The 62514-nt window shown below is 41.1% G+C and overlaps 1 protein-coding gene across 1 annotated transcript; it reads right to left on the bottom strand.

Moving 5' to 3' along the window:
- Positions 1 to 12364: 12364 nt before the first annotated feature.
- On the bottom strand, positions 12365 to 60422 carry gabra2a (gamma-aminobutyric acid type A receptor subunit alpha2a). The gene is made up of 10 exons (XM_041953252.1): positions 60388 to 60422; positions 60041 to 60117; positions 57456 to 57568; positions 43747 to 43814; positions 29069 to 29289; positions 23028 to 23110; positions 19848 to 19991; positions 17241 to 17393; positions 12805 to 13007; positions 12365 to 12667 (listed from the first exon to the last, which is right to left on the bottom strand). The coding sequence occupies exons 2-10, from the start codon at positions 60106 to 60108 to the stop codon at positions 12365 to 12367; spliced, it is 1356 nt and encodes a 451-aa protein (XP_041809186.1). The 5' UTR covers positions 60109 to 60117; positions 60388 to 60422.
- Positions 60423 to 62514: the final 2092 nt, after the last annotated feature.

The raw sequence follows: 62514 nt of genomic DNA on the forward strand, positions 1-62514 counted from the left end.
AAGTGATTGCGGGTACACCATGTGATGAAGCTCTCTCCAGTCCAGAAGGAGTTCTGATGGTCAGTGACAACCCCATGAGGGGTTGTTTTAAAGCCTCGTCAATTCCTAAAAGCATAAAAATCTGAATCTGGAATGAGGTGAGTTGATGACTGAAGAAGCTGATGTGGAACGAGCAAGCAACAACCACCATAGCACTGATGTCAGTCAAGTAAACACTAAAATATATTTACTTTGTTTAAAGCTTAATATCCCCTCTTTTTAATCACCACCAAGGAACACATTAAAACAAATTAAATTAACTATTGAGACTTAAATTTCCTGTGGGGAAAATGTTATTGCTGTTGCTAAGCAACTGCATCAACTAATTGTTCATGCCTAACTGGCATGAAGAAGATGATATGAGAGAAACCAATTTCAAGAAATCCCACTTGCTTTTATCTTTTCATCAAAGCTTCCACTCTGTAGCATCAGCACTTCTGCTGTTAGACCACACACAATTACATTTGCATTCAATAAGCATTAACTCTGGCGTTTGGCTCATATACAGACTGGGATGTATAATTTTGGGATGGTATTATGGTATGTGCAAAGAATATTAACATTTCCAATTGAAGTGGTCTAGTTACTGCCACAGTGATACTAATACTTGAGTCATCAAGAAAACTCTTGAAAAGACCAAAAGAAACCATATGTTAGGCCCTCTTTGAATACTTACAACTTAAACGTATAGATGATTCTTGGCTAAGGAGCTAAAACTCTGGTATGGTCGGATAAAATCTGCCTTCATCACATGCTGAATAATCTTTATTATTCCTTTTTGTTCCCGTCAAATTACTTTGTGAGATAACAGTGTGTTTGTATTTGTTTGTGGGTGTAGTGCTGATTCCCTTGTTGCTGACTGAGGCTGCAGACTGCCCAGCGGTGAGAGAGGAGGGAGAGAGGTAAATTATTCACACATGATAAAACCATTGTGAACAGCCTTGCCATCCCCCGGGCTAGTGCTGTAGCTGTAATTATATTTTAGATCTGAGTGGTGCAGAGCTGCCAGGCATTCAGAGGGCTGCAAGGTGGCATTTTACTTTACACCGAGAAGCTGATTGTGTGTCAAAGGTACAGTGTGCGATAAGAGCAGGCTGTTAGTGCTAATTACTTTGTTGAGTTCGAAAACAAAAGCCATGTAATTAATGGGTGTGTAATCCAGTGATGTGATATGAAAGAACACATTAATTGTGACATTTTTAATTCTAATTAGCCACTGCCTGCAATGATCAATATCTGATTTGTGTGACCTCAGTCCGTCAGAATTCATGTAAGTTTTCTCCATCAACAATTACTCCTCAGGCTGAAAGAAAGTTGGAGGACAGTATTGTGAAGAAATAGACATTGAGACTCAACTATTTAGAATTTTGCCTCAGTGCTTCAAAACTCCTTGCGTGCCTATTTGGAAGCATATTAAAGGAGAAGGCACATTATACAAGGTGAAAAGGTGAGATGAGATACTTTAGAGCTTTAGAGGTGTCGGCAGGAACCCCAGATTCTATGAGCGTTGGCACAACCCTTTAAGGCCTTGCTAAAGCTTGTGCTCAATCAGGACCGAGGCCTTGTACATTTACTTGCTACAAGGGCCCCACCTCAGTCTCACTGTGCGAAACCCCTTTTTATTCCTTCCTTAACTTCATCACTTCTGTCTCAAAAGATGCACAAGGTAACGTTCAGCGTTTGTAAGAGAAGCACCGAGCTTTCAATTAACTCCAATGTAAACCCATCCATGGCAATATGAGACATCCAGAGCAACTGCTCCGGCCGTCTGACATGTTCTTATCCCAGCGGCGCAAAAAACAGCCACAGTTTGGTTAAGTTTAGACACCAAAACTACTTGGCAAGTTTTAAAAAAAGTCCTGTTTCTTGCAGGACATGAAGCCCAGTCTCCTGGGCTTCAACTTTACACTATGTCACCTTGCTCTAAGCATCTAATATTGCCACAGACAGGTTAACCGTGGAGTTAGCTGAAAACCTGGTGCATCTCATACAGAAGCTAATGGTTACTTTGTGCATCTGCATGAGACACCAAAGCTGAAGTATTTGATACTCTGGGAATAAGACTGGGATCGTTGAGCTCAGACCAGACAGTCGGCTCCCAGAAACAGCTTTCTCTTCAGGTAGTTAAAGGAGCCAAGAGGCCTACAGCTTAGAGGGCTGTGCTTATATTCATAGAATCTGGAGTAACAGTAAGTAACTGATATACTGTTTGGTATAGGCCTCACCCTCTGAGGCTATTGCTAGTGGGATAAGGGCGAAACAGAATGTGGTCCATGCCCCAATGGGTCCGCACACACAACTCACACCCACTTTATGAGAAATGCAACACCAGTTCATACTCTTAGTGTCAATGCATCATAGAGCAACAGCACATTGCAGTGCGTCATGGCACAGAAACAGTACAATACCTGATATTCACCATGAGGAAATGAAACTGGAAAACAACACAAAACCTACTGCTATGAGAAGCAGAGACACTGGTTACACACTGCAACACAGTTAAAGCACATCAAATCACAATCAAAAAACACTCAATGCAGAGTGAGTCATAGAAAAATGAGAGTGATTCCAAAAATAGAAACAAGAGAAAAGGCAGGAGGAGATGATAGAAAATTAGAATAGTTAGAATTACAATTCTCTTTGAAATCAAACATCTTGAGATATGAGAGGAAAGTATTCATCTTGCAACTGCATTTTTTGCTGAACTTTGGATAACTTTTCAGTCTAGTCTTTGAGCTGAGCTAAGATAAATATAATTTGACTCCAGCTCCATACGCTGTGTATGAACTGAAGACAGTACGCTGGCAAACACCAAGTGTTAACCACTTATCTCCCCTTTTTGCCACTGTTCGAAATGTTTTGGGTAATTTAACAAAGTCAAGTACGACCCTTCACACTCAGTATTTGGTAGTGGACACATCCAACAGCCAACATAATTCTCTGCAGGTTGAATCAAATTTCTGGTGTCAGCCCACTTCTGGTTCAACAACTAGCAGGTATGGAGGGTTCCGTCAGAAAAATGCTTTTAGGCCTTTCATGTTTTATTTCTGCATTGAGTTTTTTCTAATTCTAGTATTAAAATCATTCAGTCTGGCATTCTTAATCGCATAAATGGCCTGTCAGAACTGTAAACTCCACTGAATCTATGAGCCTGCCCACACCTCACTTCCTGTCTGTTTAACTTGTGTGCCAGACTTGAGGTGTAAGCTCCCCTGACGTGTGCTGCTGCCGAGGCAGCAGCCCTGGGTGCAGAGGGACGGGGAATCTGTGGTGAGTGCCGGGATGAGGGTGGGCAGCTCTGGCCCTTAGAAAGCTACACAACCTCAGAGATCAAGACTCCCCTGGAGGACAGAAGACTCACTATATATGTGTGTGTATGTGTGTGTAAATGAGTCACACTGACAGGGGTAATGTTGTGCACGCTTTTGTGCATTTGTTAGTGTATATTTGTGGAAAAAAAAGACATACTGTACAAATAGAAATCACACTGAAGTGAACCAATATGACTTTAATGGTATTTTTTCAGCCTACTGACATAGAAAGCCTTCTTCACTACCTCTTTTATAACATAGTTTTAGGTAACTGTGTTGACGGATTGAATTATGAAATTATATGATCACATATATTCTGAGTCTTTATTTTTGTCCATAGCTATGCAAAGCTTGGTGGTTTTGAGTTTCTGTATGAATGAACAGATGCCTCAGAGGCTGCAGACTCTGTACCACAGCATCGGTTTGAAAATCCAGACTGGAGTGTGTTTGCCACTCAGGCCACCATGTACTCCCCCCTGAATATCGACTTCTGTGCCTCCTTCGTACTGGACTATATAAACACAAACATCAACAGTGTCACCACCGTCAACATTCCCAGATCAGAAGCTCTGGATGAACAGTTTATCCAGGGCTAACCTTGTAAGCATTATCAAGAGGGCAAAAAACAGCCACAAGCTAAAGATTGAGGTGCACTCCAGCAAAAAATTTTGACCTCTGACTCATGTGGTACCTGGCCAACCAGCAACACCTCCTTCCTAGATGAGTTTAGTAGCATTTATGCCACACGTTGACAGGAAAAAACAGGAGGCGGACAGCAAGGCTGTGTTCCCTGCAGACCACCAGCCCCTCACGCTCTCTCCCACAGACATACGTGCTTCACTGATGACTAATGCACATTAGGCTGCTGGCCCTGATGGCATCCCCAGACAAGTGCTCAGGGCCTGTGCTAGACAGCTGACTGAGATCCCGACCGACATCTTCAACCTGCAACTGGTCCAAACAACTGACCCCACGTTCTTTAAAACCACCTCGATGGTGCCAGTGCCTAAACACTCGACTGCAGCGAGTCGAAATAACTTCCACCCTGTTGCACTCACCGCCACCATCATGATGTGCTTCAAGAGGCTTGTCCTGGCACATCTCAAAACCTGCCTACCACCCACAACTGACACCCTGCAATTTCCCTACTGCCAAAACAGGAGTACAGAGGACACCATCTCAAGCTGGATGACTGTCGAATTCAGTCCAGCATTTAACACAATCACCTGCTCCAAACTCGGTGATCATTGAGTGTTAGGTTAGGCCTCCTCAACACCACCTAAACCCTCACCCTGAACACAGGCGTCCCACAGGGCTGTGTGCTCAGCCCTATCCTGTACATCCTGTACATGGCTCCAATAGCATTATCAAGTTTGTAGACGTCATCAGTGACAACAATGAGTCGGCCTTCAGGGAGGAGGTCCAGCACCTGATGGCATGGTGTGCCAATAGCAACTTGGCCCTCAACACCAACAAGACCAAACAGATTACTTTGGACTTCAGAAAGACCAATGGCACACACAGCCCAGTCTGTATAGATGGGACGAGGGTTGAGTGTGTCTCCAGCTTCAATTTTCTGGGTGTCCACATCTCTGAGGACCTCTTTTGGACCCTCACCACTTCAACTCTGGTCAAGAAGGATCAGCTGTGTCTCTTTTTGAGGGCACAGCTGATCACTCACCCCCTGAATACAATGTCCACTGCTTACTCGTTCTTACACCCGCACTGTATATTTACACTTATGACTGCAATTGCCTACTTTAACTGCTGCACATGCTGTATGTATCTTGAGAGTATTCATTTCACTCTGTTCATGCTGTTCATACTATGTTTTCTTTATCATATTTATATATACCCCTCAGTGTTATTTACAGTGTACATCTCTATACATATGGCCATTTCTCTGCACTTCACTGCTTTTTGCACTTCTGGTTAGATGTTAAACTGCATTTTGTTGTTTTGGTATTTGTGTTTACACTCTGCGTAATGGCAATAAAGTTTAATCTTAATTTAATATAATCTAATCTAATCTGATGACACCCATTGAAAGGCTAGCCAGCAGCAGGGATAACGTGATGCTGGTGTGGTTCAAAGGCAGGTGGACAAGTGCAGAGAGGAAGGTAAATGTGCTGATGTGCTGTGGATGCTGTGCTGGACCTGATTATAGCCTCTTCAGCAACACTCACCATTCAGCAGGACTCCACTCTCAGCAGTGCTGGGGATCTAAGCACTGTTGGGATTTGGATGCCTCAAAGCCTGCTGACTGTGTGTGTGTGTGTGTGTGTGTGTGTGTGTGTGTGTGTGTTAGGATATCTGGACACCTTTGTATGGGGTGCCCTGTGCAAGAATCAAGATTTAAGCCCCAGTAGCTGCAAAATGGAAAGATAAAGATGTTTGTTCATCATTTTAGTCCAGTGCATGTGGCATGACAACTACTCCCATGGAATTAGCTTGCGTATTTATGGTCCCTAGAGGATGCATCCTAACACCTTTGCTAAACTTTCTTTTAATGCTACCATCAGGCCAAATTTCCAGATGTCAGAACTCAGATGTTGAAACTACCAATAAACTAGTCATGGTCCCAGTTCTTCAAATGTGGCTTCGCTAATCCAGGCTAACATGCTGTTATCTGAGTTAAATGACCCTGTTAGTTCTCATCCAGCTTAGTGGGTTCTTTGAATGTAGGTTGGGGATTGATTTGTGGATACTGGAAGTTATCTTGAAAACCAGTGTTCTCTTATCTTGAAATAAACATGAGTTGAGGCAAAGATCCAAATATTGGCTGGATGCTGATCATATAGTATGATTGTAGCTACGTGAGGAAGGTGCATCATTTTTGTTACTGGTGTGGTTTTTTTCTACATTGTGCCCAACAATAGCCCAAAGTAAGTCACTACTGTTCAAATGACAAAACGCCATCATAATGTAATTAAATGTCATGTTTTCTGTTTCTATTACTCTGTTAACAACCAGAAAGTTTGGATTGAGTGTTTACGGTTTTTCAAGGGTATTTTCATTTAGTTTTTTTTATATTGAATATTTTAATCATACAGTATAAGACCTAGTGTGAAAATGAAGTAAATAGTAAAGCAGATGAAAGGGATTTACATCTTTTCTAAAGTTATCATCCCTCTAAATAAAGGTTATGTATAACTTCCTGTGTGGGGTTTCACCCTAAAAACTCTTGGTCTTGAGCCAGCAAAGTGTGGATAAGCTGTACTGAATGAGCAGGTTTGAGCTTATTGTTCCGAAACAGGTGAAGATAAGTAAAAAAAGAAAATCCAGAACTGTGTCCTGCTACTTTCAATCCTGACCTTGTGCAAGCAGCAATAAACTCAATGAGCTCTAAGTGCTTTGTGGTCTTTCTCACCCTGGGTTTCGCCTCTCAGGCTACATACAAAGACAGTAAACATAGTGAGATATATTGTAAAAAGGGAGTGATTTTGGACACGGCCTCTTGTCCAGGGTGCTTGCTATCCCACACAGCTGTCAGGATAGTGTCATACACCACTCCAGCCTTCCTGTTAGGGTCTGCCCTATCTTTAGGGTGTACCAGCAGAGATCTTAAGGTTTTGAATGGTTTGTTCTGACTCCTTGTGACTTGAACACTCAGGTTAGATGTTCTGACAGTGCAACGATGCCAGGGAGTCCCACTGGGATGCTTGGGGCGAAAGTCTTGTATAATACAGCGTAACTAGAGTCATGGAAAAAATTATTAGACCACCCTTGTTTTCTTCAATTTCTTGTTCATTCTAATATCTGGTACCACTAAACGTATAATACAATGAACACAACAAAAATGCAGCTGGTCACATAATACTTTATGTCCTATTTGACATTCTTAAGCTTAATTGATTCCCAGGGTATTTCATTGTTCAGTTCATTTCATGTCACAAGCAGCACTGCACATGCAAAGGCCTAGAATGGTTTCCTGCTTACATTCAAGCCGTAGCACAAGTCAGAAGTTGTCAGCTCTCGAATAATGCCTAAAACAAAAGAATTATGTGAAGCCACAAAGGCAGCCATCTTGGCACTGCTGGAAATTGGCATGAGTGAGAGACAGGTAGCGAAAAAACTGAAGATCTCCAAGACAGCCGTTCATTACAACAAAAAAAAAAAACAAGCTGAACATGGCATGACCAAATTGCGACCTGGCCGTGGCAGGAAACGTCTTTCTACCCCACGAGATGACCGTGCACTCATCCGTTCCTGTGTCAGGAATCGTCGTCAGACCTCCAGGGACCTTAAAAATGAGTGGGCACTGTCGAGAAATGTGACTTGTTCGGCAAGGACAGTTCGAAACCGACTTGTTGAAGCTGGTTTGAAGTCACACAGAGCACGCAAGAAGCCCTTCATCAATGAAAGGCAGAGGAAGGCCTGGTTACTCTTTGCTCAAGACCACAAGGACTGGACTGTTGATGATTGGGCTAAGGTTCTCTTCAGTGATGAATCCAATTTTGAATTGATGCCCACTCCAGCCAGCTTACTGGTTAGGAGGAAGCCTGGAGAAGCTTACAACCCAGACTGTCTTGCCCCTACAGTAAAACATGGGGGTGGATCAATCATGATCTGGGGTTGTTTCAGTCTGAGTGGAACAGGGCAAATGCAATTCTGTGAAGGCCGAACGAACCAGGTCAAGTACAGAACTACCCTTGAAAACAGTCTTCTTTCATCAGCTGGAAAACTCTTTCCTGCCTCGAATGACTGGATTTTCCAACAAGACAATGCCCCGTGCCACACGGCAAGGTCAGTTAAAGCCTGGATGGAGAACCACAACATTTGCACCATGCCTTGGCCTGCTCAATCACCAGATCTTAATCCAATTGAAAACCTGTGGAAAATCATCAAACTCAAAATGGAGAACCACAAGCCCAAAAACAAAGACAATTTGTTTGAATTTGTCCAACAGGAATGGGCTGCTGTGACAGCAGAACAATGTCAGAAGCTGGTGGAGAGCATGCCAAGACACATGGCTGCAGTCATCAAGAACAATGGTTATGCAATCAAGTATTAACTCTTGTGTGTATCATGTGTTTAAAGCAAACAGAAAAGAAAACATGGAATGCTTAAAAGTAGTGTTTTTGGCGGTACAATGCCATAGCTATTGATGTAAGAATTTAAGTAATTTTGGTTATTATCAAGAAAACCATGGAAAATGAATTGTCCTTAGTTCTTAAATTAAACTCTCATGATCTATTTTTGTTGTTATCATTATAATTGTCCAAACAAATGTACCTTTAGTTGAGCCAGGCATTAAAATTAACAAGAAATTGAAGAAAACAAGGGTGGTCTAATAATTTTTTCCATGACTGTAGATAATGTGATACACTGTAGCACAGCAAACAATGGCAGTCCAAATATTTCTGTTTGATCATTTAGTTTAGAATTTCTTAAAATCAGTTTCATGCTGAGGGAAATCCTAACCAAGACATTCAAGGTTCAACACTAAAAGGTATGGATGTCCAATTCCATTGATATTGAATTTTATGAGAGGAATTCAAGGAGAACTCAAGGTCGCTCTTACTAGCCTTTTTAAAATCCCCTGTCTTGAATATGAACTTTCTCTGGTTGTCCACTGACTCCTGGTTAATGACCTTCGACCTCTTCATAATGGATGCTGTGAGCGGTTTTGCTCTGGTGTTCACAGTCAGGGTCAGAGGTGAACCTTATGCTTATTCACTTCTTTTTAACTGACCTGTGGTCTGGAATTGTCAGATCCGAGCTGAAAGAGAAAATGAAATGTAGAAACTGAGCATAACAGAACAACAATTACTGTACATGATGCTGATGATGATCAATGAAGCATCTGAGAACTGAAGTGCCAACCAGGAACTCAGTTCATGGTAAGGCTCTTATTTACGTGTTAATTGAAGGTACAGGTGTAGTTTTGCCCAGCTAAAAACAGGAAGACACAGAGATTTGTCATTGTGAATATCACAAGTTTGTATTAGTGGTCATACGAATCAGGAAGAGCTTCTCCAACTTCAACATTTAAAGAAACACAAACAGGATCAAGTGTGCAAGAAAGAAATATATTGATCTCTAGAACAATTCTCATCTAAAAGATATCTATGTGGAAAAGTGTGTTAAACAAAGCACAGGGTTTACAGTTTTATATATTTATATAAGAAATGTATGTAACAAATATTCTTGGCAAAAAAGAAAACTATTTCAAAAACCTGTAATTTCACACAAAGAATACACAAAATTCAATAAATGCAGTATTGTTGACACAGTATCATCTTTTAAGGGGGACGCAAGTCGAGACAATTAAATATGTATAGGTCCTTTGTTCCTGCTACATTGCATACACAACCCTGTTTCCAAAAAAGCTGGGACTCTGTGTGAAACAGAAGTATAAACAGAATGCAATCATTTCCAAATGAACTGTGTTTACAGACAACAGTTTTGTTCCTGAGCCCATGTATTAATCTCCTTTATACAATCATGTGTTCACAAAGTGGTGAACCTCGCTCCATCCTGGCTTGTGAGCGACTGAGCCTTTCCAGGATGCTCCTTTCATACCCAATCATGGTACTATCACCTGTTACCAATCAACCTGTTTACCTATGGATCCAAACAGGTGTTTTTGGAGCGTTCCACCACTTCCCCAGTCTTTGTTGCTCCTGTCCCAACTTAGTTTGAAACATGTTGCTGCATCAAATCCAGAATAAGCCGGTATTTACAAAAATCAATGAAGCTGATGAGGTGAAACATAATATATGTTATCTTTGTACTGTTTTCAATTGAGAATATGTCAAAAAGGATCAGCAAATGACCACATTCTGTTTTATTTATGTTTTATACAACGTCCCTCATTTTGGAATCAGAATTGCAAAACGATTACGATAACCAAAATGAATTAAGTAAACAAAGACGTCTTAACAAAACACAAGACATATATTGTATATTTCACACACACAAACACATATTCCCACACATTTGTATTCAGTCAGAGCCATCTTCCACAGTGTGACACACTCCAGGTGGGGAAGCAGAGTGGACAAAGTCTAAAAAGCTGTATAAAAGCTACAGAGTGAGCAGGAAAGCACCACGTAGCCCTGCGTGTGATGGTGGAGAAGCTGTAGTGTGGAATAAGCTCCCATCAAATATTCTGATGAGGTATAGATGTGAATGTGACATCCTGCTCGCCCCACAGGACCAGACTACTTCCTGCATGCTCAGTTTTTGCCCAGAGATAACCGTTCACTGTGAATGAACTGGGGAGCGATCAGATAACAGTGGAGAGGGTTTAGCTGATGTTTAGTGTTCAGATGACGACACCCGACAGAGCTTTACTGTCAACTGAGTGCTGACTTGCTGCTTCCCAACTCCTTACTACCTCATGAACATAGACGTTTATTAATGCCAAAACTGTCAAAAGAGAAAAACTCATTTTGGTGCAAGAAAATATTAGCAAGGAAGCAAGGATTCATGAGTGTTTGGCATGGTAAAATAAAAGTTAGAGACGTTTTCTTGTAATTAGGACTTCCAAAGCTGTCAGTATTACATCTCACAAACTTCTGAGAAAAGGATCACTGTTATTGCTGTTGATTATGGACTGTTACATGGACTGGCCTTACAATAACAGCTACTGATGGAAATGACATTTTTTCCAATTTACCTCCTGTCAGCTGTTGGTGTTCTCTCCAGAAAACACAGTATGACAGCATTGGCTGCTGGTTTCTGCCACATTTTAAAAATGTATATATGCCACAGCAGGAGGGAGGATACATTTCTTATTGCACAGCAAATAGTGTGACGATGAAGTTCAACTTTAACTACATGTTTTTAGTCACTTGCCTGAACAAAACTTCATTTGACCATGACTGTCCACTTTTTCCTAAACTTCATTTGACCATGACTGTCCACTTTTTCCTATGTTGAACATCACAGTTCAATGACAACTGAGGAAACTTCAGATACTGATGGAGACTGTGTAATATCTTTGAAAGCTCTCCAACAAGCTAGTGAGTGGGTTACATTTTGTCGACTACTGGATAGGATGTTTTAGGAAAGCACAGACAAATTAAACAGTGCAACAGCAAATCAATTTGGATCCTTCTGTTTGGCATACGCTGCAATGTTTTGCTTCTCACAAAATTACAAGATACAGACCTTGATTATTAGACCAATTGTGAGGTAGACAGCAGAAGCAGGCTACTTCCTGCAAACTCAGTTTGCACTCTTGAGGGCAGCGGAACAAGCTGAAAACACAACAGTTTATGAAGTAATGGCAATGTTGATGTAAGTCCAATAGTCACTATTCTTTTAGCTCTGTTTGGGTCTCCAATGCCTGAAAAAATATCTGTCTCTTTGTCTCTAAAATTTTCCTCCACCCTTACCCACTACTGTCTCGCTGCGTCCGCTCTGGTTTATCAGAGCTTTTCACTGAACGCAGCTGTGGCTGGAAATGAGGTTGATGAGAGTGCTGAGACTGAAGCAGGACAGGAAAGTTGTGGCCTGCGAAAGAGACTTTACAGCCCAGCAGAGCAGAACTGCAGGGCTGGTGATAAATCTCTGCAGGTGTCACCTTTCACATTACACAGTCATTTGATTTGATCCATCACTAATAGGAAAATATCGATTAGTGCATCTTTAAATGTTGATTATTTTCTTGTTTTTGCCATATTGTTTTCTCATATTGCCAGATGCTAACATAATTATAACACTTGGAAGCCGTAATTAGAAGGAAATGTCTTCATTGTTCTTCATTTTTTAAGTGCAATGTGAATGTGATGTCTTTCCATTGATTTGTGCAGTGTGCATTGATGAAACTGAAAGTATCCTGTTTGACTATAACCTGGTAAGGATGCCTGGCTTACTCCTGAAGTATAAGCTCTCAAGTTTATTCTAACCCTGATATGATGTTTACCTCCATCATAACAAAACTGTACTCAGTAAGGAATGAGAAGGGAATTCTCCATGCATGTAAACAGCTTCTCAATGACAAAAAATAATACCAACAGATGAAGTCCTGAATGGGCTGTTTGTTTGGAGGGAGTCCTTACAGTTCATTTGGCAGGATCCAGGTCTTTAATGACTGGTTCTCTGTTCAGGTAGGTGGCCCAGTAGACCAGGTTAAAGCTCCCAAACAGCACAGGGAACATGATGCGGGAGATGCGGTCGATCTTACTGACGCTGTTGAAGGTCTTCTTGCTCTGCTCGGGCTTGGTCTCTGCTGTGCTCTTGTTGGGGTCGCTCAGAGCGCACTTAGAGATGGTGGGCAGTGTGGAGTCTTTTGTGATGTTGGGAGCGTAGTTAGCCACAGCTACAGCGTAGGCATTGTTCTTCTTCATGATGGACGCTTCCTTTTTCTGCAGGGAAAATGGCTCAGGGTTAGTGAACTTTCTTACTTAATATTACTACTTTGCCATACTCAGTTGACAACCCAACACATAGTCAACCCCTTTATGACAGAGGAATGGTCCCTCTCGGTGTGTTACAGCTCTACCTTGTCATTGACAACACTCTTTCCGTCCCAGGCCCAGCCTCGCTTGGTGAAGTAGTTGACAGTAGCAAATTCAATGAGTGCAGAGAATACGAAGGCATAGCAGACAGCGATGAACCAGTCCATAGCAGTAGCGTAGGCCACCTTGGGCAGTGAATTACGGGCACTAATACTCAGGGTCGTCATTGTGAGAACTGTAGTTACACCTGGAAAGGGAGGGCAAAAGCATACAGAAAAAAATATATTCAGGATGTGAGTATATACTTAGTAAAAGGCAAACTGTAGAGAAAGGCCTTACAATAACGGCTATTTTTAAGAAAACACTTCAAATACTGATACTAAATCTGTCATCATCTGTCATCAGAACTGTCATCTGTGAATATTTCGTGAAAAACTAATGCTTTGGAACAGTTTGACCTTGTCTGGTGCTAACAGCTCCACAGCAGCAACGAGGCTGTTCTTCTGAATAAGGGTTCCGGTTCTTAGCTATTAGCTCACTCATCACAAAACCTGCCTGCAGAACACTTTCTGTCAGAACGTGGTCTTGTGAAAACTGTTTTTTGGGCATCCAAACTGAAAAGAGTTAACTTTATCCAAGCACTTTTGCCCTTGCAGCTCATTCAGTTTAGCTATGTTTTTTTCCCCTTTTTCATCAATGCAAGGGTGTCCCCTTAGACATACCAGCTTGCCTTTGTGTTCAGAGACCACTTGTAAGAACATTTTAGTCTACTATTGTATGTTATTTTCTTTATCGCAGAAAAAAGTGTTTGCTGTTGCTGGGCTGGATCAAACAGTCTCATGGATTTAGCTGGATCACCATCAAGGCCAGCGGTTTGCAAGCCACTGGCCTCCCTCTGTCTCCTGGGATTCTGGGCTGCATGCGATTTATGAGCTCATTGTACACTGGAGAATGCATGTCCAGGTCAGTACTGGAAACATAAACACATCACAGTCTTTTTTCCTAGTCAAGCAGGTGTTGACATCATCAACAAATGGCAAGTTTAGAACATTGAGACTGGGAAGACTAGTTACCACTAAGTTGAGTCTGCTGTCATTAATTCTTAATATTATTTTTGATGAGACTAGAGGTGTCACTCATTTCCTATCTTTGACAAGACACATTATTATAAACACACACACACACACACACACACACACACACACACACACACACACACACACACACACGCAGTTGTGTTTCTATCATCATCGGGGTCATTACATAGACGCACACACAGGCATGTACATCCTATTGGCACTGTAGGTCATATTCTGAAGCTCTCTGTCACACAGTGAACACAGCACCACCCACTGTAAGTGGATAATGTGCTATCCTTTTGATGTTGGATTCCTCATGTGTACATACACACATACACACACAGAGGTGCAAAACCATGCACACACACCTCTTCGCCTTCCACCTTTCATCTTGAAGAATCAGCACTGTGCATTCTTTGTCTTTATTGGGAGCAGATGTAAATTGCTGTCAACCCCTTGCTTTTGATCTCACTGTGATTAGGGTATTTCACATGGCATTCACTGAGGTCAGGCACTTCAAATATGAATTTTGACCAGATATGACTCCAACATGGAGGTTATATTTAAAAAAACACAACTGTATCCAGGGTACTGCATATTGCACATTAACATATCTTCGAAATCAAACAACAAAATATGCTGGTGGACTAAATATGACTAATTTATTATAGTTTTAATCTGCATAATATGCATGAAATTCAGTTGAAAGGGTTTGTTTTAGCCAAGTATCTAAGGCAGCTTCTACACTTGCTGAAGGCATACCAACATCTATGTACAAAAATGTGATCCCTAATGCTTACAGCACTCTCAGTAAATATTGTTCCAAACTGTACAACATTAGATTTTACTCAGTCAGCTGCTGGAGAGAAACATTATAAACTTGGGCTCTCCAACTTGTTCCAACTGTCCATTGAAGCTAGGCTAGATAATGCTAACACTGCTCCAATACCAAGCTTTTTTAAGGCTACACAATGTATGTATGTATGCTGTGCTTTCAATTCCTGTCACACACAGTTATTTCGTATCATAGATATTCCATCACACATTTCATGTTTTTTTTTTTACAGAGACTCAACAATTGAGTCACCATGAGCAAACATTCGGCGATGGTGGCAGAGACCTTAAACGGAACTAGACTCTGGGTGGGCAGCCACCTGCCTCAGTGGACCTGCAGATCACTGAATAAACACTAGCAATTAACTGGAATCAATTAATTGGAAGTGTACCAACTAAACACTGTCCACATTTTCCCAATGATTGTTTAGTCTAGTCTTCTAGGAAAACATTAAGAAAACAATCAGGAATTGTAGAGTCATGAAATAAAACATCACTAAATAGGGTTGTAAGGACTCAAATATAGACAGAAATGACCTGACTTGTGCAGTGTGCCCTGAGGATGACTCCTATCACTGTAGTTTGACCTTGCATTCACCACCATCATCAAATCAAAATGTCCCTTTGCCCAACAACCTCTCCATGTTTACATGTCTTGCAAAGTTGAATTATGTGCAATCTCAGATACTTATGATCATGAGTAAAACAATGCACTTTATTTCTGTAGAGTCACCATCAGGCCAAAGGGAAAAAAATCAATTTATAGAAAAGAAAAGTGAAAATCCCATGGGATCAGCAAAAACCAAACATTAGCAGTTTCACTATACCACTATTTACTGCAGGAAAGATGTAATGAATTGTGCTCTGCTATACTGGTGTTGCTGTGCTCCGTTTAACAAACAGCACTAAAAGCCAATTCTGCCATGGATCATACCCCGACCACTGGAATTAGCTGCAACACAAAATTTAAACTTGTTACAGTAAGATTGCTTCAGCCATGAATTTCTTTGATGTCGTAAGAAGCAGTTGCAGATTAATTTCCTTGCTGAGTGGCACTTCAGGAATCACACTGTGAGGTAGAGACATCTTTTTATTCCAGGGCCAGGGGAGTGATATTAGAACTATTTTGCCAAAGTATAGGTCTATCTGGAAAACAACAGGATGAAATGTACACTAATTTTGCAAATCTGCTTATATTATTGCACCACTAAAACCCTGGACAGCTCTGAATGACTGGACAGCAGATGGCTCTGTGACTAACTCCTTTCAAAAACATAAAATGCCTTTCAACACAACCTTTCCTTTCTGCCCTGTTTGTCACAACAAATAATGACTGGGTATATTTATGCATATTATACTTCAGTGGATAAATGGAAAGAGAACATTACGTTCGCCCCAGACAGGTCCCTGACATTTTACCAAATGGGAAATCAGAGTGTGGGTGTGGGTCCACTGTCCTTTGGTAGATAAGCAGGGCGAGGCCGCATTGCAGCATGACCCTCATCTGGTGGCCTGCCTGCAGTGGTCTGATAAAATGTTCACCTGTCGGCATGAACATTCAGTCTACAGGCAGGACTGCAAACCTGGGCAGAGACAGCCCTGCAGGTTCACGTGAGGATCGGCTGGGCTTTATGTGCACTTCTGATTCATCATAACAATGAATAGAAACACAAGATTTTACAGGTTTTCCAAACTGAAGGCACAAAGACGATTAATCAATGTTGTCTACCAAATATAACACAACCTGTCAAACTTCCTTTCTTTTTTATCACTTGCCCATATTTTTAACTTTGATTGATGCTGTCGATTTAAAATTCCACTTGAATTCAGTTCTAAGCAGGATAAAATATACTCCAATATGAAAACCTGTGTTTTCTCCAGGTGAGTTGGGATGCAGTTGACAAAACCAGAAACACTTTTTTAGAAGAGGCCTACTGTAGAATTAAGCCTGAAGAAGAATAACTTAGTCTCACAAGTCCATGTCCATGTCCTCAGAGCCGCTCAACACACTTGTGTTCCATAATATTCTGATCACTATGTTTTGTAAAGGTACACCCGCATGAACTTGTTTAAAATCACACAAACCCCTTTATTCATCTTTTTGTTCACTTTTTCAGCTTTATTTTACATTTGATTGTTCATTTTCCTTTAACAACCTGACATGTAATGATGTCAGCAAGACCAAATATATATTAAAGAGTGAATCTTACCAGTTCTAGGTGTACCTAGTAAACTGGCACCTGAGTGTATATCGCATTTCATTTCATCCAACAGCATTTTCTGTTGACTTAGGCTCTTTAAAAAGCCTATATTGTAATTCTAGACTAGACTTTTGCACCTACTCTTGGTTCTGTTTTCAGGCTTTAGGCTTGGTTCTGTTTTCAGGCATGTGACAGCAGAGTTTGGTTAATTACAGGTTGCTTCAGAGATAAGGCATTCCTGCTGGCTGTTCTACGAATGCAGATCAAAGTGTATGTGGATGGAGAATACAGTGTGTAGGATCAACCTGTTTTCTTCCTCTGCAGAAAGTGTGAGCAGAGTTTGAAATAATAAAATAACAAACTCACCAAAGACAGTCCTGGCTGGCACTGACTCTCGATTGAGCCAGAAGGAGACCTGGGAGAGGATGACCGTCATGATGCAGGGCAGATATGTCTGGATCACAAAGTAGCCGATCTTCCTCTTCAGATGGAAGTGAGCGGTCATGACTGTGTACTCGCCTGAGGAAACGAGGGAAAATGTAAATGTACAACAGCAGAGAGGTCCAGCTGAGTGGAGACGGTCACATAGCGTGGACATTGATAGTAGCTTCAGATGTGGACAGTATTAATAGAATAATAAATTAAATGGTACATACAGTGGCATGGACAGGTTTGGGCACCCCTGGTCAAAATTTCTTAATAACTGTGAATAATGAAGTAAGTAAAAGGTGACCTGATTTCCAAACAGCATAAAGTAAAAGATGATTTATTATATTATTATTTTTTATTTCTTTCTTTCACAGTTTTAAAATAACAAAAAAGGAAAAGGACCAGAAGTAAAAGCTTGGGCAGCCTGCATGGCCAGTTCTTATTCTCCAACACCTCCTTTGGTAGGTATCACAGCTTGTGAAGGCTTTTTGTAGCCAGTTTCAGTTCTTGTTTGGGGGAGTTTTGCTCATTTTATTTTTCAGAAGGCTTTTAGTTCTGTGAGTTCTGTGGAGCACATTGCATGCACTGCTCTTTTGAGGTCAATCCACAGACTTTTGATGATGTCTAGGTCTGGGAAATGCAAGGGCCATGGCAAAACCTTCAGCTTGAGCCTTTTGAGGTGGTCCACTGTGAATATTGAGGTGTCATTCTTTGGTTGTCTAAGACATCCTCTTTGTCATGCCCAAGAAGTTATGTTATGTTTTTTGTCCTGTGTCCATGTTGTCTTGTGACTTCCTGTTTTATTGCGAAACCTAACTCTCCTCTCGTTTCAGGGCCTTGACTTCCTGGTGTCCTTCCCACCTGTCTGATTGTCTACCCCGCCCTGTTTCCACCTGTTCCCCATTACCTCATGTGTATATATAGTCTGCGTTTCCCTTTGTCCCGTGGCAGTTCGTCTTGTCCTGTGCAGTCTGAACCCACACCATTCCATGCCATGTCTTGTTACCAGGTTTTGTATTTCTTTGTTACTTTGTCGAGTTGAATACCATAGTCTTGCCTTGCTTGATTTTGATACTTTGCCTTGTCTTTTCCTGTCACAGTCATTTTCCTCGTAAGAGTGATTTTTGTTGTTTTTCCTCCTTGAGAGCGATCTTTAGTTATTAGAGTAGTTTGTATCTTCCTGTGTAAAGAGTGATTTATTTTGTTACTTTGTCATTAAAGATTGTTTGTTTTGCACTTTGTCTCCTGAGTCGTGCATTTGGGTTCAAGTCCTAGTTCGGTAGTGACACTCTTTTCATCTTCAGCTTTTTTACAGATGGTCTGATGCTTGAGTACAGAATTTACTGGTATTTAATTAATCAATTCTTCCCTCTACCAGTGAAATGTTCCCTGTGTTGCTGGCTGCAACACAAATCCAAAACATGATCGATCCACCCTGTGCTTGACAGTGGGAGAGGTGTTCTTTTCTTGAAATTCTGCATGTTTTTTTCTGCAAACAAAACTTTGCTCATTGCGGCCAAAATGTTCTAAAAATCATCAAGTAAAAGTTATCTGAGAGCTCAAACCTCTTGGTGTGCCTAAACTTTTGCATGGTGCTCCTTTCCTTTTTTTAACATCTAAAATGGCACAAAACAAAAATAACGCACTAATATTGCTGAAAATGTTGAATAGGATGTTTTCTTTAACTACATGCCTTTTGGAGATCAGTCCAGTTTCTACTCGTTTAACTATTCACAGTAGCAGAAATCTTTCCAGGGGTGCCCAAACTTTTTCATGAAACTCTAAATGCCAGGTATGCATAGTGTGCTATTCACATGCATTCATCCTGAAATATGATATTTAAAGAAATACTTTTAATGGTCCAGTATGGAAAATACTCAATCTTGTTTTATTGGGCATTCTAACTGTTCCAGCAGGCACAAAGTGTCTCATTATGCACAGACTGTTGTGTGCTCACGTTGATTGCTCAGTGTGTTACCTCAGGCTCAGCCGTGTTTGTGGAAACTCTGATGCAGTTTGGTTTGTGTAAAATTGTCTTTCTGGGCCTGTGATGTTGGAAGGCAACTTAAATGGAGCTAGGCTATTAGAAATCAACTGTGAAACAGGTTTTCTTACTTTCAATCTCAGAACCTGTCAACTATCATTTGATGACGATTTAGCCTCTGACTTAGCAAATGTTTTGGACCTCTTGGAACTATTCGTATAAGACTTCCTCCGTTGCATGGTAGTCATTGTATACAGCAAATGTAGTGTTAGCGTAATGATCGAATGGATTTTCAAATCACTGCATTTTGTTTTTACGTATATGTTACACAGCATGTCACCTTTTTTGGAATTGTACTATACCCATCTTATTTATGGCTGTATAATCACTTTTTATATATTGTTAGCAAATGGCATGATTTCTATCCCACAACTTCAGGTCAGCAAACATGCTAACACGGAAGCCAGGCTGTTGTTTATTTAGCCTTTTATTATAATAACCCAGTAAAAAATGAATTTATCTCCTGTTTGTCTGACTTGAAATGGCTGCATGATGCTCACCTGTGCTGGATTTAATGGTCTCCTTCCCCACGGTCTGGCCCACCAGATCGTACTGGTTAAGTCTGGATCCATCAGCCGCCACATCCACTGACTGGGAGGCATTGCGAGTCCAGATGTAAGTAACCTCTGTCTTAGTGTAGGCATCTGATGCAGAGGGAGCATGGAGACGCTGATCAACAAACCAGTCCTACAAATCCTTCATCATACAAACACACAATCCCACATCAAGGCACCTCATTAAAGCTCGTGGCTCAAATTACAGAGATTGCATGTACACCTCCCCTGCATACCCTGACATGAATAGAGGTATAATTACTCCGACACAAAGTCTTATCACTTCATGAAGACTATACTATGATGTGGTTGGTTCAGACAGAAAGAACTAGTGTCAAATTGGTTAACTGTTCTTCAACCCAGACCTTAAAAAGTTGCTTTCCATTATTTATATTCAGGCATAAACACAATTTCAGTGACACAATGTTGGACAGCTTCAGTCTGGAGAATTTCTTTTGCTCTATTTGTTATTTTACAAATTACTCTGTTTTAATTTAATCCTATTTCTAATTTATTCCTCTTGGTTGCATTGTCAAAGAAGCAGGAAGTTGTGCAAAATAAAGTCAGTCCAATACGACAGAGCACACTTTTGTAGACTGTTTAAAGACATGCCTGTCTATAGTGTGAACTTGATTGATGCACAACACCTTTAGCACATCCCATTTTCACAAAGGAAGGCCTTTCTCTCAAGTGGTATCGCTCTGAATCCACAACACTTTCTTAATGAGTGTGGTTTGAGATGGATGAGACAGCTCTTTCCTGGACTTTCAACTTGCTTCTGAGAGATGTTTGTGTCTTGTCCAATGTCTGGGGAGATGTCTTTCTTGCGGACTGATACTCCGATTCTCCCTGTCCAACAGACTGGTTTATCTCTCACAGGAGGACTGCTACTGGGCAGAACAAAGCTTTGGTCATTCCCAGTGTGTACTTCATAGCTGAAATCATACAAAGAAGGAGAGTGGGGGGAAAGATGCCGTCATGTTCAACTTTGAAGCCTGGAGCCTTGAGATATCTATTTTTCCTGTAGGTCAACAGTAAGTTTCTCTTCCATAGGTTTGGCGCTGCAAGCTGTGTCCATGGAGGGCGACCCCAGTAGTATCCGCCATCCTTTGCAGACAAACTTCATAATGATATCGTCCTTGCTGCAGATCCTAGAAAACATATCCAGTTTCTTGCTAAAAGTACTTTCGATTACCTCAGATGCAGTACCCCGATTCAGTCTACCCCACGCTTTCCTCTGTGCTCTTCAAGATTATTGACATGCACCTGACAGTTCTCATGACATGGTTGGATAGCTTGCTTAACCACTCGGGCAAAAGTGCAATTCTTCAATAGCTGAAAGGCCGAGAGTGATGGCTTTGAGGAAGGAAGACCGCCATGCCCTAAACCTCTCAGGTTGGTCATCAAACTGGCTGAGCCCTGTACTCACAAGCTCCTAAAGTGCTAAGCAAATGGACTGGATTTACATAGTGCTTCTCAAGTCTACTTTGACTACTCAAAGCACTTATAACATAAGGCCCGTTCACCCATTCAAACACACACTCAAACCATTGACACATCATCAGGAGCAAATTGGGGTTTGGTGTCCTGCCCAGCATCTTCAACATGCAGACTGGAGGAGCCAGGGATCGAACCACCAACGTTCTCATTGGTGGTTTGATTCTCATTCTTATTGCTCTCCCTCCTGAGCCACAACTGCGGCAACTGGAGACTCTGGCCCTAAGTACTTAACAGTCTGTCATCACAGGAGCATTATAACTGGGTCAGCTGATGCTGTGAGGTGATGGGGAGCATAGTGTTGAGCTGAAAGGTTCGTGTTTTGGATATGTGGCTTAGTGTGTGGTCTTCATTACGACAGGTCTGGTAGGCATGAGAAAGTGCTCTGGAGGATGGCAAGTCAAAAGTCTGGGCATGCTCTTCAGCCATTTTCACAGGCTTCTGGGTGGAGGGGTTTGATTGACAAACCTCATATGGGCTTTCCCATGTGACTAGACTGTTGTCAGGTTGGATGGGTGAAGTTGCATCATGACACAAGGTTGTATGTTATTGATTCAACTCTATCTCTCTCTCTAAAAACTTCTTAATACCCTTTCTGCAAAGTGCTTTAAACTGCTCTTCAGCTGCTTGTACATCAGCAGCAGCTGCGCCTCTCTGCAGAGCTTAAGTTCCCAGTTCAGCATCCTGTCTTGCCTTCTCCAAAAGTACCTGCACATCCTACGTTCTCTGTCTCGACTCTCAGTCAGCTAGAGTTTTAATTTTGTCTCTCCCTCAGCCTGCTCCAGCTTTAGTTGTGCTCTGCAAATGATGCTTGTACGTGTGCTGGCTCTGCCCTTACACAGACTCTTGCTGTTGCACTGGCTGAAGATGCAGATGTGCAGTCGCTGCTTGCGCTGATGATGAGTTCTCTGAGGCTGGGTCCGTGATGCAGTTTACATGCTGTGTTTGATCTGTTGCAGTGGTTGACATTGCACCAGCTGGTCACTTGCCTTTTTAGTATACTGTCCTCTTGCTGGTGTACTCGAAACAAAATTAGACTCTCAGCCAAACTGTCTCAATAAGCAACATGAGAGTCAGGACATTCTAGCTCAAGGTTTATTGCAGGCTTTTCTAGGATATGTTGATATAGCAGAGGAGTAAAAGTGAAAAAACAGAATCATACATGGATACGATATGCTATCTATCTGTCTGTCTGTCTGTCATCTTTTTTGTTTTTGTGTATGTTTTTTTTTTTCAAAAATGTACAGCTAAATGTGAATATTATGCAGCTGACAGCCCCAGTATGTCCCACTTTGTAATTGTGGGTAGAACAGAGGGGGAAGTGTGCAAAGGAGAGTTAAGTATATTTTGCAAAACATTTTGACAGGCAGGTAGCATGGCACATTTTTTGTAATTTATGATTCCCTCTTCTAGCGCCTCCTTGTAATTTTTTACCATTGACCATTTGGGAGGCACCATTTATTTTGGTGGAGGAAACAAAAAACAAAAATACCTACAAGCAACATTTTACTGCCGTTTGTGTTGAAAACAGTGAAAATACCCTTTAAGGTTCAAATTAGGACAGGGTTGGGGTTGAAAGCAGAGTGCAGGCAGGTACAGTATGGATGATGTGAATGTGCTCGAACTTACAGCTGCCAAACTTGAGAGGACATGAGTGAGAGTCCATGGGGAAGTCTTCCAGGTGCATGGGGCACTCAGCTTGAACTGTTAGCCTAGCAATACAAGTCACGATACAAGATACACACAGACACATAAACACACACACACACACACACAATTAAATTTAATCATATCCTTAAAGGGATTTCTGCATTGTCTGGTGTTGCATAGAATCTTTTCACACCTATTTTTTTCTACATCACAACTTCATTAACTTACAAACATAATGAATGTTGTTCATATTTCATTTTTAAATACATAATAAGTGTGTTTTAAAACTATCTTTGATATCAGACATTGTTTACAAGAATACAATGTGTTTCTTGAGAGCACAAGGTTTTCAAGAAGGGAACAGAGCAACACTGACAGAGTGTACGCATCACGTTACTGTTATGACCACCAACTGTCTCCAGGGGTCCGTTTCACAAAGCAGGTTCAACAAACTCTGAGTGTAACCCTGAACTCTGAGTTGATCTACTCTGAGATGGGAAACTCTGAGTTTTCGATTCCACAACAGCAGATTTGAGTTAGTTTGATTAACGCAGAGTAGGTTCACCTCGAGTTACGCGCGTGCAACGCAACTATAAAAAGACAGCATCAATTGAATCCTGATTTGAGGAGTCACCATGGCAACGGGGAAGCGGAAGGCTGCCTACTTCACGCCACTGGAAATCAGACATTTTAATGCGCTCATACAGCGAGTTTGAACACGTTTTTAGACGGAAGTCCAACACCGCTGCAGCTGCGAAGGAGAGGGAGACGGCGTGGGAGAACATTGCTGCTCGGGTCAATGCGTGAGTATAAATGTAGTCCTTTGAAATCATAATAATATTACAGGGCAAAACTGCTTGAATGGTTGCCTATTAATTTATTTCATTTAGGTCCAATCCCGGGGGGGAGAAGCGCACTTGGCAGCAGCTTAAAATGAAATATAAAAACATTGTTCAAACAGGTAAGACCTCTGCATGATCTCATGGAGGTAGCTACCTCATTTTGATCATGTTTTACATTGTAAAGTAAATATTAAGTGGCTCCCTTTCATTGTAAAATTGGTTATATTGTGTTCATATCATGTTTTGTTTTTTGTTAACGAATGAAATAAAATTTAAAAAAAAAGTCTTCTCATCTATATCATGTTATGTTAAATAATTAAGTCTATATTTAAACTAACACAGACTTTTACTCAGCTAACAGAAAGAGGGCAGATGCACGAAGAACGGGTGGTGGCCTAATACTGATAACTGTCTGGAAAAGCAAGAACGTGGTCTGATATCTCCCGACGAATATTTAATTCTCTGCACAGTATCGCTGCACCTTCATCCACGGGATCATGATCAAAAGGACATGCCATGTTAACGAAAAAAGTCACCACCTACTGTGCCTAATGGACTTCCACTGACTGATATTTTTAATGATTGAACAGACGGCAGAACTATGCCAAAACTCGTCTGCTGACTGACTGAATTAATGAGGAAATGAAATACGGTGTGGTTGAAAGAGGGCGGAGACACAGAGAAACTCGAGGTTCCTTGAGTAAAACCTGGTCCCGACCAGGTTAGGTTCATAGAGTCTGTTGCTACGGTAACTGACTCAGAGTTTAACTTACCTCTGTCTGTGAAACAGGCTTGAGTTACCCCTCTTTCTCTGGTTTGACTTACCTTCCTATGTGAAACAGAAAACTCAGAGTTTTCCTCATTTCAAGGTTAACATACTCGGAGTTTTCAGTAAACCTGCTTTGTGAAACGGACCTCAGACAATGAGATTATTACAGTTTTTCTCAGTCGCTTTGGTGCTTTTCTCAGATCAGAATGAAAGTTCTCATAACTCTTAGTTCAACCTCCACAACATTTAGTCATTTGTGCACATCATAGTAGCAATTTCTCCTTCCTCTGAAGCAAATGTTTTTGGACATGTATCAGTTGCCTTCATACAATTCTCTGCTGTTTCAAACATTATCATTTGCTGATGTCACGTCAGTCAAAATGAACTATACTCATGGATGCTGAATAGTCATTTCCAATAAAACTAATACTCTTCATTTTATTGCTTATGTTGTTACATACAAAATTGTTGAACTAGTTATCAAATTCTGTGGCCAGACAGACAGGAAATTCTGGAATGATTTACCTATGTTGAGCTACAATATGTACTGTTATATTGTTCACTTTGTGCACAGCTCTGACAAAAGCGTGTTTCTTATGTTTATTCTAAATAAGTGACTGCAGTGTGTTTTTCTTGTGCACAATGCTGTAGAATTTCAAAGGACATATACAGTAAAAATGTGAAAACGTACATATTCAGCTTCTTGTACTCACTTACTCCTCTAACTACAGCAATGTTTACTGTTGTTTTCAATGGTTGTACCAGGAGTGTGTAGTGCTGTCTTGAACATTTTCAGGTAGTGTCACCGAGTTCTGATCTTTTTTGGAAAACACTGAGAGAATAAACTGTCATAATGAAAACTCGTTCATACATGATGGTGTCAAGACTTCTCATTTTGATGACACTGGCAGTTTCATTGACATAAATACTTGCTTTTGAGGGCTGGACCATCCATTTTTAACAAGTGATGTGCTTTTGCAGGTTATCCACTAGGTTTTGCAGTGTGCACTAATAGTTTTGAGAAATGCACTAACTGTTGCAACTACTGCAAATTTTAAGAGGGATGTGAGAAAAGCACCAAAGCGATTGAGAAAAACTGTAAGTCATGATCAAAAGATGAGAGCTTGACACAACTGGGAGGTCTCCAGAAATTGTTGTAATAAAATGTGAGGTTAGAAGCTTGGTGTACACGATTGATTTGGGGTATAAATGTGTATTGTATGTGAAGACCCTGGGGCCTGTTCTTTAAGGCAAGTTCAACATACCCAGAATATCTTATCTGGCTTCACTAAACCTAACAACCACAATCTAAGTGGTCACACAGCACAAGTTAATATTGGCCTATAATATCACTGCCCCATCATTATGGCAAGAGTTGATCTGACTATAATTACATTTGTGTATTCCATTAAATTGGTGTGTCACTCGGATATATTCTTGTGGTGTGTATGACAATTTTAGCTGTGAACAAATCAGAACCCGAACCAAGCCCAAAGATTCGTGCAACAAATATGACCCAAACTCTGGTACTTTGGTACGTTTCTTAATTTTATGTTATAATCTTTCTTATTATCTCCTTTCTAACATGGGGGTAGCAATGCAAATTTCATTGACATGTCATGCTCAATGACAATAAAGAATTCCTGAATCTTGAATCTTGAACTGTACTGTGGAAATGCATTTTTTGTTGGATTTCAGAACAGTTTCTCCTAATTCAAACTAAAACCCTTGTCAGTCATTTTTAATATAAGTATCTTTTATCTCACTGATATTTGTCTTACGAACATGCTAAATGTTTTAATGCTTGTGGAGAATCTTCCAGTAGTAATTTCTACTTTCACTCAGGAACATCTACCTTTAGCGAGGTGTGTGAGACCTTTCTACCATTTTTGATAATCCCCGGTGTGACTGCCAAGGCTCATTCAGCTAAAACCTTTTTGAAAACTCAGTGGCACCTAGAGGTCGAGTGGATTCGTTATGTTATGCATCAACAATGAATAAGAATAGATGGAGGACGACTATGCTGTGCACAAAGCTCAAACAAAGTCCTTCAGAAAGGCGAGTACAACAACAAAGTCACTGATTGTGCTACCTCACTGTATAGATAAGTACTTCAGCAACCACTGCATTGCCATGTAATGTAGCATTCTGTGTGCTGCACTACACAGAGTGTAAGAACAGTGTTGTAGCTGCTGTCACTTTATATTTTCTGTACATCTCTGTGTTGGCAGCTTTGGTTATGCTTTATTCTGCTGCTATAATGGCAGGCTATTAAATGTATGTAGCCTAACTATAAAAGCTCAGGAGAAAACAAGGTTTAAACCCAGATACACTGTTCAGAGACAAGCGAGTAAGGTTAAAGTTCACGTTTACTCGTGGCCAAAAACAGGTAAAAATAAACTCGGCAGGCATACCAAAACAGCCACAATCCCAAAAAGGGGTCAGGCACAGAGGTAGAAGTATAAATGTCAGACAGGGGGTCACACAGGCAGAACACGGCTAGAATGCTAAAGTGTAAGCACAATAGACAATCTGGCAGAGAATGAGAGGAAATGGGCCAGTACTGTATGTACTACTGGGATGATGAGGGAAAGTGGGAGCAGGTGGGTGGGGGAGGTCAATTGATAGGCAAGGCAGGAAAGGGGCTACTGCAGGGCAGGAGGGAGTGACTGGATCTGAAATGACAAGAGAGCTAGTATGTGGCATTAAAAAAATGGAGCTGACACGGACTAAATGACTTGGAGTTGGCTGCAGTTGTGGCACTAAAATGGCTTGTTGCATCCATAGGTCTGACTGTCATCATACTGTCCTCAAACAGCCCCATTTATTCTATTCCTATTTTACACACTGCGAAAGTCGTGGAATGCTCCAAAAACCCCAGTTTTTCCAGTTTACTGCATTAAAAACCAACATGACTTTATACAAGCCAAGCTACATTCAGCAGTGTTACAATGGCATGCTTTCAGAGTAAAAGAGTCTCCCACTGAAAATGTGTAGCGCAATATGAAGGTCATTAGGTTGAACTGTATGTCATGTGGTTAACTTTGTGAAATGGTTTCAGTTTGCTTCGGTTCAGGCACCAAAACTACTTGGTTAGGTTTAGGAAAAGATCATGGTCTGGGCTAAAAATGTCACAGTAAAGTGCAATTTAAGAACATAACGTAAGTTAAAATAAGACAAAGCTGTCTTTTGGTTTCACACAGCATCCTCACAGCGGCTCCTGAATGAAAGTCCTGTATTTTTTGACCCATTTATCCACCCATCATCTTCCTTACATTGGATGTTCTTTTTTTTATTTTACTTCACCTGACTTCCTCTTTTGCTCCCGTCATAAAAACTATGGCCACTAGAGGTGGCAGCATAATAATAAATGTAAACATGGGTCGTAATAACCTGCTTGCACAGATGACCTATACGGCCATTTTTCTGGTGATGGATATTTGGGTCATATTCCTATACTTTGATAAGTTTGATTACACACATATATTCTGCTAATAGTTAGATTGCATGCACATACTTATATTAATGATAAATGATGATTAATGATGATCCTGATATGTTGATCTTATTCATATTTTCTGCTGATGGATTGTGTGACTGAATAATCAACAGAAATTCTACTTCTCTTGGTTAAGTTTTTCCTTTATTATTCATAGAAGTGATTTAGACGAGGAGTGATTCTTTGCGTGCAAAACATATCTAAGGCCAGTGTGACCTAGAACAGGAGGTTTTGAGATAGAGGCCTGGCATGGGAGACATCTTGGGGCCCTCGACTTAAGATAGAACAGGTTGGCGTCAGGGATAAGGTTGTCTCTCTAGATTTGTCCTTGCAAACAGGTTGCTGCGGTGACGTTGGATTCTTGAAGATGAGCAGAGAGGAGAGAGAGAGTGCCCGACGACTGTTTCAGCATTTCCTCATGTTCTGTCTATAAAAATACTGCGTCAGGGAAAGATAGTGTGTCAGACTTCATGAACTGACCCAACTCTGTTGTGGATCAGGGAAAGGAAAGTTGAGACCCAGAGCTCTGTTACCTTGCACATTCTACTGATGTTAAAATAAATGCAGATTCTATTGATGTTAGAATAAAACTGATTTTTTGGACTCAACATCTTCTCCTATTGCTTCATTCAAAGAACCCAGAGGACCAGAGAGATTTTTTGAGACACGTCCTCGACAATTGTTAGGACCAGCTGATTAAAGCAGAAGTATAACTGGGTGTCATCTGCATAAAAATGGCAATCAGTGTTTTGCCTGTGATGATGCATTGTCACGTATGGAACAATAATGTCCCAAATACGAAGCCACCACACTTTAGAAGTAGAAGTGACACTGGCACTACAAACATGCACCTGTAAAAAGTGGATGATTAAAAAATATCATAACCTGAAAAAATGTCAAAACTAGCTACCTCATAGTGTAGAGCAAGGTTCCATCCTCCATGATCCTCAGCAGCTTATTGGGCATTGTCATGTTATGGGCCACAGATTTCTTGCCGTTATGGAAGAAGGTGTCAGGGGTCCAGATCTTACTGGCCATCAGATTGTTGAGAGGCAGAATGTTCATCGGTCCATGGAACTTCAGTCGCTCATCCTTCCAACTTTGACGGAAGAAAACGTCTACAGTGTACTCCTAAGAGAGAGGCAAAGCAGGGAGAGCGATGTTAAAAAGAGCTGTGCCCCTCAAAGACCAATGTGTGAATATGTTGACTTGTCAGCAGGAGAAGCACAGGTGTAACTGATAAATCTATGTTCATGATCAATGCTAATCTTTTTACTTCATTGTCAGGGTTTCACTAAGCCATGTTGGCTTCACTTGTCTTTCAAGCTCTTTATCTTTTTGTCAATTTTAACCAAAATTAATTTTAAAACACTCTTTGTGAGAACAACTGAGGGCAAAAGCACAAATGTATTCAAGAACAAACTGTCTGAAACTGTACAGCGTTATCGCCATTTTCAAATCCAGAATCACACACATGCAGTAGATAAAAAAATAAAATGAATCTAACAAATAGAATAGAAAATATCCCAAAATGAAATGAAAATAAATAGAATAAAAATGAAACAGTAAAAGTAAAGAGTTTAAGAAAAATGAAACAATGAAACATCTAATAATATATGCAATAGAAAGGGTGATGATGACATCAATATGACAGGGATGTATGGCAAGTGGATGAATTACAAAAGATCAGGTATAAATTATGAGTAAAGTCTTCAGTACAGTCACTGGTTTGGGAGCCGAATGGCCTGAGAGGAACTCCTCATCATCCTCTTGGTTAGGCCTTCAGCCAGCAGTAGAGCCTCCCTGACTGCAGCAGAGAGAAGCACTGGTTGTTTAGGTGAATGGAGTCTGTAATGATGCTCTCGGTCCTCGTACTGCACATCCTGTTGTAAGGGAGTCCCTCTTGGTGCTGTCCCCAAACCATGTGGCAATGTTGCCTGTCAGGATGCTCTCTGTTTTGCAGGTGTACAAAGTCTGTAGCACCCTGAGGGGCAGCTTGAAGTCACCCCGTTATCTGATAAGTTCTTTGTGATTCAGACGCCAAAGTACCTGAAGCTGTCCACCCACTCCACTGTTGATCCTGCTGCCTGCTAAAGTCCATTGTCAGTTCTGCTGACATTTACAGGGATGGTGTTCTCCTGGCACCAGTTTTCTAGGTGAGTCACTTCCTTCCTTCTCTTCATTATCAGAAATCAGGTGCACCATGACTGTGTCATCTGCAAATCTGATGATTGCGGAGGAGTCGGACATGGCCACACAGTCATGTCTACAGAGAATACAGCAGGGGGGCTCAGACACCTCCTTGGAGATCTCCTGTGTTGATGGTGTGGCTTCCTCCCAAAGCACCTGAGGTCTCCCCGTCAAGAAGCTAAAGAGCTGCGAGTGGTGGAGTTGAATCCCAGGTCTCCAAGCCCTGTAACAAGTCAGGACTGGATGATAATGCTGAGCTGTAGTCCACAAACAGAATTTCAGCAGAATTTCCCCTTCCCATGTCAAGTCGGCCAAGCAGTATGGATGAGATGATTTATGGTGTCAGAGGTAGTGAGGAGGCGATGGAGTTGACAAGCCTTTCAAAGCACTTCATCTCCAAAGCAACTGGCTGGTGGTCATTTAGGGAGCTGGGATGGGGTTTCTCTGGGACAGGGACCACTGACGACAGCTAGAAGCATGTAGGAATTATGGACTTGGCCAAGGAGTGGTTGAAAATCTCCAAAAACAACAGTGTCAGCTGGTCAGCACATACTTGGAGAACACGTCCAGATATCCAATCTGGTCGTGCTGTCTTTGTGGTCACCTGAAGCTCGTCCTGACATTGTGTACTGAGACAGTGACTGCATGCTGCTATCTGGTGGGGGCTTCCACCCCTGATGCAACAGCTTGCTGGCAGCAGCTGGTAGTGCTAACCTCGAAGTATGCATGGTTAGAATTTGGCTAGTAAGTTCTGATCATTTGAAGGCCACTTTTACTGAAAACATCTGTGTGCATGTGATTAACTCCTGATAATAATCTAAGCAACATTTAAAGATAGAACGAAGCCCTTCAGAGCATAATTCTGGAGACAAGGTTAGAAAATGTTGGCTAAACTGCTGCAGTCCTAGGGAACAGCTGATTTTACAGCAAGGCTGACAAGTATCATTCATGTCATATTTGACCCGTTTTCACTTTATTTCTCCTGTTAGAGTTATCTCTGACGCAACACTATCAGCTCTTTGTCCATGATACAAGACAGGCAGACAGGGAGGAAAAATCATAAAGAAATCAAAAGCCACAGAACACATTTGCTTTTACACTCCAAACTATCGTTATTATATCCACCATCCACCAAACTCCATCAGCCGACCTCTGCTTAAGGGCTTCACGGATGGTGTGATGCACCAACGGCCTCTGATCTGGAAAGGCCCTGATGGTTATCTTAGGAACAGCAATGCATACTACTTTCCCAATAAATCCGTAAACACATTGATGTCATTATCGGAGCTGCACCAGTTTGTCCCAGTGGAAATACCTGTGAAGTTTGGCAAGAGAAAGATGGCAGTGTGGTCTGATTTGCCAAAAACAGGCTTAATCTGGCTTAGTCTGATAACATAATGTGAAGATGATGGACAGCCTTTATAGCCAGCTTGCACATGGTCAAAACAGAAAACTAAACCTACATTTCGTACCCTGAAGTGTTGCGAAACCTGTTGTGATGCCTTCAGGGTACTGTTACTGTAGGAAATTGCATGCAGTTCATCTCCCCCTCTAAGACACATTCTTACATTCCCACTTTCCTTAGGTCTGCATACTACCGGACCTCTTTCATGTTGACAGGGCACACCACTCTGTGGGCTATATAACTTTCTCAGTGATGCCCTCCTTTTCCAACTGCAGCCAGTCCTTCTTGTTCTTAATAGATGGTGATGTTACCATTTTGCCCATCTTACTGCTCAACTTATCAGTCAAAAGCAAGATATTTCTGAATGTTTGTTCTATCCATTAACCTATAATTGGGTGTTATAAACACTGTGACTATTCAAAATTGGAGTTTCATATATATATAACTAAAGCTGAGCAGGATCATCTCACCAACATTGAGAAATACCTTGCCCATTACTTGTCTATGTGGTACATTGTGTTTTCAAATCAGGCACGTCATGTTGTCCGATTGCGTCCTGCACATTCAGTTTGTTGCGTGATTGTGGTCAGGCTAAGCGGCACCTGGCTGAGTTCAGACCTGTCTGTCAGTCTCAGATCCAGCTGTTCCCTGAGGCAAAGTGTCAGCCACGGTTTACATCAACATCACTGAGGTCTTCGGTCCCTCCAGCCGAGTGGAAACATCTCTCCCTCGTTCTGGCTCTCTCATTACTCCACAGTACATGTAGAAACCATATTTTCATGTGGACTGCATGGAGCTGTACAGGAGGTTCCAGCAGTCAGTAAATCTGTGCCTCTGAGAACAAACCCTTATGAGTCAGCCATCTTCGCTACTATTACAATCTTTGATTTTAAATGCAACAACGTTTAAAAAATAACTTCAGAGGGAAAAAGTAAATCCTTTAAGTATAATATCAATTACTTACAATTTATAAAAACAAATGTAAAGGGACCAGGGAAAAAATGAACCAGGACTGAGCAGAACACGACAAAATGTGACTCCACTGTGTAGCTGGACAGGCTGTTAGGCAAAGACCGAAAGACTGAATTATTTAACATTCTATAACATCCTTATAGGTCAAATCTCCTCCTGTCCTACATCAGTGTGTTGCACTCCTCTGACTTATAGAAGGCCACACTTCCCCTTGTGTAAAGTGCAAATTTCATTTGAAATGAAATCACATTAATGTTTTGCACACACACCTGTTCCAGTGAGGAGCTGGGTCACAAGTAAACATTAAAGAAAGGGGGGGGGGGGCTGCACACTCATGATCATTGTTGGGGGTAGCGTGGCATGTTAGAGTACTCAGATTACTTTTTTTTACAAGGGGGAGGTTAACAGGCAACTCAATGAAATTGCTTACAATAGGTGTGAGAATAATTTGGCTCCTCACATTTTGTGACTTTTTCCTGTTTGTAATAAATAAATTTACTGTGTTTGCAAACTTGCCACCTACACACATCTCTCATCTGAAACTGCTGAAATCCACAAGCTATCTGTCAGTATATATACTACTTCATATTTACTCCACATTACATTTATCCATATTTGCTTAATTTGCAAAGAGCCAAAAATTGAGACAGAAATTGGGCAACAACATTTACAAAACAACAAGGTAATAGCATGATAATTACAGAGGTAATAACCTGGTAGTATCTTGGTAATGACAAGTGTAGACATAATATTGGGTTAATAGCTTAATTAAGTCATCCTTTTTGCAGTCAAAAGTAATGTCAATACATGTTTCAAATGTTCTCTTTTCTGGCCCTTTTACCTTTATTTCTGCCAATGCAGCAGAGGAAAGAGTACATGGAGTGCCTGCTCTACCAGGTGAGCTATCTCGGACCTCCACATTTTTCAAATGTATTGTTAGTAGTTTTTTATTATTGACAGGAAGAAAGAATGTCTTCTGGGAAATATTAGAAACACTCCTGATTGTCTCGGCTTGGTGTAGGACGTGTTGATGTCTGCGTTTGATTGACAGCCGCTGTCAGGCTGCCAGAGTGCCGGTGTTGCACCGTAGGGAAACAGAGACAAAGCAGACAAAACTGCTCTGTAGCCTGTATGTCATTGGCAGACAGCATGTTGGTCGTAGCAAAGAGTAAGGAGCACAACAGCATCTAACCAGATCCAAGTGACACTCAAAGGTTATGTTTAGATGCTGTTTAATGTGCTGCAGCTGAGCAGCTAAGTAGCTATCTAACCTGCAAACTACGCTAAGACATTAGCAGTGCACTTTTGTCACCCCTATGGCATGGGCCATATGGCCCACCCCTGCAGCCTGTCAATGCTGCTCATTACACAACGCAACAATGGGCATGAGCAAAATCTTTGTTTTAGAGAGCTAAAACACAGTTTGCGTGCAAAGGAGAGACACAAACACAGAGGAAACTATCTATGTTCCTGTGGTCCAGGCCTCAGTGTGACCATCTGCTCTGCCTATGACAGAAAGCTACGTCATTGCCTGCAAAATTTGACTGGAAGCATCAGAAAAAGGTACTGATGGATGACCTAATGGTATTCTATAAAATTAATGTAAGACTACGGGCTGAAAACCTGAAACCAAAGCAGAACACAGGAAGTGAATTACAGAGCAGATACGTATAGTCTAGAAGAAATTTTAATTTAATTTAAATTTAAAATAAATGTCAACATCTTATGTAAAACACTAGCGTCATTTAAAAATAGAGGGTTTACCAGTGTCGTGAGTATTAGTCCAAATAAGCAGGCGTATTATGTTTGAAGCGTCTCACCGTTTGCTTTCACAGTATTTGTGTGAGGAGCACAGACAGGACATTATAATCCAGCAATGAGGAACCTTCGCAAACAACGAGGCAGAGGGAGCAGCAGGGGGGTCGTCAGGGAAAGGAAATAGGTGTTTGTGTGTGTGTGTGTGTGTTCGTGTGCGTGCGTGTGTGTCATTGCGTGGGAGACGTGTGTGTGTGTGTCAGAGCTGAGCTATCAAAGGCAGAGAAAAGATAGACACTGTGGTGGAGTGAAATTATCTCCTGCAAGTTTGATGGAGACATGGCATGAATTAAACATGAGACCATCCCTCTTTTTTCTTTCTTTTGAAGGTGCTGTCTCGATCATGACCACTTCCATCCCTCTGCCCCTCGCTTCTGTGCCACTTTAATATTTGAGAACAGCCAGGTGGGCTGAGGAGGGGGGTTGGGTTGCTGGGATTGTGATGGAAAAACTGAGGAAAGCTTTCAAGGAAGAAAGCAGTGAGTTTGTGTGTGTGTGTGTGTGTGTGTATGACATATACATGTGAGGTGGTGTGAGCGAGGGATCTCCCTGTCAGCATGCTGGATGTTGGTATTTAACTTAGCATTTTAACATCTTAGCATTTAAAAATCTGTGTTAACCCAAGACCTCCTCTCATGCATTTTTTCATTTCTATATTAAAGGATTTCAAAAAATCCCGCCCGACCTTAAAACAATGGTACATTTTTGTGCAGAACATGGGCAGAATCCGATGAAGCCTAAATAGATGCAGGCTGAATCTGTAGCAGTTTGCTGTAAAGTGACAGCAAGTCCAATAACTCCAACGCCTGTGGTGAGTCAAATGGATCAAATGTGCTTCATGGTTGTTGGCATGACTTTGTCACATGTTTAAAGAGCCTAATTGTAGCAATCCAAGAATGTGTGTATGTGGTGGGTGTGTGTAAGGCCCATGTGATCCTGGCTCTTCTCATGTTTGATGACACCCACTCAGCATACTGTTATGTAGTGATAAGGTGCATGTTTGGAATGATCAACTGATTGATCCCACAACAACACCAGAGATGCCACATCCATCTCTTACCCATGTGCAATGCAAACATTTTTCATTGAGAAACTGAGCCAATAGATATATAGTTGATTTGATTTTGTATCCCTTTTTATTATCCATTTGTTCTTTTTCGACATCTCCTTTTTATTCTTGCTATTATTGCTGTCTGTAACAATTTAATTTCCCCGGCGTGGGATCAATGAAGTTATTTCTTTCTTTGGTAGGTGTCAGTCTATGAGAAGCCACAGTAGCCCAAGTGTAAGATAGTTCAGTAGAAACATTAAATATAACAGGCTATGCTGAAAATCATTATTTATAATTCATTCGTTTTTTCCTGACATGCATGATGATTGTATAAATTTCACAAATTGTAAACATGTATTTTGTGTGTTTGCTATTGTTAATAAGACATTAACATTAATTCATATTCAGAAACAGTTTACAAGCAGGGAGATTTTAATAAACGACTGAGTGTGTGCTATAAGTGCCAGATGGCTAAATGACCCAAGGTATGTAGTAATATTTGAGAAAATCCCTAGTAAGGATTAAAGTCCCTTCCTTCTTGTTGGGTTGCCATGTTTGACCTCTGCCCAAACTGACAATGTGTTGTTGCAGGTCAGCTATGATTGTAACATTGTCTCTGTCATTACAATCCTAATAGGACGTGCAGGACAACAATACATGCCATCCCATCAGAATGCTTCATTTCAGTCATTTCATTAATTTCATTAATGAATATCATCATTAATACGTTTAATAGCAATACATTAAACGTCACCCTATCAGAGAGGGATGGCAGTGGACAATCCAATCTAATTTTTAATAACACAGTCAGGGGGGAAGAAAGATGGCGGCGTAGAGAGCGGTTGACTTTTCTGAGCTTCGCACCACTGCACTGATATTTTCTACATAACTCCGCCCAACTCAACATTTACGACGATTTTCAAGTCGTTTATTTTAATATGAGTATTGATGTACTTTCTGAGAGGCCAAGACAAGATGCCACCAAAAGAAAGCAGAAAGTCGACCAAGACGAGCAGACCAGAAGCTACTGCTAGCTTACCTGGTCCTCCGCCAGTGGAAGAGGAGCGAGAACCGCTAATAGCTATTACCGAGGACACACTTGACCCGGCTTTTCGTCAAACTATTAAGGAAATAACAGCAAACATAACCAAGGTGATTGATGAAAAGCTGGGGCCGTTATCTCAAACGCTACAGATTCATGCTCGGCAGCTGAAAGAAATTGAGGAAAGAACCACAGAGGCAGAGAACAGGATATCTGCGGCTGAGCACACCTCCGAGACGGCGGAGATGCGGATCCAGGTGCTTGAGAACCAAATTAAAAGTATGGCCGAGCATATCGACGATCTCGAGAACAGAGGCAGAAGAAAAAATGTACGGGTTATTGGCTTACCAGAAGAGGCGGAAGGTAGCAACCCAACAAGTTTTTTGAGAGTTGGATACCCAGCTTGCTCGGGCTGGAGACCAAAGCCGGCCGTGTAAAAATTGAACGAGCTCACCGCACGCTGGCTCCGAAACCAGGACCAAACCAGCGACCGCGACCCGTCCTCATTAGGTTCCATAACTTCGCTGACTAACAGAGGGTGTTGGACGCCGCAAGACGCAGCGGGATCGTGAGGTTCCAAGACTCGAGCATCATGTTCTTCCAGGATTTGTCGGCCGCGGTTTTGCGCAAGCGAAAAGGCTTTGATGATGTGAAGAAGCGCTTGCGGGACATTGGAGCTAAATATATGATGCTTTACCCGGCTACGCTGAAAATAACCCACGGAGGGGAAACCAGGAGTTTCGACTCCCCCAGTAAAGCCATGGCTTTTGTTGACACTCTCAGATGAACTGTACGTGAGTCATGTTCTGTTTTCGTCTATGGGCAGGTTATCTATCTGGATGATAATGCTGTTTTGAACTAAGTTTGCTTATGGGCGGTTCATATAGCTATATCAATAATGATGCTAATTAATAATCTCATAAAGTTCAACTGAATAACTCCAGGTGTGGACCTTTGCTCTTCTAGCCTGTGTTTGGTGATCAGGGTTGGCTGATGACAGTGTGTAAACTACAGTACAGAGAGTGTTTTTCAGTTGCTTTTTTGTGGTGGGAGGGAAACTTTTTTCTTTTTTTTTTCTATTCTTATTGGTTTTACTGGTCTGCTCATCCCTTTTTGTTCAAGGGTGGATGTTAACATGATGCTGGTGGTGTTAACTAAGCTTGGAGGTATAAGAGAAGTTAGTCAAGTTAGGGTCTGGTTATGGAGGAGGTTATGGTAATCCCCTGGTTATCACGTGGGGAAGGTTCCTCCAATTGTGCTGTTGGCACATCTGTTATTTGTTATGTGTGTAACTTGTATTTTGTTTTTCAGCTGGGTTATAATCAGGTACAAAATAAACATGGAGATCTCAATACATCTAGGAGCTTTAATCTTTTTTGTAAAAAGATGTTATGGCCTGTGACACCTTGAGACTGTGCACTTGGAATATTCGTGGAAGCCATTCACCCATCAAAAGGAAAAAAATATTGTTAGCCTTAAAAAGGGAAAAGATTGACATCGCTATGTTGCAAGAAACACACCTTAATGACGAGGAGCACTTAAAGCTGCAGCAGTGCGGCTTTGATCAAGTTTATTTCTCATCTTTCACAACCAAAAGCAGAGGGGTGGCAATACTCATTAGGAAAAATCTTTCAGTTAAAGTGACAAAATGCGTTAAAGATAGGTATGGGCGGTTCGTTCTTATTACAGCCTCCTTACACAGGGAGGATTTTGCTCTCTTAAATGTTTACTGTCCTCCATGCCATCCCCTTGATTTTCTGATGGAGGCATTTACTAAGTTATCTGATTTTGCGGTGGAAAAAACTATTGTAGGTGGTGACTTTAATTGTCTTATGAACCCTATGATGGACAGGTTTCCTTTACGTGCTGTACCTCTTTCAAAACAGTCAAAGCTGGTTTTGGGTCCCTGTGAGGACTTTGGATATGTTGACCTCTGGAGGACACTTCACCCTGTAGATAAGGAATTTACCTTTTTTTCTAATCCTCATAATTGTTACACGAGAATAGATTATTTTTTTACTCCAAAACAGCTTGTGGAGTCTGTTGTCTCCTGTTCAATTGGAAATATTATAATATCAGATCATGCAGCAGTGCATATGAACATTACATTTAAAACACTCTTAAAAAAACCCACAGGTTGGAGAATGGATACCTCAATCCTTAAGGATCACAAATTCATAACATATTTTACAACAGAATTTAAGCACTTTCTCTCCATCAACTCTCCTTCGGTTAATAATCCATCTCTACTCTGGGAGACTTCCAAGGCCTACCAAAAGACATAAAAGTATGGAGCAACAAGCTTTATTAGAAAAAGGGTTAAGTATATCAGAGAAGGAATATGTCAAGAAACCTACAGTTGCTAAATTGAAGGAAATAACTGCAATTCGCTCCACATTGGACTCTTTGTTAACAAAGAAGGCAGGGGAAAAGCTAGGATATGCAAAACAAAGATTATTTGAACATGGGGACAAACCAGGAAGATATTTAGCCAGTTTAACAAAAAAGCGAAAGGCCTCTCAAACTATTGAGTCGATATTAGATGCATCAGGGGCTTGTTCTTCTGATTCTAAGTTTATAAACAGCACTTTCAGAAATTTTTATGCAAATTTATATCAGTCAGAACAAGCTAACAATGCCAAAACATTAATGGAAGCTTTTTTCTCTGAACTTGATCTTCCAACTATATCACAAGATCAGAGATCTAAATTGAATTCCCCAATCTTAGTGACTGAGTTGATTGAGGCCATTCAACTTCTTCAAACAGGCAAAGCACCAGGCAGTGACGGGCTCAGTAGTGAGTTCTATAAAGAATTTCTAAGTCTCCTGTTAGAGCCTATGATGAATATGTTTAACCACTCCTTTGATTGTGGCACCCTCCCACCATCATTAAGAGAAGCCAATATTTCTCTGATTCTTAAAAAAGGGAAATGCCCTAAAGAATGTGCCTCGTATAGGCCAATCTCACTGCTGAATGTAGACTTGAAGATTCTTTCTAAAGTTTTAGCAAGACGTTTAAAAAGCCTTTTACCAGTTATAGTGAAGGAAGATCAAACTGGCTTTATTAAGGGCCGTAATTCTTACAACAATATGAGAAGGCTGCTAAATATTATTCAATTTTCTGAACAGCATGCAATAGACGGTCTTGTGATTTCCCTGGATGCAGAGAAAGCTTTTGATCGAGTTGAATGGTCCTATTTATTTTCTACACTTCAACGATTTGGCTTAGGTGTTTTATTAGACGGATGAGGGTCTTGTATACACTCCCAATGGCTGCAGTCATAACTAATGGAATTAGGTCTGAAAACTTTGTGGTTCGGAGGGGTAGCAGACAAGGCTGCCCTTTGTCACCACTTTTGTTTGCAGTGGCGACTGAACCTCTGGCAGAAGCTATTAGGCGAGACCCTTTAATGACTGGATTGGATTTAGGTGAGAGAGCACATAAAATAACATTATATGCAGACGATGTCTTGTTGTTCATGTTAAACCCCTCCGTATCAGTCCCCCGTCTTATTCAGATTATTGCCCGGTTTGCTGCCTTTTCTGGATACAAGGTAAATTATTCCAAAACGGAGGCGATGCCTCTGGGTAGTTCGCAACAACAGCCAGATAACCCTAATCCTTTTCCTTTTAAGTGGTCCCCTACTGGTTTCATATATTTAGGCATATATGTTACACCAAAATTTAATCAGATGTTTCAAGCCAACTTTAACCCATTATTTGATAAAATTAAACAAGACCTAGAGAGATGGAACAATCTTCCTATATCATGGCTGGGCCGAATCTCACTTTTGAAAATGAATGTTCTTCCACGTTTGCTCTATCCAATACAAATGATTCCCATCTTATTCAATCACAAAATAGTGAAAAAACTGAATGGTTGGTTTAGTTCTTTTATATGGTGTAAACGCAGACCACGGGTTAGGATGTCAGTATTGCAATTACCAAGTGCCATGGGTGGGCTGGATCTCCCAGATATTAAGAGATATCAATTGAGTGCCCATCTAAGATACATAGCGGATTGGATTGGGGATAGCGCCTCTTCAATCTGGCTAGATATCGAGAGGTCTCTGTCCAATTGTCCTCTGAAAAATCTACTTTTTATAGATAAACTAAAACGTATTAGAAAGCTTTGCTGTAACCCAGTTACAATTAATACCGTAAGAGCATGGAGAATTGTACAGCATATGGAAGGCAGATCAGGGCTTACATCGATATTCACCCCGATCACTGGGGGCGATCTGGGAGGGGGAGCTGGGTGTGGTGATAACTGAGCAGATGTGGGAGGATATCTGGGATAATGCAAGGAAAATATCAGTTTGTAACCGGACAAGAGCAATGCAACTTAAGATACTGCATAGAGCACACATAGCTCCAAACCGCCTTTCCAAATATTGAAAGGAGGTTTCTCCATTTTGTCTTAAATGTAGGACGGGAATAGGTGATCTTGTTCACTGTTTTTGGTCTTGTGTAAAGATACAAAAATATTGGAATGATGTCTTACTTGAAATACGAAAGGTTCTGAAGAAGGAATTTGAATTTGACCCGGTTTCCCTCCTTCTAGGTCTTCCCAGTAACCGTTTAACTGATATATATCAGAAAAAACTGTATAATATAATGACATTTTGTGCTAGGAAAAACATTCTTCAGCACTGGATCTCAGACAAAACCCCCTCAGTTGTGGGATGGCATAGGACAATAATTGAATATATACCTCTGGACTTTCTGACATGTCTGCTGCATTACAAAATGAATGTATTTGAAAGGGTATGGAAACCATTTCTTGACTATATTAATGTAAATATATCTGCCATAATGACAAGAGCATTTGTATGAAGGGAAATCTTATTTTTTATTTTTCTTTAGCTCCCATTGTATTTCACACTTCATATCATACTGTATAATGTACCTGTTAGCTTTAGTTTTAATTTTTCTGGAACTAATTTTTCTGTTTGTGATTTTGATCTTTAAGGTGTTACTCCCAGCTTGTTTTTGTTTTTGCGGTTGTTTATATTTGCGTTTGTTGTTTGTGTTTGTTTATTGATAAAAATTAATAAACACAAAAAAAAAATAACACAGTCAGACCCTTGCCATGTTATCGCTCTCCTGGTTGGAGTGGCTGGGTTTCCAATAGCAACAGGACAAGCAGAGCTGACATGTCTCTGTCTGGAAGATTTTATCTGCTGGATGTGTGTAATTACATCTGAGCTGGCCCAGCAAGTCAGCCCTGAGGTTTTACGAAGGACTGTGTCGCTTAAAGGCAGATATCTTTAGGAGTCCTCAACAAAAATCTGGTGTGTGGCCTTGTTTTTTTGTCATTGGTTCAGTTTAAACTGTCATTTTTACAGTAAAAAAAAATGACAGGATGTATATAGTGTTCTACTTTTTATGAGGCTCCATTCTGATTACATGTTAATTGTGGGCCCATCATGTATTTTCATTTTCCTGATATTGCTGTAATTGTCATGTTTAGAGGTTTTAGTTATTTCCTGTTTTATGTTCGAAGATGTCTCCTCATGCGTCATCTCTTGCTTTACTTCCTGTGTTTTCCTGCCTTTGTGATTGTAGGTTAGTTTCACCTGTCCCTTATTAGTGGATATAAGACTGTGTACACCTGGTATTAACGTGCATCTTGGCTGGTCCAATCACAAGTGTACAGCCGAAACACATCGCTGTTCACACCTGTTTCTGTCATTCTTCTCCAAGGTGTCCAGCTGACCGCTACATGTACGTGTTTTCCAACTGGCAGGACAAAGGCATTTGTGGCTCGCAGATGAGCACAGGAAAAGAAAAAGGAACTTGTCGTCCACATATCAGCGCTCGTCTCCATTTTTGTTTTTGGTATGCTGTGTCCAAAACAACCACCACATCCTGCATTGGTGAAGTATGTTCCTGTTACATCCGACGTCATCAGGACGAGTTTTCCCAAATCTTTACTTCATGTGATTTTGGATTTTTGCCTAGTTTACCTGGACCTTGCCTGTTATCAGATTTTGATTCTTCACAGGTCCCCGCTGGATTTGTTTGCCTATTTCAGACTGCCTTTTCTTTTATCATTTGACCTTTGCCTGCCTCACAATCACAATCACAATCCCATAAGCCTTTTGTACTTGTGGATTTTTGCCTGAATAAAGTCACTCAACTGCCTCTACCTGCCTCTAGAGTCTGCATTTGGGTCCATGGCCTTGTATTCCTTGTTTCTGTGTCAAAATCAAGAGAAATCATCTGAGCATCATGAATATTTATTCCAACTTCCATGTCAACGGTCAGATTCACCAGTGGACTACTGAACATCTTTGGTCCATCATTTTTAAAAACTGCCGTAATCCATATTTTGACATGAAAACAGACGTGAACGGCGTCGCTCGTGGTGATGCCCCCATGGAGCATTATCAACGACAGAGGTTGGTAGGATTCATTCAGCTCATTGTCTCAGTTTTACAGCTCACAGCTTCACTGTTTTGACAGCCTCTTTTTTTCCTGCCGAACCTCTTGACCTTCAAAAACAGCAGAACTAGGATTAATTCAGTGTGAAGCTGGGAAGGCGCACTGGGTACCATGATAACTACTTGCTGACAGTGTGTACGTATCTTAGAAAATGTAGTTGATTATATTACCATCAAAGCCCCTTCACTAACTCATTACACTGACACTGATATCAGATCAGTACCATGACAGACTCAATCAGCCCACTATCACTGACAGCTGAACATGCAGCCACAGTGACTGTTTGGCTTTTGATTTGAACCCTTCCTACAGCACAGCCACATTTCATCCTTGTAGGAATTTGATTGTCTTTCCAAACAAGCCTGATCATCCTGATATTTACTCTCTGTGACATTTCTTAATATTTTTAGCCGTCAGTGCCTCAGAGCCTCCCACGTATTACACACTTTCATTTTGTCAAGTTCCTTGCTCACACCCGAAGCAAAAATCCTTCAAGCCTTTTCAAAACCGAGTGATGTGTGTTTGAAACTTCATATTTACTTTGACTGCTTGAGGTGTGCAGTGGAGGCTTTCAAAGGCGCTGAAGCCATTTTCATTTCACACTCTGTGTGTGTTGTCTTGGGTCCTGAGAAGATGATGCACTGTGGGGTGAGGTGTGAGACTTACCATATCTGTGTCAGACACTGGACCAAAACTGGTCACATAGATGTCAGTCTTCACTTCTGTTACTCGGTCTGTGGAGACAAAGAATGAAATTCATTGTACTTCATCATTGTACAAAAGCATAGTACCTTATAAAAGCATTTTGAACATTTGAGTCATAGAGGAGACACATGAGTTCAGAAAACTAACTGAACAAGAAGGAGTTAGCTGTAAATGCTGACTCTCCTTTTCAGTTTTATACTTCCAAAAGGTTGAAGGACCATCAAGAGACAGACTAATAAAATAATGGTCAGAATTTAGGTAGCAGAGGCTCATCACTGGATTCTACCTTTACCATAATGCAACTAAATAGGATATTACACAGACCCACTTTCACATCTTTGAAAGTCCACACCTGCAGTTTGTAATGCAGCCTTCTATAATAAATTGGTGTCTCCAACCCCGCGCTGAGATAACCCCGATGACATTATCAGGGATATTTTCTCAGATTTGACAAGGCTCCTGCTGACACACAGACATTATACAAATTTTCACTGGCTAAGTAGTACTCCCCATGATTAGGAAACTGATTGCTTGCAAATTAAAAAATACAGGCTACTCCACGTTACTAAAGTACCATTAGTTCATATCTAAATAGAGCTAAATCTGCATTAAGTTGATTTTTGTGCCACTTGATGACAGTGTAAACAAGCTGTGAACACAACAATGGCATAACTAAGTAATCAAGGTGATAAGGTAAACATGCCAGTAAACAGTTGCTTCCTCATTCATCCCAAAGAGCAATATTAGCATTCATTAGAAGTTGTGTTTGTGTTCCCCTGATGAATGTATGCCCAATATTCCCTCTCTTCTAACTCTGTTTTTGGTCTCTACCAGGCCCTAAATGCTCCACTGCGTTCACCAGCTAGTCTGACTTTGGTGCGGGGCAGGTTGTGTACAGTAGAGGTCTTCACAGGCCCACTCTGTACTGAGGACCTGAGACCTGACCCGGGACTCATGTTGGATGAGGTCCAAATTAAACTCAGTATAACTGGTTTTACTGGGGTCACCAGTCTATGTGTGAACCACAATCTGGAGACTGAAGCAGGAATGGTGATACGCCACAATCACTACAGGAGGAGGAACATATTCACAGAAACCAATAACCTATATGAAAAATCTATGTAATTAAATGGCAATGACTTTTAAAAAAAATAGATTTGTTGAAAAATGATTATCTTCGTTTCTATTACTAACAGAACAAAGACGCTTGAAGATTGTTGTAGTAGTCATGTGTTCTGTATACCCTCCAGTCACGTGTGTCCACGACCTGTTTCTCACAATTGGTGGATCATGTAGATGTTTGCCGATCATTTAGTCCACATACAACACTGACCTCTGCATCGTCACTGCTACTCTTCTGCCTGCTTTCAGATTTTCCTCATCTCTGCCCTTATTTTTTGCCTGTTACTTTGAATACTGGATAACAGTAATTTGTCTGTTAACTGGCCCAACTGAAACAACAGAGGAAGATTAATATGAACATTTTATCTTGAGATGCTTTCTCAGTGAACTTCCATTCTACCTCTGTAAATGATTTCACCTGTCTTTGCAGCTATCTCGATCATCAAGATGAATAATTCCTGGGCTCCACAGAGAGTTGCTGTACTGGATTGGAAAATAAATGATTAGAATACATTTACCCCACTCGCTGTATGATTTATTTCTCCTGACTGTCAGGAAACCTGTTACAAACCTTACAGTCTTAGGTGTGTGCTACTTCTTTATTGGGAGCATTTGTGTGGATGCTATTTAATGAAAGCGACTTGATGCGATGGCAACTACAACAGGTCCGGATACTCCAGTGAGCCAGCAGTTTGATATGGAAGATGGATCCCTTCTATTACTGTGTCAAAGTGGAGGTACTCGGGTATTTGGGGGGTCATTTACGAGTGATGGTTTAAAGGACTTGTAGCAACCAAAAACGTAATAACGGCCAATAATGTAATAACTACCAATAACGTAATCATTTTAGCCATTTTAAATGTAATAAAACCAATAATGTAATAACTTGCCAATAATGTAATAAAACCTTTGAGCCAATAATGTAATAACTTTTTGCCAATAATGTAATACGTTATTACATTATTGGCCTAGTATTTAAAAACCCTTTGAAAATGTAATAACTGGTGCTGATAATGTAATAAAATTATATATGACTGTTATTTTTTTATTTTCACTGTCAAATATGTCTAGTTTATGCTCAGGTTGATGCTACTGAATGACCACACAATGACTTCAACACAATTGTGAAACTTTTTAAGTTCTGCACTGCGTGCCTGTTTCTAATCTACATTGCAAGATGCAAACTTCTACCATGCTAATTATATGTTTGCAAATGGATGATGCTTAGCGTGACCTCCAGAACACTCATAGTCACTGAAGTTGCTAATTAAGTGGCAGCACAATTTTACCCATTCAAAGTTCAAAATTAATGAGTTTGCTCTAATCAAAGATATATCCATGCTTGGGACATTCAATCAAATCTCGCGCTCATTCCAGGCACTGTCGGCAGCATTTTATCCCAACCTCTCTATAAGAGAAACACTTGAGGAGAGCCTAGAGCTGGACAAAGAAAATGACTTCACCATCAGTATTATGAAGCTATACAAGGCTGCTGGACGCAGTGGTCTCAGTGCACGGATAAGGGAGTTGTTTGGCAAATATAGCCAATGGATGAAAGCCTGGCTAATTCTAAGTTATCTGAGTTTTGGGCAGTACAAAGTTAAGGATATCTACTGGAAAAAGTAATGCCAGTTTTATGTTAATTTTTCCTCCTTCATCATTTGTCTGAAGTTTGTTTTGTTGTTTGGTTTTTACATTTGAGTGAAAGCTACTTTTCATTTGAGAAGGAACAGTTTTAATTAGTGGCATGAGGCAACGCAAGAGCCACTCGCCTCTATAGCTCAAAGAACCTCTATAGCTCAAAGAGCTATAGAAGGCGAGTGGCTTGAGCGGTTTTTCTTCCCATTTTTCATCTTCCGCCAGAATTTCAGCGTGTAACTAGTCCCGCAGCTTTGAGAAAACCCTCGCAAACTATATATCAAAACGTGCGGCTCGATCGAGAATGGTGTGCTACGACTTTTATAGCTCTTTCGTCAATAATTTGCAAAGTTATATGCAAAAAACTGCGAAGAATTTCCCATAAGAAATGAATGGGGAAATTTACTCAAATTTCAGCCTTTTTCAATTGTCCGCTGCTTCGCCATACTTTCTCCTAGAGACTTCATTCAAACTTTAAAACATAGATAATTTTGTCGGCTCAAAATGAACCTCAGCACATGTTTTGATATCTCTTACGGTTTTCGAGCTATGACAATCTGAAGACCATAAAGTTTCTTAAAAAAATGCTCAGAATTTCTCCCCCTAGAGCGGATGACATCATCACTTAGAGTGAAAGAGCCAGTGAGAAACCGCCTGAATTTTTTTTCTTAAATCGCTGTAAAATCCAAACGGTAATTTTTGGATCTTTTTGTAACAAACCTTTCTTCTCTCGTCAAAGTTCAATTTTAAAGGGTTAGCCCCCACCAAATTTAAATAAAGAAGAATCTTGCACCAGCTGCCCTGCTCTGCTGCTCCATTTAAACCCATACAGTCTCCTGTTTTCTGAGTCGCAGCCTGCCGGAGAGTGTCTTTTTAAATCGACCATTTAGTCATTTTTCTAAAGAATATCTGGACATAAAACACACGTACATCTGGCCCAGACTTGTCCGCATCTCACAGTGCAATCAGTTTTTTGATAGCAGCTACGGTTTTGTCACAATCACAAGTTGTTTGGAAGAAACCAACAGCGAGAAAGTAGCTGTTCAGGAACAAGTAAAAAAGTGGGAGAGATAGAGAGGTAATTATCAGCAGGTGGGGCAGAAGTTACACACGCACACACATACACATTCAGGTACACATATACCAGACACATCTCCATGTAATGTAATAACGTATTACATTATTGGCAAAAAGTTATTACGTTATTGGCTCAAAGGTTTTATTACATTATTGGCAAGTTATTACATTATTGGTTTTATTATATTTAAAATGGCCAAAATTATTACGTTATTGGTAGTTATTACATTATTGGCCGTTATTACGTTTTTGGTTGCTACAGGACTGTAAACACAGAAAGTTGGGGGAGTTAGGAGCATTAGATACATTAATACTGAGTGTTGGAGAGAGCTGAGCTTCAAAACTACTCTCTTAATTTACTGAACAATCTTTAATTCTAATCCTGAGCTACATAGTCAAGACCTTTGGACGGTCACTGTAAAACATGGTGGCCACGTGCATGGAATTCTGGGTAATAATAATTTACGATAAAGTCAAGATTTCTCCACCGTCATAACTCCAGTTCTAGACTGGTAATATCTACATATCACCATGAAATGTGCATCTTGATTCTGTATGCTGGTGTAAAGATGTGTGCATTTTCAGCTTCAAGGTCGTCACAACCAGACCAATATATAGGCTGAGCTGATATTATTGCCTGACTTTACCTGATCACATACACATCAGCTTTAGCAACTGTGGTCACATTTCTTTAGGAACAAAATTTACTGCCCAATATATTGTTCTACAAATTTTAAAACTCCCAAATATCAAAGTTGGTATCAACCTTAAAAATCTGTTATCTGTCAGATAATGAAATTCACATGTTAAATAATTACATTTTAGAGGGCAGCCGTGGCCCGAAGCATGAAATCATGTGCTCATCACAGGGTTGGTGGTTCAATCCCCACCTCCTCCTGTCCACACGTCTAAGTCTGCTTGGGCATGACACTGAACTCCAGGTTGCTCCCCAACCACTGGAAATACATAATTGGATAAATGGGAAGGATTGCATCAGGAAAGGCATCCAGCATAAATAACAAGCTTACGCCAAATTAAATATGCAGATCACAAATCAGACTTCCACGCCAGGTTGGGTGGACCTGATTTGCCAACGAGATAGAAACAGATGATCTGCTGTGGCAACAGTTTGCGCCGTTAAGAAGAAGAAGATCATTTCAATATACAAATACAGTACATATTGTTTTTGTATGGAGTGTAAAATGTGAACTAGAAAATTCCCTCTGGGAAATTTTGAAAGGGACACGGGGTGTGTTCGAGCCGACAAAATTATCTACGTTTTAAAGTTTGAATGAAGTCTCTAGGACCAAGTATGCCCGAGCAGCGGACAATTGAAAAAGGCTGAAATTTGAGGAAATTTCCCCATTCATTTCTTATGGGAAATTTATCGCAGTTGTTTGCGTCTTACGTCGGCCTTCGATGGTCATAGCTCGAAAACCGTAAGAGATATCAAAATGTGCCGAGGGTCATTTGGAGCCGACAAAATTATCTACGTTTTAAAGTTTGAATGAAGTCTCTAGGAGAAACTATGGCGAAGCAGCGGACAATTGAAAAAGGCTGCAAATTGAGAAAACGGCAGATATCAGAGGTAGTCAGTCCCTGATTAATGAATTGCTCTCAGCTGTGTTTCTGTGGCTTTCTCCTTGTCTGTCTCTGTTGATCACCTCAGCTGTCTGTGTCTGCTTCTCTCCTCTGCTTCATGTCTCTGTTAACATGAATTAATGAACTGAATCAATAAACATGAATGGAGCTAATGCTAACGGAGCTAACAGAGCTAACACTAACTGAGCTAACAGCTAAAGGTGCGAATATAGCTAACGGCGCTAGCGCTAACAGAGCTAACTGTGCTAACAGAGCTAACAGAGCTAACGGCGTTAACAAGGGGGCGGGGGGATGGGGTTTTCATTATGCATTTGTCTGTGTGTGTGTGTTTATGTATCTGTCGTTGTGTGTGACTGCGTATGTGTGTGTCTTCGTCTGTTTGTGTGTGTGTGTCTGCTTGAACTACACAAGCAGCCCAACCAGCTCCTACATGGAGATGTGTCTGGTATATGTGTGTCTGAATGTGTGTGTGTGTGTGTGTTTGTTTGTGTGCGTGTGTAACTTCTGCCCCACCTGCTGATAATTACCTCTCTACCTCTCCCACTTTTTACCTGTTCCTGTTCAGTTTTGACGTGCTTGTTTTTAATCACTTTTTAGCTGTTGGTTAGCCCTGCTTGTGTGTGTGTTTGTGTGACTACTGTCTCAACCTTTTTGGCAAAGCGCTTGGTGAAGCTGAGTTTAACTGTTTGTTGGATGGAGATTGTTTTCAAACAATGCCCTTGTTTTGACTGAGCTCGTTAAGATAATCATTCTCAGGCTTGTTGTCCTGCAGATGTGTGTGCGTGGGTTATTGACCGGTGTGTGTGTAAATGACAGTTGCACCTGTTAAACTCTTCCCTTGAAAAGCGGCTTTTTCGCTGTCGGTTTCTTCCGAACAACTTGCGATTGTGTCAAAACCGTAGCTGCTATCAAAAAAACGATTACACTGTGAGATGCGGACAAGTCTGGGCCAGATGTACGTGTGTTTTATGTCCAGATATTCTTTAGAAAAATGACAAAATGGTCGACTTAAAAAGACTCTGCGACTCAGAGAACAGGAGTTTGTATTGTATGCAGCGAGATTTGGGTTCGGCGAACCTCCCGAATTAAATCCTCTGGTGAGAGAACCGTACCTCGTATCAGAGTGTACTATAGATCATCGGACTCCCGAGAACTTCCTGAGTCCGACCATCTCCTCGTTTTATTCCTGACACAACAACTTTTCGTTTTATGGCGTTCTAAAGACAGGAGGCATTTCTGCTTTGCTCACAAAACAGCTCTGAATTTTAACATGGGACTTAATGGGAGAACAGGAGGGCGCTGGCTGCACAAAACGTCTCACTATTTAAATTCAGTAAGTCTCTCGGCTTTTTCGAGGACATCACACGAAAGAGGACAAGTTTGTCTACAAACTGATCCCAAAATTATGCGTGTAGAGTGTAATTTGTGGCCGTAGCGACGAGAAAAAGAGAAGATTTTCAGATCGTTTTTAGACTCTGTGCCACTCTAGCACGCACTCTAGCACGAACATTCCGCGCAATACACACCCATTATAATCTCAAAATTTCCCGCCAAACGATCACTGTCATTGAACAGTGACTGATCAAAAACTATAGGACCAATCAAAATGTGGATGAACACACCAATAGACCAGACTTGGGTCTACATTTTAAAGTTGAAATGAAGTCTCTCGGTGAATGTATGCCTGAGCTACAGATGTTTGAAAAACTCCAATTTCAATCTTGTTTTTTTCGCCCGTCCCATTCATTTCTTATGGGAAATTTATCGCAGTTTTTCGCGTCTTACGACGCGAAAAACTGCGATAAATTTGAGAAAAGTAATAGCACACCGATCCCGAACAATACGCACGTTTTGATATATAATTTGCGAGGGTTTTCTCAAAGCTGTGGGGCGAGTTTGAGGACGAAAACTTGGAGGAAGATGAAAAATAATAAGAAGAAGAAGAAGAAGAAGAAGAAACGCGCGGGATAGTAATAAGTGACTCGGGGCTACGCCCCGAGTCACTGGCTCCTGCAGCTATTTCATAGCTGTAGGAGCCAGTGACTCGGGACGTTGCCCCGTGTCCCTAATGAGACATCTTAAATCACATTTGACTAGTGTACATTTTTTTGCATCCCTCTGTAACGCAGATCCTGTAAAGCTGCATTACAGAGCTTACACAATTACTGTTCTCTACAGGTTGATAATCCCAAATCATTTCAACACACACATAATGCAGTGACATTAACACTAACACCATTACTGTTAATACCCTGATGTTTTATTTAGGTCCAGCTGTGTCCATGAGACAGTATTGTGATGTACAGTCTCAAAGCACAAATAAAACAATTCAATGAACCACAGCAGCTACACTCTACTCTTTTATCCAGTGTGTATTATTATGAGCCTTCTCTGATTGTGGAGTTGGGTCTTTTTCCAGAAGCCTTTATAAAACACTGCTGCTGAAGGACAGAGCTGGCCTAGAAGTTGAAGAAGTGGCTTGTGGTCGGAAGATCGCCGGTTCGATTCCCCCACCGGACCAGCAGAAAAATGTGGGTGTGGTGGAGTATTCCCTCCATTAGCTGGCTGATGTGCCCTTGAGCAAGGCTGAGCTGCTCAAGGGCAGCTCACCTAACCCCCCTGGGTGCTTGATTGCAGCCCACTGCTCCTGTGTGTGTTTCACTGGGGAAACACACACACATCTTTGCATGTGTGTGTGCATGTGTGTGATGGGTTAAATGCAGAGAATAATTTCCCAGTCTTAGGCTCAATAAAGTAAACAAACTTAAATTCCAGATACCACAGGTGCAAATCAGAATACACACGTTTAACATCCATTCTGACATTCCTTAATGGATGGTTTAAAATGAACCTCAGCTCAGTGAATAATGTGTGATGAACAGTTAACCGTCTGTGCAGTAATTCACCACATGACATTAGCAGTGAAACACTGGTGGGATCTCCAGACAAATGTAAAAATAACACCCCGTCAGGCACTGGAAACAGTAAGGCTACTCCTGTCTCCAAAGCATTAAATGAAAATTTCTGTGGTGGCCTCTATTGTGCAGCCAACAGTTCCCATTCATCAATGTTTGTTGTTGTTGTTTTTTGCTTGGTGCCAAGGCACCGAGCTTTGATGTTAATTCCAGCTAAAGGAGTCCAGCCAAGCCCAGCCAGCTTGACCAAAGCAGCGTCACAGTCACTATTACCTACTACCCATAGTAAATACGACGGTCATAATGTTAAGTCTTAAAGACCCTGTCCAATGAAAATCTAATTTTTAACCCTGCTAACATGTGCATACGCTGTCTTTTATATCCTACAAGATACATCATGAGTGAAGTAAGCAGTAATACAACAGTATAATAACACCATGGCTGAGCATTTGCACCTTGGAGCTGCAGTGCACCAATGACAAACACAAACTGAGCCAGCCAGGGTTTCATACAAACCTGATTCCAAACAAGGGATGATGGATGCAATAATAGATGTTTTACCTCATCAAACTTCATTGACTTTTGTAAATATTAGCTTCTTCTGAATGCTGACAGGACATATATATTGATGAACAGAAATTAGTTTTTAGGGGTTTAAGAAATGCCAGCAGAGGTACTTTAAGGTGCACTCAGTAAATGTGTGCTGGCTCATTGCACAAATACTGTATATATGAGCAGTGGTAAGCTGCTGTGTTCAGGAGAGGACTGACAGGAGCATAAAGATCACATTGTACAGCAAACCCATATGCAGACCAAAATCCAGTTTGAACTAACCAACATAACCACCACATGCAACATAAGTTCAGAGGTGAGACCCCCCTGCAGAGCACAACATCTGTCAGTGAGAAGAAGGACGGAGAAGGAGGTGCAGCAGGTCAAGTTGGGCACTGTGGGCCAACAGGTACAAGGAGTGGATGGTGAGAACCCCACCCTGACTTAAACCAGGACAGACACTGTTCCAGTAACTCAGTGGTGACCACCAGAAGTATTCCAGTGGGACTCCCTTACATGCTGAACTGTCAGAATATCTAAACTTTGAATTTGATCAAGAGAGTCTGGGTTTGATTAATTAGGCTCACCAATAATGTGACACCAGAATCGCCTCTGGAGGGAAGCACCACAAGTCTGAAAATCAAATCATCGAATCATCGTCATGAACTGCTATTTATCCTAGCTCGTATTTACCAGACATCATCGCTGGTTAATTAAATCCTTTAGCTGCCAAGGTGTCAGAAGATGAATCGTAGTCTTATCAGTAAATATTTGTGAAAGCACCTCTCATCTCTCAATCAGAAAAATATCTCTCCTGCCTCTTCTCTATTTCTAGGTAGGTACTCTAGTTCAACAAAATCTACTGTATTTGTTTTCTGGACAGTATTATCCTGTGGGATCCACTGTGTTCGAACACTTTACTGTAGCTACTTGCCAGTCCTCCAGAGTCTCCTATAGACTGTATAAATAATGGACATAGTCACCCATAGTTTTCTGAGGAACCATTGTGAAGCTCAAAGCAGCAACACCCATTTCAGCCTTAACAGAATTTGAGTTATATGAGAATTCACTCCTGTACAGTTATTATTAGCTATAGAGACCAAAACATTTTTTTGTACCAGACTGTAAACATGTTTATTTCTGGTGTTAAGTTGGCCATTTTAATAAGGAGGTCTATGGGAATTGACTTGCTTCTGGAGTCAGCCCCAAGTGGCCATTCCAGGAACTGACGTTTTTGGGAACAAGAGGCTGCATCTTCGATTCTCCTGAGATACCCACTTTCCCCCATCCTTCAAACTCCACATTACTGCACCAAAACTATTCCATAAATTCACTGGAAAGCAGGAAAATAGTGAAATTAACAGTTTTCTGGGGGAAGATCACCCGATGCCTTGTTTAGCCACAGGGGCCACAGCCTCCCTGATACAATCTCTAGCCCTCCTTTGCGAATTGCATATGCATAATACACGTCTGAGCATGTATAATATGAAGGGTTCATTTACAAAAACACATATCTGTTTGAATTCATTTTGATTATTATATTTATTTGGGGTTTGTTAACTTGAGTAGGCTTGTTCCCTACAATCATTTTGTTCCCTACAGTTCATGCTGTCCTTCAAATTAAAGCTGCATATTTGTCTTTTTAAGAAAAAGGAGAACTGTCCTATTTTGAAGACCAATGAATGTCCTCACATGTGTATATACAGATGTACAACACCTTAAAACAGGATTGTTGTGGCACTCCAAACGTTAACTGCACCGGCATTAGTCTATGCACATCACATATGGAACATTACCTGTAAAATACAAAACCAAAGTACAGCAGCATTAAATACCTAGACTCTCAAACTGACAGTCTATATATTACAACAGCATAATAGAATTCCTGAAATTCACTTATGGCTTTTGATTTTGTTCACCAACCCAACATTTGGTCATCTCTGTGAAAAATGACAGGGGCCTCCACTGTTTAAGTTAACTGCAAATGTCGCTCAAAAAAGACCAAATTATTATTTTCCTGTTGCCTTTAAAAACAATCAAGCATAGAGTTTTTTTAAGGAAATGATTTGTCAGTGCGTTCCACATTTGTTATAAAAATGACTACTTTAATCACTCTCTGATATGGCACCACTACTGTTAAGGTTTGGCGAGAACATGTTGTTAAAGGTTACAGAACCTTTGTTCTCATAGTAAAACCAGTGAGGGTCAGGGTAAAGCACACGAGGGGACGATCGTGGCCATGTTGAAAGGAAACGACCACGGTCGGCAGAAAATGGGTAAGGAGCAGTGAACATGCATTTTAAATGTCTCATGCTTCGTCGATCCATCCATCCACCCTGACTAAAAGCTTTGAGAGCATATAACAACATCCTGCTACTGCTGCCTGCGCTCCTGTCAAACAGGACTCATAATTCACTCAGAGGTCCTCAGCAGTTAAGGGTAAACCACTGTCGTAGTCTAGCTTTTGAACAAGGTACCGCTGCTGTTGTTTTTCTTGGAGGGCAGTTTCATAGATTCTAGAAATATTTAGCAGAAAGAAACAACGTCGATCAAAACTGAACTCAATACCACCTCAGAATGCCAGCATACAGGTGCAGTTGAGACTCAGCGAGCACATGAAGGCCCTCTGTTGATACTGTACATCAGTGGTCCCCAACCTTTTTATCACCACGGACCACTCAACGCTTGACAATTTTACCGCGGCCCGGTAGGGGAGGGGGTGTATGTAGATTGCTTCTATTGTAAATATAATAATAAACGTAAATCCACTGTGTACTCGTATACAACTTTATTAGCAGCTTCCGTAACATTGCGCTGACAACATGAGAATAGTCTCTGGTAACATCCTCTCTGCCCCCTAAATAAATTATTTAAAAAAATTCATGTGGAAAAATGAACAAATGACAAGAACCAGCAATTCCAATTCCACGCTCTCAGTGCATTCGCAGTTATCGATGTAATTTCTTCTGTCTTTCATGTTTCTGTTTTTTTCTTTCAAAATACTCTGGGGGCTTGTCTTTTAATCCAGGCTGCTTGGTCTCCGAGTGGTGAAGCAGTTTTGAGGCTTAGTTGCCTCATTAGAGAGCCGGTCGCCGCACATGATGCAGAGCGGGCTCGGTGTGTGGGAATCTGTTGCGACAAATCCATATTTCCAGTAGGACTCCTGTATTGTCTGTTAAAAGCTTTCTTTTTCTTGGAGGTCGTCGCACTTCTTCTGTCTCTTCACTGGGCCTTTTCCCCTTCGCAAAGAAACTTTCCAAAGACGTCTGTTTTTGACTCATTTTGCCAGCTTGAGGGTTAAATTTGAGCGCTCAAAATGTCACCACTACAAAACTACACAAACCTATAGCATCATTTGATCTCTTGAAGCTCTCTAAGTGTAAATCAGCCTCAAAGCTTTAACGCACAAATGCTTGTTTAGGAGCCCACTGGTGATCAAATGGCCCTGAGCAGCCACTCAATTGGCTTGTGCCTCGGGGCAGCTGTGTATCATTCCTGTTTATTCTAATTGATGTGACTGTGCTGCTATTCTTTTCCAGCAGTGATGACTTGATGAGGATGTACACACCAGAATAAAGACATGTAAATGTTTATTTCACTGAGATGGAAGTTTAAATTCAAGATTTACGTGGTATTTTCAGAGCTAAGTGTGTGTCACACAAACTGAGAGGGACTAACACTGTCTCTTTGCTTTTCATTCACAACTTTTCCATTTCTGGATCACTGTGAAGTTACCGTCAGTAGACTCAACAGTTCCTGCACAGATGTTTCACATTAAAAGTCAGTTCAATAGGCATATGCAGCCTTTTGCTTTTAATTTAATTTACCATTTTGAAAAATCTGCAGCTACTCTTTCACTGATGGTAATTCAAAGTTACATTGGTCTCAAGCAGAGCTGGAAGAAAAGCTGACTATTTAAAAAATCTTTTTCTTGTTTAAGTCAGTTTTGTGGTGCTGGTATTTGCTGTTTTCTCTGTTTTATGTCACTGCAAATTAAATATCTTTGCTTTTTGACTGTTGGTGGGCCAAATCTAGACAACTGAAGACTTCACCTTCAGTTCTCTGAAACTGTGATGGACATCTTTTACATATTTTCTAGATCAATTCATCAAGAAAGAACAAGCAGATTAACCAATGATGAAACTAATCATTTGCTGCATCAGTAATGTCCACTGACCCCTCCAGACCACAGTGACAGACGCTAAACTGTGGGCTCCCATTGTAAGCCTGGACAGGGTCTGCACGCCTAGAGACACAGCCCTCGTCTCTGAGCACACTGGCTTCACATTCCCATTTTCTCATTAAGTGTTGATGTATAACTCAAGATACCATCAAATTATGCCACTTGCAACAACTTTCTAAACTTTTGCTCTTTTCATGCAGTTTATTTACATTCAAGCTTTGAACGCTTTCAGTTGTGCTAGTCAAAATCAGTTCACAGTCCTCCTGCATGTGAAAACAGTTGTTTAGTGTCCTCTGGGGCTCGATGAGGAGCTTCATCAAGTCTGATAAAATAATCCTGATTGAGTCATAGTGATGTCATCAGGGTTATATCAGCTTGGGTTACGAGTACTGAGATTTGTTACAGGAAGATTTGAAACTGCAGGTTTGAAGTTTGAAGGGTTTAATGAAAGAGTCTGCTCCTTCAACTGTGATCATCCTTTTTTAAATCTGTCTCGTGTGAGTTGCCCCATCATTATTAAAGTGCAATAATAAATCCCTGGAGCGCTCCTTTACTCATGTATGTGAGTGGCCTCGTCTTACCGCCCAGGCCAGGTCTCAGTCTGTTGTCATATCCATCTAGCAGACTGTCCAGGATCTTGGTGAAGGTTGTGATGTCTTTGAAGTTAGTTGTTGAATTGGAATCTGCTTTTGACCTAAATAAAAGACAAACATGTGATTATGGACACACAGAAAGAAAAATTAGATCTCTACATCAGCTACAAAAATAGACCTAACTTAAGTACTGCTAAGAACTGTGGGTGGTGATACCTCTTGGTAATCTCCACCTACATTATTAAATCCATTTTATCCCAGATTATTTCATATTAAACATGTAGTGGCACTGCATTGCATGTCGAATGATGGTATGCGTTTCAAATTTTAAGCAAAATACTGAATTGAAATTCAAACCTAACAGATTTGAAATTGCTTCAGTTACAGAGTATTTGGAGGACTCTCCATCATTTTCATTAGAAGACTAGACAAACTGAAAACTGTGCATTTGTACTTCAGTCACCAAAAGAGTAGAGAACGGTTTTAACATCTCTTTTTTCTTTCAAATAAGAGCTTCTAGTGTGTAACCTTAGTCCAACGCTCAAAAATACACCTACCAAAATCCCTGAAGCTCACTTATTAACACTTTGCATCTTCTTTATGTGATGTATGCAGAAACAGAAAGGTAAAAATGAGACTGTGTGGTTAGAGTAGGAGGAGGTATGCACTGGACAGCAGCATGTTCCTCCGCCCTGCACCACCATGTAGCATCTCCAGCTGCAGCGTGGCTCTCCAGAGAGGGTCAGTGAGCACAGCTTTGGTTCTGGTATGTGCACAACTCATTCTTTTCAAAGTCCAAACTCGGCTTACTGGTTTAACTCAGGATGCGTGTTTTCCTCCCTGTATTGTTCTTTCTGGATCCAAGCGGACTCTCTATCATCTCTGATGATGTGTCATCACCATCACAGTGGAGTTCAAAGGACACATGGTGACCAGGCAATGAGGATGTTATAAAAAAATATATACAGTATATATATGTGCTTCACATTCACATTTTAACTCTTCTTTTCTTTCTTACTCTTTTTAAATCCGTCTGTTATGAACTTTATGGAAGCTTAATTCTAAATCACCGGAACATCCCTTCATATGTGATAAGTGATTTCACCTATAAGTAGTAATATACAAGTGGCAAAGTAATCCTATAAATAATCAATTAATAAACAACTTAAACTGTTAAAGACATAGATGACACTCTGATGACGTCTAATGTTTGGCAACACTTGAGATTATGGTCTGCAACATACAGGGTAATTCTTGTGTGTACTGTAGGTAACATTTATGTTATGGGTCACAGTATGACCTACAGAGCAACAATATTTTACTACCTAATACTTTACTTAATACTTTACTGTACATGACAGTTACAGCTGTGACAGGACATAGAATGGATCATTTTCTGCAACTGTCCTGGACGTCAGATGGACACTTCTGGTTTCCAGTTCAGCAGTTTCGTGTGGAAACCTCATCAGAAAAACCTACTTACTGTCCTCAGGGAGAGTTCTGTGGGGCAACAGCGTCAGGTCATACTAATATTAGACTAGATACCCGTTAGTTACATGTACATATCAGTGCGTACCACATGGGGAGAGACTAGTACAAAAATGTGCACTTTAGAAGAATCATCCTGTGCATTGTGGGCCAGAATTTAAAGTGCTGCCAATGTCTTTAACATGATTTTATAATGAGGGCGGACAGCCTCACTGTTCTTGTGCGTTTCAAGATGTAATATAACAATGGCCAGCTGAGAGGGGAGCTGGTTACAGATTCTCCATTTTCACCATTAAACACAAAAGTCTCAATATGAACTTTATGTATTTTCTTGTCTTAATAAATTAGCAGGGCAATTAGTTTCCATAGCACGTTAGTCATGTTCTCTGTTTGATGACTGAGAAACTGAACAGATTTCATGATCACATTATGATTTGCGGCGGATCTTCAGAGCCCTCTGTTCATGTGAGACACAATTTCTACGAGCGGTGTAAAAATCTAATTGAATACTTTACAGAATACCTGCGATCTGATGCTCGGATTAATATGGATTAGGGATTGAATTTTTAGAAACGCTTTGCTTGCGGTTCCTCTGTCTTTTCCGTCAGCGTGCACCGCGATGGGTGGTAAGAACACTGAGTGCCAATTCCTGAAGTTGAGCTTGATTGAGAATTAATGTTTGGTTCACTATCGGAAAGCCGAACTAACCCGAGCGTCACGACAACTATCAAACGACTACATTTAACATTAAGATACGAGAGACTTAATCTGATATGCAAATAACGCATTCATTGTTGGATTTGTCAACGCGGTCTGGCGTCGCGCTTTCTATGGATAAACTGAGCGCGCAGAGCCACTGGTAGGGATGCACGTGTTACTTTAAATTGTTATATTAACACGCTTCATTATCGTTGGTATTAGTGTGGGCTACTTGTAGTAGCCGACAACTGCTGTTTAACAAACCATCCGGTTAAAAGCCCTTCAGATGCACATCCAGAGGCTGTGCACGCTGCCTGTGCGCGGTCAGTCTTCCGTCCGAGCGGCATTCTGCTGCCTGTTAATATAGAAAAACACATAAAACTTACCGCGTCTGCCACAGCACGATCAAAGACACCAACACAGACATAGAGTGTGAGCTCCATCGTCCTCTCATTGCTGAAGCCTGCGAACAAGACGGGGAACGCTTTCAGTGCGCGTAATGACACGGCAGCGCGCCACAAAGCACCTTCCAGCTGTTGCAATTAAACGGACTCCACACAAATATCCCCACAAAATCAGACACGACACCCGCTGAGTCTCCACACACTGATGTTCAGCTCAGTCAGTACCATGCAGCCCACCTCCCAACGCAAACACTACCTGCACGGCGAGCATGTGTTCCGGAGAATGCGCCCAATTAAGTGTCATTTGTCGAAAGACAGCTGCTGCCTACCTGAAACGCGACAGGTGTCTCCGGGGTTGCCAAGAGAGAGTGGACAGTGACTGAGCACAGCGAAGAAGAGCGAGCCTTTCGCAGAAAGGAAGAGTAGCAACCCTGAGAGATGAGCGCGGTTACTGCGCGTCCATTCTGTCAGCTCCTCCAACAGGCAGTCCGCGCAGCTCACCCAGACACTAACCTGAGAGCAGAGAGTGCACAGAGCACGGCCCTGCCGGAGCGCAGCGCGCTGACGGATAAACGCTGAGGCGGAGTGGTCCGCCTGCAGGGACGCGTTCACTTCGCGGTAATAAGGCATTCATTAGTGCGTGCTGCTGCGCACGATCAGCCTTGCAAGTTGCATAGAAAGCGTGCGAATGACATAAATTCGTGTCGGTAGCTCTTATGGTCACTTGAATTAAGCAGTTATAGTCAATTAAATGTAAAAACTAGGAGAAGAGAAGAGGCTTGGCGAAACGTGAACTTTAGTGATAAAAAAACACCAAAAAATCCAGAGACAGAAACTAATGAGAAACATTTATAAGGAAAACGATACCTTGATAATGTTATTTCAGTGAAATTGGACTTGGTTCTGTTCGTTGCTACTTTCACACCATTGTCACCACTTGATGTAAATTTAATAATCTTATGCATTGGGGGCATTCAGCTCCTGAAGACTGGAACCACTGGTTTGGCCCTAAACTTGCAAAAATCTGACCCAACACTTACTAGAATTTGCCAGCCTGATGGGCTGAAACTGGCCCACCACTGGACTAGCCTAGGTGTTTTTAACTGGAACAAATTCTCAGTGCAATCCAAACAGCCAGATCTGACAGCCACACAGTCTATGGTGAAGAAGAGCCAGCTTCCATTAGGTCCTCCAGTGGCTGCCACAGCCAAGTGCACTCAGGACAGCTCAGCTGTGTACAGTCCTAACCCTCACCTCCCTCTGAAAATGTATGTCAGCCTAACATTAAAGCATACTGTATGTTTGGACAAAAAAACATTCTGTGCTGGACTTTGGACCTTTGCACAATGGGAAATGTCACCTGCTTTTTCAGTTTTTGCTGACCCCCAGTGGTTCTCACCTACTCCGGTCATGTAGAAATGGTCTTTAGGGTGTGTCATGACATCACTTCTGAATGTGGTTACAGGTGCAACAGAGAACACTACTGACCGTGCTCATCAGGGATGGCAGCAATGAAATCATTAACACATGTGTTGTGTTTGGCAAAAATAGAGATTTCTGATGAATGAAATAAGGCACATTTATTTTTGCAGAAAACAGAACATGAAATGAAAATTCGTGTGTTCTGTAGAATACATAACTGGCTTTCAGCATGCATAGGATAATGTGGTGATGTGGTACTGATAAAAAGCAAGAAGGTTTTCTTAGAGGACTCTTCTTGTCCACTGTCTCGCTTCTTTCAGACTAACAGTTTTTTTTACACGAGAGCCAAAGGACAACTGCTGTTTCCACCATGAAAACGTGAATTGTGTAAACACATTTTGAGAAAGAAGAAAAACAGCAGGAGATGGATTGTAGAGGCACCAAGACCCGAAAGGTCGTAAATGTCTCAAGTAATAGTCCCTGATGGCAGCAACCTTCACAAACAAAAAAAGGAACATGCCATACAAACCGTTCAGAAACACAGGGAAGTACCTTTTGGTGTGCAGCCACCTCCTGCTAGTAGGGCTTTGGTGTCAGGAAAGATGCTCCAAGATCTGATGCTAACATATTGCATGTCAGGGGTTGCCTGCAAGGAAAGAACAATACACGGCTATCAAATCAGAACAATGTACCTGCAAAAGGTCAAGTGCTCAAGTATTTAGAAAACCAGCCATCTTCAGGGGAACAGCCCTGTGTCTTTGACATTTAATAAAACCCAGGGTCATAAGCTTTGCTTCATTTACAGAGATTGACATAAGCCTCCAAAAAACAAGCCAAAACAGATTAAAACAGGCACTGTACTCTGGCCTGTATAACACTGTTAAACCTGTCACTTCTAGTTATAACTTTTTAGTCCTGACTGTGTTCTTAAATGAGCTACACGTGTGCATTGTTTGTTTGTTTTTAGCCCTAACGAAGGAAAATTTCTGTTACTTTTGGAGAGACAGTAAAGTTTTTCTGTTCTCTTCTTTTTT

The sequence above is a fragment of the Chelmon rostratus genome, chromosome 15, assembly GCF_017976325.1.
Source record: "Chelmon rostratus isolate fCheRos1 chromosome 15, fCheRos1.pri, whole genome shotgun sequence".
NCBI lineage: Eukaryota > Metazoa > Chordata > Actinopteri > Chaetodontiformes > Chaetodontidae > Chelmon > Chelmon rostratus.

What these genes read in the sequence shown, in the direction of transcription:
- gabra2a (XM_041953252.1), bottom strand. Translation starts at nt 60,108, where the DNA reads ATGAGAGGACGATGGAGCTCACACTCTATGTCTGTGTTGGTGTCTTTG. An exon ending in ACTGAGACCTGGCCTGGGCG is followed by an intron (nt 43,815 to 57,455) that starts GTAAGACGAGGC and finishes TTGTCTCCACAG; the next exon opens with ACCGAGTAACAGAAGTGAAG. An exon ending in ACCTTGCTCTACACTATGAG is followed by an intron (nt 23,111 to 29,068) that starts GTAGCTAGTTTT and finishes TTGTATTGCTAG; the next exon opens with GCTAACAGTTCAAGCTGAGT.